The sequence below is a fragment of the Streptopelia decaocto genome, assembly GCF_964273445.1.
Source record: "Streptopelia decaocto genome assembly, chromosome: 25".
Lineage (NCBI taxonomy): Eukaryota > Metazoa > Chordata > Aves > Columbiformes > Columbidae > Streptopelia > Streptopelia decaocto.
The window spans coordinates 122,372-192,499 of NC_138680.1; the positions used below are offsets into that span (position 1 = coordinate 122,372).

Sequence of the window (70,128 nt, forward strand, 5' to 3'; positions counted from 1 at the left end):
AGTGCCTTAGAGTTAACAGAAGTTATGCAAAAAATACTTCAAGTTGCACCATACAGCCAAGTTACGAATGCCAAACAATACCCCCTTCCCCTGCGTGCCAAGGGAGGTATCGAACCGGTTATACAAGAAATGTGAGAACAAAGAGTGGTAATAGATGCCCATTCTCTCTTTAACTCCCAGTGTCTTGGGAGGAAGGTGTGTTTGTTGTTATCCTGGCTCTGGCAGACACAGAGAAGATTGCACGAAAGCAACTGATCGTATTAAGAGGCCCATTCAAAGTCATAAAAACATTCACTTCTGGCACACCTCCTCCTGATGGGGTGGCCCAAAAGGCCTCAGTATGGAAGTGGTATGCTTGGATTGAACACTATTGTAGCATTTTCTCAGTATCTGAACAAGCTTTAAAAAATCTAGCTAGACAAGAAATGGAGAGCTTAAACGATGACCAAGATAAACCTGCCTCAGTAACCCAAGTCGCACCTCCCTTTTCTCACGATCAGTGAGTTAGTGCTTGGTTTACTGGCGCTTCTGCTAAAAGAGAAGGAAAGGTGTGGAAATACAGGGCAGCAGCACTCCATACCTATTCCGATGAACAGATTGTAACAGAGGGAGAGGGTAGCGCACAAGTAGGTGAATTAATCGCAGTATGGAGTGTTTTCCAACATGAAGCACAAACTGCTTCTCCTGTCCACATTTATACTGACTCTTAGGCTGTGTTTAAGTGCTGTACCAAGTGGCTTCCTTTCTGGGAACAGAACGGATGGGAAGCTGATAGGATTCCAGTGTGGCAAAAGGAAAAATGGCAAGAAATCTTAAGCATTGCTGGAAAGGGAAACCTTGCTGTGGGCTGGGTGGCTTCTCATCAGGTAGATGGGGGATCCACAGGAGAACAGAATAACTGAGCTGATGAATTAGCAAGACTGGCCCCTGTACAAAAGGACCAGATTTCGGAAGACTGGGAACGCTTGTTCGAATGGTTACATGTGAAACGCAAGCACACCGGAGCTGAAGACTTGTATGGTGAAGCTGTGGCCCGTCACCAGAGAAATGGGTAAAACCTGCATGTTGACCTGCAAACAATGTCGGAGACAGCTAGGAAGGCCCTTTAGAAGACAACCCTCTGCATTTGAGGGAGGGTGAAGGTTGGTGGGACGCCTGGAAGGTGGATTATCTGGCCCCTTTAAGCAATCAGGAGGCAAGCACTTTGTACTGGTGAGAGTGGAAATAACACCAGGATCAGTACAAACTGAAGCTTTTGGCAAAGCTACAGGTGAAAACACAGTGAAACCATTGCGAGAATGGCTTGGAACTTTTCCAGAAGAAATGCAATCTGACAACGGTTCCCATTTCGCTGCCAAAGTTGTACAAGAATCGGCACAAAGTGAAGGGATTAAATGGGTTTTTCACACCCCATTTCACGCACAAGGTAATGGAATTGTAGAAAGAACAAATGGCCTCTTAAAACCTCATGAGGGTAATTGGGATACTTGTCTGTGGCAAGCTGCCACAGGTGTAAATGACAGGTAGGGTGTAAATGGATGCCCCAAAATCACCGCTTTCTGCCCAAAAGCCCCTTCCTTGATTCCCTTTCTAAAGGGACCAAATGATTCCAAGGATCCAGCCCATTACCCAGGACAGCCAGTCCTGGCGGAACCTCCCACTGTGGGAAGTGTACCACTGGTATCGAAAACCCCTTTAAATGCAAATTCATAGGCAGCTTCCAATGCCCTGGGCAAGGAACATCAGATATATATCCATTGGATAATTCCATCATTTTAATTATTTTTGCCTCAAAGAGGTGAGCCCTGTTTGTTTTCCTTTTTGCAGGGAAACTCCGAGGCACACAGAGAATAACATGAATCATCCAATAACCGAATCTGAAGGCCTAGTTTGTCAAGATGACCAAAAGTATAATTGGGTTACTAATACTTTTCTGCATCCTCTCACCTACTCATAACCAAAAATATGCTAAATGGCCTTGTGTGGAGGGGTTTCTGTTAGATGGAGATTTGTTATTGAACTAGCCAGGCCCAAAGGAATTTCAAGGCCAACTCAGAAAGCTGAAAACAGGACCTGCCGTGGGAGAGAAGCAGTTCTACAATAACAAGGCCTCAACATGACGTAAATCAATGGACCTATCGGCAGTGAGACTTCAGCGCATGGACAGCTCGTGAACATAGACGATATCCAATTAGTGAATGCATGCTTGGAGCGTGGATGCGTGATCAGAGAATAGCTGCATATATAAGGAGGCTTGTTTCTATAATAAATGGCTCCAGCGTGATTCACATTGAATCGGAGTGCAGGGTCCTCTATTCGCTCCAACAGCCTTGGTCTGAAGCCACTGTCAGATACACTATTTCTCTAGGACCATATCCCAAAGACTGCTTTCCAAGTTTAGCTGCTGTAGTAAGTGCATTGCCCAAATGAATGGAAGTGGGATAGGAAGGATTGGGTTAGAGTCCTGAATGGTACAATTGGAGAAAAAAATAAAGATGGATGCAGAAAGGTAGAAGGATCTAACCATAAGAAGGTCTCTTCAATTACAGTTAATGGAAACCTTTTAGATCTAAATTCGACAACTCAAATTCACCCTGACATCTCAGTGAAACTCCGTCCCACTGCAGAGTGGAAATGTAGCGAACAAAATCCTCTCATTTTGTGTTGTAACTGCCGAGATTCTTTTGGCAGTTACAACAATACCACCTTGGACCCAAGTACCTACAATGGGGAGATTACTAAATCCTGCAAGGATGAAGAAACTGATTGTTGGCACAACTTCACTTTAACAAGGACCATCCAGGGGTGTGTAATTGGCAAAACAATCATGTGAATCGGTCAGAACTATTAGGCCTGAACTACAAATTTAAAGTAAATGCTGTCCTCGAACCCCTAGTGACACTTGTAGCAATAGTAACCTATCACAACAAAGACAGCGTTTTCATGCTAGATGTCAAAAATAAAACTTCACCCTCTTTCATGGTGGTCCAGGGTGACGACCTCTTTGTGCAATGCAGATTGATTACTGAGTCCCTCACTGAACCCGTAAACAGCTATGGAATTGGACTACATGGCTCCACTAGACCATGCAAAAAACAAAACCAAAATTGTTGGCTCTATTTGACTGCAATACAATATACACATAAATTAATGTGTGGTAAAAATAATACCAAACATTGGGGGAGCTCAGGACAGAGGTCGTGATGCCTACCACCCAACCAACAGAAGTACCTAGTCTGGAAATTTTTCAAATTGGACCATATGTGATCAAAAATATAGGCCAACAACAAATGCTGTTGAATCCAGAATGGTCTCTCAAGCGTGTTGAGTTGTTAATGCAAAGTAACGTTTCTGAGATTCAGCCAGCCTGCTCTCCTTTCTTAAGGACCTTCTTTGAGGGGTGGACAACCTGGCTGAGGAAACAAATTCCTAATAGGACACCCAGAGACCTGACTGGTGCGTTGGGGACAGGACTGGGAGTTCTAAATGGTATTGATTCAGAGATATTAATGAATAAATTGGCTGCTACAACTAGTGATTTAGCAAAATTGCAAATGCCCTTGCAGTCTTCCCTGTTGGCTTTGTGAACTAACCAGTGGCTGTTATCCACAGTATTACCAAAACAGGAAAAGGTAAATATAAGAGATCACAAATTGATAATAGACACACTTGGTGTGGTCCAAAATAACCTTTCTTTGGCTCTCAGTTGTATTCAGGCACAACTGCGGATGCAATCAGTGGCTGCCTCGATCATAAGGGAAGGTGAAGAAGGCGCTTTTCCTACCAAAATTCAGAAAATTGTTTGGGACAGCGCCACTGAATTTAAGAGAGAACTCCAATCCTGGTGGACTTTAGTAAACTTCACTTATAACCCCATCACAAACACAGCCACGACTTTTGTGTAAACCATACACAATGCTTCCATATACATAATCTACCCCATCACTGCATTAGGGTTGAACCACAAGGGAACTATACTCTATCCTTTCGAGCATAGAGTATGGGCCTGAAAAGTGGATGAAAAATGGCCAACTGTTCATTTAGAATCTTGTATTGCACGAGAACAGCAAGGATTCATCTGTGAAAGTAATACAAGCAGTGCTCAAGACATGTGTCTGGACACTGAGCAGAATGTTCGCCACTTTGAGGTTCGTCCTGACAATCGAGAAATGGTATTAGTGTACATTGGCAAAGGTTGTGTGTGCTTGAAGACTGCTTGCAGCTCCATATTAGTAGATACAGTGATGGTAAATGTTAGAAATCATTTAAATTTTTGTGTTTGTAATTTTGTTAAAAATTAATGGATGTGATTTTTCTTATTTAGCACCAGTTATATCTCATCAGCTTATACAATCTAATTACACACTGATTCACGAATTGCTGCCTACACCTATTGAGATGAATCTCACATTGGTAAAGCAACTGTTACAACGCTAAGACTTGATCAAGATCTTGGAAGAGGCTTGAGTAAATGGACAGAAAACCTTGATAACCACTCACCACGATGCTGAAAAAAAATACACTGTGTGTTAAGAAGAACAGAAAAAGATGCAGAACATAAGTGGTGGAACACGCTTTTCGGGTGGTCACCTACTGCTACAGGCACCCTGAACAAGTTGTGTCACCCAATTGTTGCTCTCTCAGTACTAGTTTTGGTAGGTTTTGTTTTGTCTGTGATATTGTACGTTTTAAATTAGAAAATGGTAAACCATTTGACACATTTGTCATCTGTACTTAATGCACACAATTTGATTAGTGTGCCCTTCAATGCAGACATTCTTAAAACCATTGATACAAAGCAGATCACGGGGATATAAACCACTTCACATTTCCTTTCCCTTTCTCTTTCTGTCTCCAAGGATGGTGTTACTGCCCCAAGCTCCTGATAACAATGTTCAGCCATGGCATTGTGTAAGAGTCAGTCTGAAGAACAGTATTTGCCTGAACATCACCATCAAGAACAGATGCCCTGACAGAAAGAACTGGGCAATGACTTGGAGAAAGGCCTGAGAAGAAGAATAGTGTTGCACAGGTCTCTCCGACCCGGGGGTACCGGTAACAATGGTTGCTGTGTGGACTCACCTGCTGCCTCAGCCAAACCTGCCCCTGCCTCCTAAAGCGATTGTTACAAGTCTCTTCCACCTGGGGCAACAGCTGCCGTCCAGAAAACATGTTCTCACCTGCTGCCCCAGTCACACCTGCCCCCACCTGCTCCCTCAAACAAAGGCCAACGAAGAGCTTGTCCAAAAGTTCACCAAGGGTCCTGAGGTCACCCAATGGACCAGAAAGAGACCCCTGAACATGAGGCCACGCAGGCGCAGATGGGTCCTGGCAAGTGAAGCAGGGACTTTCTGAGCCTGTGCAGTTAAGCCTGGGTTGCCAAACAAAGGAGGAGATTGGCCTCGACCCATGGAAGTGAGGGCCAGTGAAGAAGCATAAAAGATGGTTTCTGACTGGACATCATTGAGATTTCCCACCAAAGGATCATGACAGAGGACCAGCAGGATGCTGTTCGGGACCTGGGACCATAGGGACACCTTTGGATCCATGGTGGTAACCAGGCTTCTTTCCCCCTTTTCTTTTTCTTTCCCTTTTTCTCTACTTTATTGCATGATGCTTTACAGGCAAAATAATAAAGTAACGCTGTTTGATTGAACCCCTTGGCATTCTGGTTGCCTTAATTTTGCACTTTGAGATCAAGGTAAACGAACCATCATGAGTCCCTCACCAGCACCTAAGACAGCAAGAAACAGAAGAATGGTAGCTCTTGGAACAAGCCCCCAGCCCCATGCTCCTCCTCACCTCTACCCCAGCTCACCACAAATGCTCCTCTGAGTCCAAAGGGGCCACAAAGCACCTGCAAAACAAGAAGGAAACACTGAACCAAGTCACCAGGCAATACTGTGCTCCTCAACACCCACCACCACCACCTCTCCTTTTTGGCTGCTGGCCGGTGTGCAGCTTCACCCCTCTGAGCTTGCCTGTGGCACCTGCAAAAACAAAGGCCCATGCTCAGACACTGCCTGAAAGCACAGTGCCCACGGACAGTCCCATCTCCAGCTCCTTTACCTTGGCCACTCGCCCACCTGGCCACCGTTGCTTTTGGCTGCCACGCTGTTGACCACATAGAGGTTCAGCTACCAGCTGTAAAACACAACCAAAGGACGCTCACACCTGCACCAGCAACACAAGACCTGAAATGAGATGCTTCTTCAGCCCAGAACTCATTGCTCACCTTGCCCGAGGAGCTGTGGTGCTGACACCCAGCTTTCCTCATTGCTTTAGACCTATAAAAGAGAAAAACAACCAAACTTACATAGAGGCACATGGCACACCTTCCCTCTGACACCACACACCAACCCACCTGCTTACGGTGCTCTGCTGACCTCCTCCATTGCTCTTTTGTGCCAAGTTGTGCTTCCACAGCTGAAAATAAGTTATTCAGCGAGATGCTGATCAACAGATTTTACTTTCCACAGGTCTCATTTCTATTTAGCAGTCCGACCAGAAGCTCTAATCCAGTCCCTAAAACACTAGTGAAGGGACTGTCCACTCCCCTGCCCACAGCTACTCCTCTCTAGATGACAGATCAACCTTTGCCTACACAATTTAACATGTCAACAGACTAACCATGGTCTCCTAGAGCTCAGTCCACCCACCACTGACTCTACACCTCTGGGCAGAGCAGCTCAAACGTACATATGCACAGACTGATGCTTCATAGAACGCTACAAACATCGCCACTCCAACAGCACCAAAACTGTTCAACAACAAGAATGACTCCAAGACCAGAGACAGCATCAATCAAAAGAACCTACAGGGAGGCAGCGGTGACACGAGGAGCCTCTACTGCAACCCCAAAACAAAAAGAAGCTGAATGTCACTGCACCTTACGAGATGGCGGCACTGGCACAACAAACTGAGATGGCGCAAGCAGCTGCTGCGAGACCCAAGAACTTCTTCCCAGCATCTTGAAGTCCCAGTCCCTTAGACTGGATGGGTGGAGAGCAGAGCTGCCAATACAGCCTGAAAAAAAAACACCGTAAAACACAACTGACCAGAAATGTCCAAGGCACAAGAACCATCCATACTTTCAGTCGTTGATACAAGAAAACCAGCACCCAACTGGCACTACGCTGATCAGCACCAGCATCCCAGGCCCTGGAATGGCACCTGAGATGCCAGTCACACCCTCGAGCACAACAAGACTGCAGGATCATCGGACAGAGCAAGGCAGGCTTCCTAAACCACACAACAACGCAGACAGAGGCTGGAGCTGCCCTGTCCATGCTGGCATTGCACTGTAAACTTCCCTGTGCCCTCTACCTGCCCAAAGGGGACTGTTTCTGGATGGCCCTTTCCCCTTTGAGAACTTTAATCCCTCCCTGCGATTCTCAGCCCCTATCCCTCCACTCAGCTTTCAGAGGGCCCAGGGACTGAATCCATCCTCAACATAGGAAAACACCACATGGGCTCAAGGGGACCTTCCTGCAGTTGCCACTTTCCCCTTCATCACCTGCCACAAGAAAAGAAAACACACGCACACTAATGAGCACCCGGATAATATTTATCAGTAGTAGTCCACTAGTCATTGCTCACCTTGGCTGAGTTCTGGGAGGTACATTTGAATGATCTACCAGGGGCCACCACATGCTGTAAAGGCTCTAGGGACAACACACTATTCTGTGGGTGATCAGGGAGGCAATGAGCCACCCCATAGCCTGAAGGACACTCTGCCTTATGGCCCTGCTGCTTCCTTCAGAAATGCTAAAACTCCATCTACAGATACGAGATGCTCATCCTGACCCCCGCTAAATACCCTGAGCACCAGCCCTAGGAAGAGGGATTATAAAAGCAGCTTGTTATACAGTAGTACCAACCAAAAAACAATGCTCCATTTTCATCGCAGTCAGGAATTCCAGGAAAATGCAAAGCACCTGGAATTGGATCAATAAATTAGTTTACAGACATACTTTCTGCTACAGCTGCTATTGAACCTTTGCTGCTCCTGAAGCTCTTACCGCAAACAGACACCTCCACTTCTCCAAACACATCTGCCCATTTGGATTAAGCAGCTCAAAAAGCTGCCAACTGCTGAAAGACCAACAGAGAACCAACAGAGAACCAACAGAGAACCAGCCCCAAAGCAGAATGAGCCCCCTTCCCAGGGGCTGGGGCTCAGATATCCCAGGCCCTGCCCACCCCCTTCCCACAATCCCCTGGGAAAGGGGAGGGGCAAATCACCGCAGGACCCACCCACCACTCTCACCAAATCACCTGGACCCTCACTGGAAATGACAGCACCTGCACTTTCCTACCTCTATTGCATCTGCAATGGGACTGAATACAGATTTTAATTTAGTTTTTCTAGGGTGTAGATGGAAAATTAAATACAATAACTATATTATTATTAAAATTGTGTATTGAAATTTTCTATAAAAAATTAAGATGTTATTGCATTTCACTAAATTTCTAGCAAGACCACAGATACTACCTGACTTCTGCCAGAAGTACATTCTGGGTAAGACTGAATGACAAAGCAGAATTAGATTCCATAAGAATCTCTTCTAAAAAATAACCCAGGGCTTGCTTTGCCTTCCCAGGACTCCAAAGGTCTCCCCAGGACCCCTCTCATCTTCCAGCACCCCCTGGACCCTCCCCAGCTCTCACCTCATCTCCCTGGGGCTCCCCTGAGATCCACTGTCCTCCCCAGGGCTCAGCTCGATTCCCCAAGGCTGCCAAGTTCTCCCCAGGGCTTGTCTCGGTTCCTCAGGGCTTCTAACACCACCCCAAGGCACCCCAAAATGTGTCTTGGCTCCCCAGAGCTCTCCATTCCTCTCCAGGGCTCCCCTACAGGCCTCTGTCAGATTCCATCAGGCTCTGTCGGGCTCTATCAGGCTTTGTTGGGCTCTGTCAGGCTCTGTTGGGCCCTGCCAACTTCTGTAAGGCTTTGTCAGTCTCTGCCAGGCTTTTTCAAGCTCTATCAGGCTCTGTCAGGCTTTCTTGGGCTCTGTCGGGTTCTGTCAGGCTCCATTGGGTCCTGTCAAGCTCTGTCAGGTTTTGTCAAGATCTGTCAGGCTCTGTTGAGACCTGTTGAGCTCTGTCAGGCTGTGTTGGGCTCTGCCAGGCTCTGTTGGCCCCTTTCGAGCTCTACTGTGCAGTGTCCATGGGGTGCTGTGGAGTATCTATGGGGTGCTGTGGAGTGTCTATGGGGTGCCATGGGGTGTCTATGCAGTGCTGTGGGGTGCTGTGGGGGCTGTGGGGTGTCCATGTGGTACTGTGGGTGCTGTAGGGTGTCTGTGGGATGCTGTGGGTGTCATGGGGGCTGTGGGTGCTGTGGGGTGTCCATATGGTCCCCATGGGGTGCTATGGGGTGCTGTGAGTGCTGGGAGTCCCTGAGTGGGTCTGGCAGCAGGTGGATGGGAATGGTGCCATGACGGTGATGATGATGGCAGCCTTGGCTCGACATTGGGCCACCAGCGCCCGCCAGCCCCGCTGCGGCCAGGCCAGGCCATGTGTCACCGCAGCCTCTTGACGTCACTGGGAGGGACCCTGCTGGTGGGCAGGGAGGGGCAGGGGAAAGCTGTGTCCCCACACCCCTCTGTGACACATTCCTGATGCCTCAGGGGCTTGGGACATGGATGAGGGCCTGGGGACACATGCTAGGGGTGGGGACATGGGGACACAGGGGATTCCTGCAGGTGCTGCTCAAGGTGAGGGGAGCAGGGGGGTTTGGGTGTCACCCGGTGTCCCCTCAGCTCAGCCAGACGTACAGCCCCATGTTGCTGGTATGGCTGGGGACACGGCAGGTGGGTGAGTGACACAGGTGTCCCCTGGTGTCCCCCCAGCTCCATGAGAACTACGGGCCAATGTTCACGGTGTGGCTGGGGACGCAGCGGGTGGGTGGGTGACACGGTGGGTGACACGAGTGTCCGTGGTGTCCCCAGCTCAGTGAGAAGTACGGCCCTGTGTTCACGGTGTGGCTGGGGACCCGGCGGGTGCTGGTGCTCTGTGGACACGCCGCGGTGCGCGAGGCGCTGGTGGACAACACCGAGGCCTTCGCTGGGCGTGGGCGCCTGCCCACCCTGGAGAGCACCTTCCACGGCCACGGTGCGCGGGGACACTGGGGGGACACTGGGGGTGGGACTCCAATGGTGGCGCACTGACAGTGGTTGGACCTGCGTGATATTCCCCCCATGCAGGTGCTGACCCACCCAAGGGTGCTACCCACCCCCTATGGGTGCTGACGCCCCTGTCCCCTCCCCATGGGTGCTGCCCCCCCATGTCCCCTCCCCAGGATGCTGTTTCCCCAAGGGTGCTGACCCCCCGTGTCCCCCCCCAGGGGTGGTTTTCGCCAACGGGGAGCGCTGGCGGCAGCTGCGCCGCTTCTCGCTCTCAGTGCTGAGGGACTTCGGGATGGGCCGGAAAAGCATCGAGAGCCGCATCCAGGAGGAGGCGCAAGCGCTGCTGAAGGAGCTGCGAGACACCCGGGGTACGGGGGGTCTGGGTGGGGGACACACACCCCTGGGTGCTGACACCCCCCAGGAACAGCCCCCGCTGCCCCCGAGAAGTGCTTTGACCCCCACGTACCCGCTGGGCTGCACCTGGGGTAGGGGGCTCAGGGGGATTGGAGGGAGGTCGGTGGGGTGACGAGGGTGCAGGCACAGCCCTGGGTGCTGACACCCCCAAAAAATCCTCCTGCCCCCCCTTCAACTCCCCTGTACCTGCTGAGCTGCACTCAGGTTATGGAGTGGGGGTGAGAAGGTTTGGGGAGGTCTGGGTGGGTGGGGGTCAACCTTGGGTGCTGACCGCCTCCCCAAAATACCCATTTCCCCCAGAGAAGCCGTTTGACCCCACGTACCTGCTGAGCTGCGCTGTGTCCAACATCATCTGCTCCATCGTGTTCGGGAACCGCTTCGACTATCGCGACAGCGAGTTCCTGGAGATGCTGCGGCTCATGAATGAGAGTTTCCGGGAGCTCAGCACCCCCTGGGCGCAGGTGGGGGGGCTGCAACGGGGGATGATGATGGGGCTGCAATGGGGGAAGGGGGGCAGTGAATTGGGGGGTCCAGGGCGTGCGATGATGAACCAGAGTTTCCGGGAGCACCCAGTTTCTGGGTGCATGTGGGGTCAGGGGGTGCATGAGCTGGGTGGTGGGGGCTGGGGGAGGTTTGATGATGAACAGCAGGTTTTGGGAGCTCAGTACCCTGGGTGCAGGTGCGACCTGGGGGATGCAAAGCGTGGCTGGGGGGGTTCTGGAGGTGTCATAGGGGTGCATTGGGGGGGGTGCAATAGGTGAAGGTGTCAGCGGGTGCAATGACTTTTTGGGAGCTCAGCACCCCTGGATGGCAGCTGGGACCCCAAGGGGTGCAAGGGGTGGCTGGGGGGTGTCCAGGGAGTGCGGGGGGGACTGTGTCACGGTGGTGCAGTGGGGAGACTACAGGGAGGTGCAATGGGGGCGGTTGGGGGGTGCAATGGTGATCAAGAGTTTCTGGACCTCCCAGTCTCTGGGTGCAGGTGGGACAGGCAGGATTCAAGGGGTGGCTGGGGGGGCCTGGCGGCTTCCTGGGATGCAGGGTGGTGTCTGTGGGACAAGTGACATCCGTCTCCCCCCAACCAGGTGTACGACATGGCAGAGACGCTGATGCAGCCTCTGCCGGGCCCGCACCGGCGCATCCCCGTGATGCTGGAGCGGATGCGCAGCTTCATCGCCCGGAGGGTGCGGGACAATGCGGCCTCGCTGCAGCCCGGGGCCCCCCGCGACTTCATCGACTGCTTCCTGCAGCACATGGAGAAGGTGGGGGGCACCGACACCTGGGAGGGGGGGTCACCTGCACCCGGGTGGGGCCTCTTTGCACCCAGTTTACTTGTGCAAAACTTCAGATGCTCCTGTGCACAAGGGGAGATCCCCTCACCGGGGGTGCTCCTGTGTGCCTGGGGTGATCTCCTGCACGCCGGGGAGGCACCTGCACCCCAGAGGGGGTCACATGCACCATGGGATGCTCCTGTGCACACAGTGCTCCTGCTCACCCACATCCCCTGAGCACCCTGGGCTGATGCCCTGCACCCAGAGCTGTTCATGCGCACCCAGCTCACTTGTGCAAAGCCTGGGGTGCTCCTGTGCACTATGGGGCACTCCCTGCACCTCCACATTCCATGTATGTGTGTCCCCCCAGGAAAAGTCAAACCCCTCCTCGGAGTTCACGCTGGAGAACCTGGAGCTCACCACCCTCAACCTTTTCTTTGCCGGCACCGAGACCGTCAGCTCCACCCTACGCTACGGCTTCCTCATGCTCATGAAGCACCCGCACGTGCAGGGTGAGCGGGCGCATCCCACCCAGCCCCAACTCACCCGTGCGGACCCTGTCACTCCCTGACACCCCCGTCCTGCTCGGCACTGCAGAGAAGGTGCACGAGGAGATCGACCAGGTGATCGGCCGCGACCGGGCGCCCGCTCTGGAGGACCGGGGCCGGATGCCGTACACGGATGCCGTGATCCACGAGATCCAGCGCTGCAGCGACCTCATCCCCCTCAACGTCCCCCACTGTGTCACCCGCGACATCGTCTTCCGTGGCTACTTCATCCCCAAGGTGCCGGTGGTGTGCAGAATTCTCTGTGCGCGATTCTGGATGCACCATTCTCTGTGCACACTGCCTTTTACAAAGTGCTCTCTGCACGCTCCCATGTTTGCACTGCCCCATGCGCCCTTGCTGCATGTCTGCTTCCTTGTGCACCTGCCTCGTTTGCACGGCTCCCTGCACACTTGCTGCGTGCCCCTTGCACACTTGCTTCTTCATGCACTCTGCCTTGTTTGCACTGTCCTGTGCTCACCCCCCGCTAACACAGCTTCATGTACACTTGCTGCACATGTGCTGTTCTGTGCATGCTGCCCCATTTGCACAGTTCCATGCAAGTGTGCTGCATGCTCCATGCACACTTGCTGCATGCACGCTTCCACGTGCACCCTGCTCCATGCGCATTGCTGCACACATGCATCTCTGTGCACACTGCCCTGTGCATGAGTGCTGCTCCATGCCTGCTGCTGCATTTACGCTGCTCCATGCACATTTGCTGTATGCATGCTACTCCATGCATTCCTGCTGCGTGCACGTTTCCCTTTGCATGCTGCCCCACGCACGCTTGCTGCACACGAGCTTCTCTACACACGTTTGCTGCACACACACTTCCCTGTGCACACTTGGTGCACACTGCCCCGTGTCCCCCACCCACCGCATGTCCCCTCTGACTCCCCAGGACACCGACGTGTACCCGCTGCTCAGCTCCGTCCTGCATGACCCCTCCGTCTTCAAACAGCCCAACGCCTTCGACCCCACGCATTTCCTGGACGAGAGTGGCCGCTTCAAGCGCAATGATGCCTTTGTCCCCTTCTCCTCAGGTAGCCCTGGCACTGAGGGTGGGGGCCCTGCACCCCTGGCTCCCTCTGACCCCCTTGTGTCCCTGCAGGGAAGCGGCTGTGCCTGGGTGAGGGTCTGGCGAGGATGGAGCTGTTCCTGTTCCTCTGCACCATCCTGCAGAACCTGCGACTGCAGCCACTGCAGCCCCCGGAACAGCTGTCGCTGGAACCAGTGGTGTTCGGCTTCACCAAAATCCCCCCCTTCTACCAGCTGCGCATGGTGCCGCGCTGACCCCCTCCCACACCGGGACCTCCCCAGACCAGGAACATCCCCGCCCAGCACCCAAACTGCCCCCCCGCACACTGAGACCCCCCCAGGACTGGGATATCCCCCTGTTATTGGGAACACCCCCAGCACCAGGACGCCCTGGTACAGGGAGCCCCGCAGTACTGGGAACCCTTCCTGGTACTGGGACCCCCCCGGCATTGAGAACCCCTGCATCAGGACCCCCCCAGCACCAAGACCTCCCCCAGCAATGGGACACCACCCAGGTACCAGGATTCCCCCAGCACCATGAACCCCTTGCAGCACTGGGACCCCCCCAGCATTAGGAACCCCCCTGGGCAGCAGGACCCCCCTTGCACCAGGAACCTCCTCCCAGCACTAGGACCCCCACAGCATTGGAATCCCCCTTCAGCATTCAGACCACCCCAGCACCAGGACCTCGTAGTACAGAAACCCTCAGCACTGGAACCACCCCTGGGACCTTGACCTCCCCTGGAACCAGGACATCCCCCGAGCGTTGCAGACACCCCAGCACTGGGACCCACTGGCGCCCAGGTCTCCCGGCACAGGGACCTCCCGAGCACCAGGAATCCCTCTTGCACCAGGACCCTCCCCAGCACTGAGAACCCCCCTGGCACTGGGATCCCCCAGCATCGGGACCCTCAAGCAGTAGGACCCCCTGACATTTGGAACTCCATCCCAGCACTGAAAACCCCTCTCCACCATTGGGACACCACCCCCCGACGCACAGCAGGAACCCCTCCTGGCACCAGGACCCCCAGTACTGGGACCCCGCTCTAATACTGGGACCCACCCCCCAGCATTGGGAACCCCCCGGCACCAGGACCCCCTCCAAGCATTGAGCCCCCCATAAAGTCTCTGGTGAACTCAGCATCTGTGTCATCACCGGGGGGACACAGGGGACCCTGATCATCATTCTGGGGGGACATGGGGTGGGGGGCACAGAACCTGCCTTCCCCAAGAACCCAGTGGCGTGCAGAGCTGTGCAAAACCTCAAAGAACGTGCAAGGCCCTGAGCAAGTGTGCAGGGAGTGTGCAACAAGAGTGCAAAGCCATGCAGAGCTGTGCACAGCCATGCAAAGCCCCCAGCCAAGCATACAGAGCTGTGCAAATACCTGAGCAAGTGTGCAGGGAGTGTGCAGATCTGTGCAAATCCCCAAGTGAGTGTGCAAAGACCCAAGCAATGTGCAGAGCTGTGCAGTTGTGCAAAGCCCCAAGTGAGTGTGCAAAGCCATGCAAAGTTGTGCAGAGTTGTGCAAATCCCCAAGCTGAGCATGCAGAGCCATGCAAAGCCCTGAGTGTGCAGATCCGTGCAAACCCAAAGTGAGTGTGCAAAGCCCAAAGTGAGTGTGCAAAGCCATGCATATCCATGCAAAGCCCCGAGTGAGCGTGCAAAGCCCTGAGAGGGTGTACACAGAACGTACCCCCGAAACCCAGAGTGTCCCCACCCTCTTCCCCCTCGGCTTCATCCCACTTGTTAGCTCCACCCTCATTAATCAACCCCAATTAATCCCTGATGCTTGATTGCACAATGTTCTGGACTGTTAATCACCCAACACATGTAGTGATTAATCATTATTAATCATTAATTCCACAACATTCTCAATTAACAATCAATAACTGCATTAAGAGCTTTGTTATCAACTATTAATTACCTGATGCTCTTCATTAGTGCTCATTAATTTTCTACACATCATTGATTATGGATCGCCCAAGATGTTTCATCGTTAATTACTGCCTGCATCAGTTCTGATTAATTGCAAGGTGCGCTTAATTAATGGCAATCGATCACCTGACATGCTTAATCATCAGTTATTGACAGCACTATTTTTAATTATTGACTATTAATTGTGCTGCTAATTGCACAATGTCCTTTGCCCTTGCGTGTCGATTTCTGGTTAACCATTGTTTACCCCAGTTAATCATGGGGGGGTAGGGTTAATCATTGACCACAGGATCACCAAATCCTTTCAGTGGGAAGAGACCCTCAGGATCATCAAGTCCACCCATAACCCACCCCCGGCACTGCCCCATGTCCTGAGAACCTCATGTCCGTCTGTCCAGCCCTCCAGGGATGGTGACTCCAGCACTGCCCTGGGCAGCCTGTTCCAATGCCCCACAGCCCTTTGGGGAAGAAATTGTTCCTAAATCCAACCTCAACCTCCCCTGGCGCAACTTGAGGCCGTTTCCTCTGCTCCTGGCGCTTGTTCCTGGGGAGCAGAGCCCGACCCCCCTGGCTCCAAGCTCCTTTCAGGCAGTTCAGAGATCAGAAGGTCTCCCCTCAGCTCCTGTTCTCCAGCTGAACCCCCAGGTCCCTCAGCCGCTCCCATCACACTTGTGCTCCGGCACCTCACCAGCTCCGTTCCCTTCTCTCAACTCGCTCCAGCACCTCAAGGGCTTTCTTGGCATGAGGGGCCCAAAACTGCCCCCAGGGTTTGAGGTCTGACCTCCCCAGGTCCCAGCACAGGGACGGGCACTGCCCTGGGCCTGCTGGCCACACTGCGGCTGACACAAGCCAGGATGCTGGTGGCCACCTTGGCCACACACTGACTCATGTTTAATCGCTGGCACCAACAAGCCCAGTTCCTTTTCCAGCCTCTCTTACCCGAACCTGCAGCGTTCATGGGGTTGTTGTGACCCAAGTGCAGGACCCAGCACTTGGCCTTGTTGGACCTCATACAATTGGCCTCAGCCCATCGATCCAGCCGGGCCAGATCCCTCTGTATGGTGAAAGGCCAAACTAGAGAGAACTGTCAAACAGAACTGCACCGAAACAGAGTAGAAACCAGAACGACCCTCTGTCTTCGTGTCTGTCCTCCCAGCCAGAAAATCCCAACTCTCCTTAAATAGGAAGCCTGATGCTAGTGGGACGAAATAGTCCCCTTGATTGGTCTGAATGTCAGTCAAGGTCTGTCCATCTGTGCCCCCTTCCCAGCAGCAGGAGTCACATGAAGAAGATGAGGGGCAATGATACAAGTTATTCTTGGGGAGCCAGCAATTGCACACAAGGGAGATTTTTTCATTGTAAGAACAATCAGCCCTTGCAATAATGGTGCAAGGCCGGCAGGACTCTATGGGACCTGAGCGATGCCTTTGGAACTTGTCTGGTGGTCACCAAATACTCATTTCCACCTTTTTCTTTTCTTTCCCTTTTTGTTTTTCCTTTCCCCTTTTTCTCTATTCCCTCTCTCTGTCGCGTGCCACTTTATGGGTGAAATAATAAAGTAACAGTGCTTGATTGAATTATAACTCATTGGCATTTTGGTTGCCTTAATTTTGCACTTCGAGGTCAAGGTAAATGAACCATCACAAATCCATCACTGAATGGACCGTGACATTAAATTGGCATCACAGACAGGATTCTGGGAAACAGAGGGTGCAGGTGATGTCTGGTCTGTATCAGGGAAGGACATTTTGCTCCAGCCGCACCTGGCCCTGCGCCGTGATCGGTGAGAAGTGTCCAGAACGCAAGTGGGACGATTCGGATTTCCCACACACCACACACCCCTTGGCGTAGAGCGCCCAAACTCGAGGGGAGGGCTCTGTCTCCTGGAGTCAAACCAAAAGTTCTCCAGGTGCAAAAGGGGTGTTGCTCTCATGTTGATGAGAATTTTCTGCTAGGGAGAGTGAAGGGGTAATCTTGTCTGTTTATGTAACTACATTGAGCCTCCCCATAGCAGATTTTGGCCCCTTCAACCACTCGAGAAAGAGAAGGGTGACGCAGCTGTTGCTGTGGCTTTGTAACCGAGTTGTGCCTTCCCAGAGTGAGTCACGCCCCTTCGTAATAAGAATGACTGAAAAGGCTGATAATCGAGATTTTTTGTTAGCAAAAGATCAAGACTCATTCCATACACTTTTAGCAAAGTATGGGGCTCAACCCTTCATACTTGGAGAAGAATGGGCTCGTGATAACTGGGCTAATTTACAGAGTGTAGTCAACCGAGTGATTTCTTTACAGACTAAGTCTAAGTTTAGATCAAATAAAGATAAAGCTGTAGCCTGTGCTGTCCTCGGAGCCAGCCTAGTAGCAGCAATTGAAGATCGCCTCAGGCGACATAGTAATGAAAGCAAAATTATAGAATCTCTTGAAAATCTAGTGCAGATTTTGCAAAAAACTACCTTAAGTTTAGAACAATTAGAAAATAGTTTTCAACAATTAGAAAAGGAGAGGGAAGAAAACTGCTCATTAAAAGCTGGTCTAAAGGAAGAATGTTTAAAAACCACAGGAGTGCTGAGGGAGTGGAAGTTAGAGGAGAAAAGTATCCGACAAATAAATCAGATTTACCCTCAGAAAGTATTAAAGGACACGGGAAAACGTTATGATGAATACCCACACGTAAGACCCTTAGTGAAAACCATTTTTTTATGCAAGTGAGGAGGATACTGACCCTCACATTACAACTAAGCAAACACCTTACACTGCCATGGAACTGGCTAAACAAAAAAAGAGTGTGGTCACCTCCCTAAAGAATCTGAAACTGAATACGTGTGGCGCATACCCCTAACTGGGGGAGACCAAATTCACTTAAGTGAACAAGAAGCAAATGGTTACCGGGGGCACTGAGTTTTCTTAACAACTGGTGACAGATGTGACCTATGGTCTCTAACCCAGCCAGCTGCTTGTTGGGCTGGAGGGTTAAACCCTTTAGACAGGGGAGAGCCCCTGGCACACCTGATCAGTTGTTAGAATGAGTACACAAAGCAGCCTGCTTGCAAATGATACATAAGAGGAAATTAACTCCCGAATGTGAACCCCCAGTGATGTTGCCGGTAAATCCAGACATGATGACTCCCTTGATAAGGGGACTTCCAGAGTCACTTAAACCTACTGGGATTAACCTTCAAAGGACAATCACATTAATGAGCCCAGTAGAAAGGTTGGAATGTGTGATTAGGAGCCAGGGTACCAGAGTGGGAGCCAGAGAGATGGAGCTGATAACAGCATGGATTCCCCCTTCACCCCTGCCCCAGCTTCCCCCAACCAAGCCAATACTCAAAAGGTGTGGACGTGGGGGAAAGTAGCACAAGAACTGACAGATTACAATAGGAAATATGGCCCAGTAAAAATCCTAGAAGAAAGGTTGAGAGGAATTCATCATATTGAAGTCAAGAATCTGCCCCTCTATGCCAGTACTGCTGCTGCTATCGGTGCCCCAAGAAAGGAGCATCCATACATTAAAACAGGAAAGGGAGAACAGCCTGCAGTCCAACAACAATGATGGGTTTGGGGAATTAAAAAGGGAGTTTCCAGAGATATAATGGAAGGCTTACCCCTTGATGAACGTAGTAAACTAGTACCAAGGTGGCCAAATCCAAAAGAAGCCTCACAGAGCATGAAAGAATTCCTACCTGTTATAGCTTCAGCTCCCTCCCCTGCCGAGGTTGAAAGTCTCTCCCAGAAACAGGAAAACTAGAACCTCTATTCCCTAGTAGTGGGCGGGGGAATGGAGGATGGATTTATATCTGACAGCTCACATATACCAGAGGTGGAGATTTATTGATCATGGCTATAGTGGGTCCTAAGCGTGCACCTGTAACCTTTTTGATCAACACCGGTGCACAGATTTCTGCTCTAAGCGAAGCAGATGCTGAAAGGTGTGGAGTTTTTCCCTTGAGGTGACGTTTTTGCATCCTTAGTGCTTTAGGGTCAACAGAAGTTATGGAAGTTGCTTGGGTAAAATTGTTATTGCCGGGGAATGAGAACACAGTCACTATCAAGATGGTGATTGGAGACATTCCAAACAGTTTGCTCGGTATGGACACCCTCAAAGGGAGACAGGGGAAGGATTCAAAAGGACTGTTGTGGACTTTTGGAATGTCACAGTTACACCTCAGACTATTGCAAACTGCACTGGCACTCCCATAGAGCCAGGTCACAAATGTGAAACAATATCCTCTTCCCCTGGGTGCCAAAGAAGGTATTAAACTGGTTATACAAGAAATGTGAGAGCAAGGAGTGGTAATAAATACCCATTCTCCTTTTAACTCTCCAGTGTGGCCATTTAGAAAACGCAACGGGACGTGGCGACTTACAATAGATTTTAGGCGGCTCAATGCCAACACTGATCCTTTAACCGCTGCGGTCGCGAATCTGTCTGAACTAGTAACCATGATACAGGAAGAAGAAGCTCATCCAATCATGGCAACAACAGATGTTAAAGACATGGGTTCTATGATACCACCGCGACCAGAAGACAGAGATCACAGGATCACAGTATCACAGTATCTTTGGGATTGGAAGGGACCTCAAAAGATCATCCAGTCCAATCCCCCCCAGAGCAGGAACACCCAGATGAGGTTACACAGGAAGGTGTCCAGGCGGGTTGGAATGTCTGCACAGAAGGAGACTCCACAACCCCCCTGGGCAGCCTGGGCCAGGCTATGGCACCCTCACTGGGAAGAAGTTTCTTATATTTAAGTGGAACCTTCTGTGTTCCAGTTTGCACCCACTGCCCCTTGTCCTGTCACTGGTTGTCACCGAGAAGAGCCTGGCTCCATCCTCCTGACACTCCCCCTTTAGATATCTGTAAACATGAATGAGTCCCCCCTCAGTCTCCTCTTGTCCAGCTCCAGAGCCCCAGCTCCCTCAGCCTTTCCTCACCCGGGAGATGCTCCACTCCCTCCAGCATCTTTGTTGCCCTGCGCTGGACTCTCTGCAGCAGTTCCCTGTCCTGCTGGAACTGAGGGGCCACAACTGGACACAAGATTCCAGGTGTGGTCTCCCCAGGGCAGAGCAGAGGGGCAGGAGAACCTCTCTGACCTACTGACCACCCCCTTCTAACCCACCCCAGGTCCCATTGGCTTCCTGGCCACAAGGGCCCAGTGCTGGCTCATGGTCACCCTGCTGTCCCCAGGACCCCCAGGTCCCTTTCCCCTACGCTGCTCTCTAATATGTAATCTCCCAACCTATACCTATACCTATACCTGTATCGTTTTGCTTTCACCTGGGAAGGATGACAATTCACCTTCACCCGACTTCCCCAGGGGTACAAACATTCTCCCACATTAGCTCATCACACTTTAGCCCAAGAGCTACAAAAAACACCCAAACCCGAAAGCATAGCTGTTTATCAGTACATTGATTATATTCTTGTGGGAGGAAATGAAATAACAGAAGTGGGGGCAACCCAACAGGATATAATTTCACATTTAAAAAATCTGGGTTTACAAATTCCCCTCAAAAAGGTCCAAAAGCCCTCACAAGAAGTAAAATTCCTGGGAATCTGGTGGAAAGAAGGGATGACTCGCATCCCTCTGGACACCTTTGCTTCCTTGGATGAGATCAAAATGCCTGAGTCAAAAAAGGATGGGCAGCATGTTTTAGGGTTGTTGGTTTTTTGGAGGAAACACATCGCAGACTTTTCCATCATTGCTAGACCTCTTTATGACTTGCTAAAGAGGGGGTCAAATGGGAATGGACACCTTCTCAGGAAGAAGCAACGCGACTACTAATTTTTGAAGCAACAGCTCACCAAGCCCTTAGTCCTATTCACCCTACAGACCCTTTTCAGGTGGAATGGGGGTTTGCTTTATCAGGCTTGTCAGTTCACATATGGCAGAGAGGTCCTGAGGGTCCAACCCGACCTGTGGGGTTTTTCTCCCGGGGTTTTAGGGATGCCGAGACAGATACACAACTTGGGAGAAAGGTGTGTTTGTTGTTAGCCTTGCTCTGGTAGAACAGAGAAGATTGCACAACAGCAGCTGATCGTATTAAGAGGCCCATTTATAAAAACAGTCATTTCTGGGACCCCTCCTCCTGATGGGGTGGTATGCTCAGAGGCCTCAGTATGGAAGTGTGTCGAGGGTTAAGATTGCGGGGTGACAATAAAACCCTGGCAGATGTATTGTTAATCTCCTCTCCCCCCCAGTTCCCCCTTTTGCCCCTCCCTCTCCCCGCTTCCCACTCAGCACAGGCGATCGGGAGGGACAGAAGGACAGAGAGAAGAGAGTTGGAAAAAATTAAAGATGTTTTACTAATGCTACTAATAAGAATAGAGAAAATAATACAAAATATACAAAACCAATCTTGAAAGTCTCAGCAACTGCAGAGCTGGCACCCAAAGTCCTGGACTGGACTCTGCAGCAACCGGAGCTGGATTCAGTCTCTCACTGGCCTCAGTTCGCAGGGACGACTCGCAAGGTCCTCTCCTAATGTCGCCGTAAGGAAAAGGGACGAGATCCTCGTGATCTCCCACTTTTATATGCAGTATTCACGTGAATGGAATGTTATACACACTTGGTCAGTTTCTTGGTCACTTGTTTCTCGTTGCCCCTCTCGCCAGATGTCCATCCATGCTTATCAATAAGTTTGCATTCCATTGCTAGGTTTACCAAAACATGTGTCTGGTTCTCCAGGAAAATGCAGTTAATATGAAGCTTGAGCTGACAGGCAAAACTCACTGAAAGAGAAACTTGTTTTTAACAAAACCAGGACAAAGTGGTATGCTCAGATTGAACACTATTGTAGCATTTTCTCAGTATCTGAAGGAGCTTTAAAAAATCTAGCTAGACAAGAAACGGAGAGCTTAAACGATGACCAAGATAAACCTGCCTCAGTAACCCAAGTCGCACCTCCCTTTTCTCATGATCAGTGAGTTAGTGCTTGGTTTACTGGCGCTTCTGCTAAAAGAGAAGGAAAGGTGTGGAAATACAGGGCAGCAGCACTCCATACCTATTCCGATGAACAGATTATAACAGAGGGAGAGGGTAGCGCACAAGTAGGTGAATTAATTGCAGTATGGAGCAACAGCTAAAAGACAATTCAGCTTTTCCTGCCCGAAGCTCAAAGCAGAGAGAGAGGTGAGAGGCTCTGAATGAACAACAGTGAGAGGAGGAAGAACCTCTGGGGAGCAATGGAAAGTGCAAATGTCCAGACAGGTTCTGAAGAGATGAGTCCAGATGTGGTGGGTTGAATAGGGACAGGTAGAAACTCCTGGATGTCTAGGGGGATTAAATACACAGTATCACAGACAGAATCCTGGAAATACAAGCACAGGGCAACTACAACATTCCTTCTCCCGCAATTCACACTTATTGTGAAAATCCATATTTGGGCAGGATAGAAATTCCTGGATATTTTATTTAAAATATTGAATCATTTCAGCTGATGAGTAAGTTGTAGTTTTGTTTGCTGGTTCGCTCTTTGAAGAACGGAGAGCAGTTCTCGTTTTCAGGCAGAGCTCCATGGCCTGACCACGAGCCCCCAGGGCAAAGCTCCAGAGGCCCCTGTGTAACTGAGGTGTCTGCCTGGGACTGGCAGGTATCAGAGAAGATTCTCAGACCCACGTTGTGTCCATCATGTACATCTGGTCTTCAACACTTGTACACGTGTTTAGATAAGTTTCAAGGGTGTAGTGAAAGAGGAAGGTACAGAAAGAGCACTTAGAATAAGTGACAGGAGAATTCTCCCACTGATGCTGATGCAGAATGTCCCCTAGGGAGGTGTGGACAGGAAGGAGAAGCCTGAGGTTCATCACTGTGTGGAGAACCTGCTCCTCTCCTCCCCAAGCCCTCTGTCGAGGGTTTAGATTGCGGGGTGACAATAAAACCCTGGCAGATGTATTGTTAACCCCCTCTCCCCCCGCACTTCCCCTTTTTGCCCCTCCCTCTCCCCCTTCCCACTCAGCACAGGCGATCGGGAGGGACAGAAGGACAGAGAGAAGAGAGTTGGAAAAAATTAAAGATGTTTTACTAATGCTACTAATAAGAATAGAGAAAATAATACAAAGTATACAAAACCAATCTTGAAAGTCTCAGCAACTGCAGAGCTGGCAACCAAAGTCCTGGATTGGACTCTGCAGCCAACCGGAGCTGGATTCAGTCTGTCACTGGCCTCAGTTCGCAGGGACGACTAGCAAGGTCCTCTCCTAATGTCGCCATAAGGAAAAGGGAAAAGGGAAAAAGGGACGAGATCCTTGTGATCTCCCACTTTTATATGAAGTATTCACGTGAATGGAATGTTATACATAGTTGGTCAGTTTCTTGGTCACTTGTTTCTCGTCGCCCCTCTCGCCAGATGTCCATCGTGCTTATCAATAAGTTTGCATTCCATTGCTATGTTACCAAAACATGTGTCTGGTTCTCCAGGAAAATGCAGTTAATATGAAGCTTTAGCTGACAGGCAAATTCACTGAAAGAGAAACTTGTTTTTAACAAAACCAGGACACCCATCAAGTCTCTCTGTCCACTTGGCTGTGTTAGTGGAAAACATATATATGTATATGACACACTTAAGGTGTAGATCCTTCCCAGAGATCTCCTCATCTCCCCAGTTAGCCCAGAAAGAGACAAACACACACGCACAAGTGGGTCTGGGATGGACTATTCTTGAGCTTCAAGATCACAGAATCATAGAATATCTTGAGTTAGAAGATGCCATAAGGATTAATGAGTCCAGCTCCCCACTGCTCGCACAACTACATAACACTAAACCATAAGACAAAGAGCATCATTCAGACACTCCTTGAGCTCTGACAGGCTGGGAGCCGTGACCGCTTCCCTGGGCAGCCTGTCCCAGTGACCCTCCAGTGAAGAACCTTCTCCTAATGTCCAGTCTGATCTTCCCCTGGCACAGCCTCATTCCATTTCCACCTGTCCTGCTCTCACTGGTCACCAGAGATGGGACATGGGCCCCTCACCTCTGCTGCCTCTCTGAGGAAGGTGTAGGCTGGGATGAGGCCAGTCCTGCTTTTGGTTAGAACAAGACTAATTCTCTTTTAGTGAATTTCCCTTTCAGCTTGAGTCACTTCATTTTTCTGAAGTTGGCTGCATGTTTTTCAAACACTGTCTGCTCCAGAGCCCCTCATCCTAAGAAGGACGTTGAGGTACTAGAGAGAGTGCAGAGGAGGTTTAGATTATATATTAGGAAAAAAATTCTTCACAGGTTGTCAGGCATTGGAACAGGCTGCCCAGGGCAGTGGTGGAGTCACCATCCCTGAAGGTGTTTAAAAGGCATTTAGATGAGGTTCTTAGGGACACGGGTTAGTGCTGGAGTTGGGTTAGGTTATGGTTGGACTTGATGATCCTGAGGGTCTCTGCCAACAAAAATGATTCTGTGATTCTAAGTGAGGGGGGTGGTCAGCAGAACTGCTACTTTGGCTTCTGAAGGGCAGAGTGGGACCTGTTCAGATGGCTGGTGGGCAGAGTCCCCTGGGAGACAGTCCTGAGGGACAAAGCAGCCCAGGAAAGCTGGTCTGTTCAAAAAGGTGATCTCAGGAGCAGCTGCATCGGGGGGCGAGGCGGTGGGGAAGAGGCCGGCCTGGCTGAACAGAGAGCTGCAGCCAGAACTCAGGAGGAAAAATAGAATTTATAACGTTGGGAAGGAGGGTCAGGCTACTCTAGAGGAATACAGGAATTCTGTGAGGTTATGCAGGGAGAAAATGAGAAGGGCCAAAGCCCAACTAGAGTTGATCCTGGCCATGGCTGTGAAAGGCCACAAGAAATGTTTCTGTAAATACATTAGCAACAAGAGGAGAGCCAAAGAGAATCTCCACACCCTGATGGATGCGGGGGGAAACATAGTGACAGAAGATGAGGCAAAGGCTGAGGTACTCAATGTGTTTTTGCTTCAGTCTTTAATAGTCAGACCAGTTGTGCTCCAGGTACCCAGTCCCTGAGCCAGAAGACAGGGATGCAGAGCAGAATGAAACCCCAACAATCCAAGGGGAAATTGTTGGTGACCTGCTACACCACTTGGGCACCCACGAGTCTATGGGGCCAGATGGGATCCACCCAAGGGTGCTGAGGGAGCTGGTGGAGGTGATCACTGAACCACTTTCCTTTATCTACCAGCAATCTTGGCTAACTGGGGAGGTCCCAGTTGACTGGAAGTTGGCTAACGTGACACCCATCTACAAGAAGGGTTGGAAGGAGGATCTGGGGAACTACAGACCTGTCAGTCTATCCTTGGTGCTGGGCAAGGTCATGGAGCAGGTGATCTTGATCACATGGCACTTACCAGAGAACCAAATGATCAGGCCCAGTCAACATGGGTTTATGAAAGGCAGGTCCTGCTTGACCAACCTGATCTCTGTCTATGACGCGGTGACCCACCCAGTAGATGAGTGAAAGGCTGTGGATGTTGTGTACTTAGGCTTCAGTAAAGCCTTTGGCACCGTATCCCACAGCACCTCCTGGAGAAGCTGCAGCTCATGGCCTGGATGGTGTATCTGCGATGGGTAAAGAAATGGCTGGAGGGCCGGGCCCAAAGAGTTGTGGTGAACGGAGCCACATCATTTAGGCACCAGTCATGACTAGTGGTCCCCAGGGCTCAGTATTGGGGTCAGTTCTGTTTAATCTCTTCATGAATTCTCTGGGTGAGGGGACTGAATACAGCACCCTCAGTAAATTTGCAGATGACATCAAATCGGGTGGGAGCGTTGATCTGCTGGAGGGTGGGAAGGCCATACAGAGGGATCTGGACCAGTGTCCTGGTTTTGTTAAAAACAAGTTTCTCTTTCAGTGAATTTGCCTGTCAGCTAAAGCTTCATATGAGCTGCATTTTCCTGGAGAACCAGACACATGTTTTGGTAAACCTAGCAATGGAATGCAAACTTATTGATAAGCATGGATGGACATCTCGCGAGAGGGGCGACGAGAAACAAGTGACCAAGAATCTGACCAACTGTGTATAACATTCCATTCACGTGAATACTTCATATAAAAGTGGGAGATCACGAGGATCTCGGCCCTTTGCCCTTTTGCCTTTTTGCCTTTTCCCTTCTGCTTATGGCAACATTAGGAGAGGACCTTGCGAGTCGTCCCTGCGAACTGAGGCCAGTGACAGACTGAATCCAGCTCCGGTTGCTGCAGAGTCCAGTCCAGGACTTTGGGTGCCAGCTCTGCAGTTGCTGAGACTTTCAAGATTGGTTTTGTGTATTTTGTATTATTTTCTCTATTCTTATTAGTAGCATTAGTAAAACATTGTTAATTTTTCCAACTCTCTTCTCTCTGTCCTTCTTTTCCTCCTGATCACCTGTGCTGAGTGGGAAGGGGGGAGAGGGAGGGGAAAAAGGGGGAAGTGGGGGGCGAGAGAGGGTTAACAATACATCTGCCCGGGTTTTATTGTCACCCCGCAATCTAAACCCTCGACAACCAGCTGGATCATTGGGCTGAGGCCAGTTGTCTGAGGTTTAACAAGACCAAGTGCCGGGTCCTGCACTTGGGTCACAACAACCCCATGAATGCTCCAGGCTCAGGGAAAAGCGGCTGGAAAGCTGCCTGGTGGAAAAGGACCTGGGGTTGTTGGTAAACAGCAGCTCAATATGAGTCAGCATGTGCTCAGGTGGCCAAAAAGGCCAGCAGCATCCTGGCTTGTATCAGAAAGAGTGTGGCCAGCAGGCCCAGGGCAGTGACCGTCCCCTGTGCTGGGCACTGGGGAGGCTGCATCTTGAATCCAGGGGTCAGTTCTGGCACCTCGCATAAAGACAGGTCCTGCTTGACCAACCTGATCTCTGTCTATGACACGGTGACCCACCCAGTAGATGAGGGAAAGGCTGTGAATATTGTGTCCTTAGACTTCAGTAAAGCCTCTGACACTGTTTCCCACAGCATCTCCCAGAGAAGCTGCAGCTCGTGGCCTGGATGGTGTATCTGCGATGGGTAGAGAACTGGCTGAGGGGCCGGGCCCAAAGAATTGTGGTGAATGGAGCCAAATGCAGTTGGTGGCCGGTCACAAGTTGGTGTTGCCAGGGCTCAGTACTGAGACCTGTTCTGTTTAATATCTTTAGAATGATCTGGTTGAAGGGACTGAGTGCAGCATCAGTAAGTTTGCAGATGACACGAAGTTGGGTGGGAGCGTTGATCTGCTATAGGGTGGGAAGGCCATACAGAGGGATCTGGACCAGCTGGATCATTGGGTTGAGGCCAGTTGTATTTGGTTTATCAAAGGCCAAGTCATGGTCAGGTCTTGTACTTGGATCACAACAACCCCATGAATGCTCCAGGCTCAGGGAAAAGTGGCTGGAAAGCTGCCTGGTGGAAAAAGACCTGGGGTTGTTGGTAAACAGCAGCTCAATACGAGCCAGTGTGTCCCCAGATGGCCAAAAAGGCCACCAGCATACTGATGAGACTGCATCTTGAATCCTAGGGGCAGTTTTGGGCCCCTCATGCCATGAAAGCCCTTGAGGTGCTGGAGCAAGTTCAGAGAAGGGAACGGAGCTGGTGACGAGCTGGAGCACAAGTGTGATGGGAGCGGCTGAGGGACCTGGGGGTTCAGCTGGAGAACAGGAGCTGAGGGGAGACCTTCTGATCTCTGAACTGCCTGAAAGGAGCTTGGAGCATGGAGGGGGTTGGTCTCTTCTCCTAAGTAGCAAGTGACAGGAAAAGAGGAAACGGCCTCAGGTTTCTCCAGGGAAGGTACAGGTTGGATATTAAGAGACATTTCTCCAAGGAAAAGGTTGTGAAGCAGTGGAACAGGCTGCCCAGGGCAGTGGTGGAGTCACCATCCCTGAAGGGGTTGAAAGGCATTTAGACGAGGTTCTTAAGGACATGGTTTAGTGCTACAGTTAGGCTATGTTTGGACTCGATGATCCTGAGGGTCTTTTCTAGCCAAAATGATTCTGTTGCCGAATCAAATTCAGGGCAGTTATTCCCTGTAATGCCAGTTCCAGGCCTGCAGTGTTACGTGAGGTGCCAGGGCTCTCACACACAGACAACGCACTTGGCAGACACAGCAGGACAAGCTGCAGCCTGTGCTGTTTGACATCCATGCAGTAACGGCCAAGGCGCGTGGGACAGGTCACACAGCCTGGGGTGCTGCAGTGGGGGGGTAAGGGCTTTTCATGAGACGGGCTGGAAGGATGAGAAGTGGGATTCCCTCAAAGTGAAGAGGTTGCTTGGATGTATGGAGCTCCGTAATGTGGAAGTGACAAGCTGGGTTTGCCCATGGGAGTGAGGGCACTAATGACACAGCCCTGAGGCTGTGGGGGCACGTGGCCATGCCCCACAACAGTCCCGTGCCACCAACAGTGGGGCACAGTGGCCAGAGAGAGGCACCAGGATCAAGTGGAGAAAGCAGCACTGCAAGAATGTGCCAGGGAAATTGGAAATTATTTCCTTTTTCTTGAATAAACCCTTGATGGAACCTGCTACTGCTGACGTTGCAGTGACCTCTTGAAGGGCTGATCAGAGTCCTGGGGGCCGGGGCCCCTTTTCTTTGGGGGGCACCGGGGGCTCCCCAGGCAAGTGGTCCCTGTCCTGCCAGAAGAGGAGGGACTATGGCTGCAGCAGTGCAGGGAGAGTCAAGGAGTCAAGACCTTGAGAAACTTTGGGGTTCCAGCATCTGAAAGCTCTTAAGTTGTACAAGGAGAACTGCACACTGTTGTATCAGGGCAGGAGAATAACCCTGTCCATCAGGACCTGACACGCTGAGCAGTGACCCTGAGGTTAAGGTACTGGGCACTCCAAGGTCCCCACACCAGCCCGTGGTGCACGCTCACCATGAACAAGGCAGCTGCACACGGGGCTGCGTGAGGAGGAGCATGGGGACCAGACACCTGCAGTTCTCATCCCATTCGGTTCAGCACTGGTGTGACCCACACACACTGGTGTGTGCCAGTGTGCAGCTTCCCAGTTTGGAGCAGACGGGAGGAACTGCAGAGTGCAGGGCTGGGCCAAGGCAGGTTCAGCACCTTGTGCACATGGTGTGGGGTGCTGGGGGACCTGGGCTGCTTTGGCCCAGCAGCGCTGGGGAGGCTGCAGCTGTGCAGGAGTAGACTGAGAGTGCTCCAAGGGTGAGTTCAGAGATGGTGGAGGTTTTCTTCACAGTGGGAAACAGCATAAGAAATAAATAATGGCCCAAAGCGGAGCTGGGGAGGTCCAGGCTGGACATGAGCAGAAAGGAATGTGATGGAAGGGCAGTGCTGTGGTGGAGCAGGTCAGCAGAGGGAGTCTGCATCAGCCCAAGGCTTTGTGCTTCAAGGACCAGCTGGGGAGGATGGAGAGAGCTCAGCAAAGCAAGGAAGATGCTCAGACAAGAGCAGGTGGGGCAGCAGGGGGGATGTCTCCAGCCTGCAGGGACAGAGGTGCAGGGGATGCCACAGCACAGGACAGGCTGTCGTGGAGATGATCACGGGATGTAAAGAGGCTGAAAGCCCCACCAGACATGAGCTCCTTCTCCCCTTGGCTGTGGCTGTTGTCTGCACCTCTGATGCCTGTGAGGAGACACCTTGTCCTTCCAGCACAGGGGCCTCATGGCTCCTTGTCCCCAGCCAGGAACCTGGGAGGTGTGGGACCATAGTCCTGCCCTTGGCCTTGCACAGCCCCACATCACACTGTCCCAGGAAGGGCCCTGGGCAGCGTGGGAGGGACAGGATCTGCCTTCCCAGGGCTGGGGGTCAGGGCTTGGCCCTTTGGTTCATGAAACACATCCAGGTTTACTCAGCATCAGAGAGACCTGTCCTCACTGCTTCCAGTTTTCTTCTCTAACTGACCTTCGCAATGGTTTCTCAGTAGCGTCCCCCAGTGGGACCCATTAAAAGTACAAGCAAAGTTGGAGTTTGCAGCCAGGTTGGGTGTGAGAAAGTCACCCCATGGCCCCAGCGTGTGCCCAGGCTGCAGCGGGGCCACTGCACAGCAGGGACAGCCAAGGGCCAGCCCAGGTCCCCTTGCAAAGCGCCTCCCGCGAGGCACCAATAACCCCGGGGATCCTGCTTGTGGAAGGGACACGGGGCCTCCTCCATCCATCTCCTGCTGTGCTCTCCATGCAGATGAACCAGGCCTTGTTCACGTCCAACGGCCAGCGTGGGGACGTCCTGCAGCCGCCCAACACGCGGGATGAGATCTGCCACCCCTTCGACACGAGCTGCGGGGCTGAGCCGCTCTCCATCTCCATTGAGGTCGGTACCTCTCTCCATCTCCATTGAGGTTGGTACCGCTCTCCATCTCCATTGAGGTCGGTACCTCTCTCCATCTCCATTGAGGTCGGTACCTCTCTCCATCTCCATTGAGGTTGGTACCGCTCTCCATCTCCATTGAGGTTGGTACCTCTCTCCATCTCCATTGAGGTCGGTACCTCTCTCCATCTCCATTGAGGTCGGTACCTCTCTCCATCTCCATTGAGGTCGGTACCTCTCTCCATCTCCATTGAGGTCGGTTCCTCCTCCCGGCGCGGGGGGAACACGGGGCGGGATCCAGGCGGTTCTACCGAGGTTGGGGCGAGTGGGGTGGAGACATTTTCCTGGGTTCCTGCCCTCTTTGTGCTGATCCTCAGCAAACCCCTCAGCCCCTGCCGAAGAGCTTGGAGAGAAGAGCCACGGGTGCTGCTGGGGAAGCGTCACCGACCCCCGGAGCGGCAGCAGCAGCGAGTGCTCGGCGCGGGGCCCCTGGTGGCCGCTGGCCTGGTTTTGTTAAAAACAAGTTTCTCTTTCAGTGAATTTTGCCTGTCAGCTAAAGCTTCATATTAACTGCATTTTCCTGGAGAACCAGACACACGTTTTGGTAACCTAGCAATGGAATGCAAACTTATTGATAAGCACGGATGGACATCTCGCGAGAGGGGCGACGAGAAACAAGTGACCAAGAAACTGACCAACTGTGTATAACATTCCATTCACGTGAATACTTCATATAAAAGTGGGAGATCACGAGGATCTCGTCCCTTTTCCTTATGGCGACATTAGGAGAGGATCTTGCTGGTCGTCCCTGCGAACTGAGGCCAGTGACAGACTGAATCCAGCTCCGGTTGCTGCAGAGTCCAGTCCAGGACTTTGGGTGCCGGCTCTGCAGTTGCTGAGACTTTCAAGATTGGTTTTGTATATTTTGTATTATTTTCTCTATTCTTATTAGTAGCATTAGTAAAACATTGTTAATTTGTCCAACTCTCTTCTCTCTGTCCTTCTGTCCCTCCCGATCGCCTGTCCTGAGTGGGAAGGGGGGAGAGGGAGGGGCAAAAGGGGGAAGTGTAGGGGAGAGGGGGTTAACAATACACCTGCCAGGGTTTTATTGTCACCCCGCAGTCTAAACCCTCGACAGCTGCACAGCTCTTTTCATTGACCTTGGTAGCAGCAGAGTATTGTCTCCTCACCATCGTGTCCTACAAACGCTCCGTTGCCATCTGCAAACCCCTGGGCAGCAGAGCTCGTGTCCCCATGGCAGCAGCTGCCTGGGCCACTGGGTTTCTCACTGCTCTGCTGCTCATGGCAGCATGACGTGCACATTGTGTCCCTCCACCGCTCCCAGATGCCTGGGTCCCTCCAGTCCTTGTTAATTACTCAATTAACTACATTTTCAGTGCCCCTGTGCAAGGGCAATGACCTGGGCCAGTTCTTCTGCGAAACCCCCAGATCCTCCAGCTCTGCTGCTCACAGTCCTACCTCAGGGAACTTGGGCTTCTTGTAGTTAGTGGGTCTCTATGGTCTCTATGGGTCTCTATGGTCTCTTCGAGTGTCTATGACCCTATGGGTCTCTATGTTCTCCATGGGTCTCTATGGTCCCTATGAGTCCCTATGGGTCTCTATGGTTAGTGCCTGTTGAACTTCTGGGTGTTTTGTGTTCATGGTGCACGAGGAACCAGGAAATTTCTCATGTAAACTGTGTGAATATGTGATATTTCAGATTTTCAAGGTGCCTGTTACCCCACTGGGGTTTCCCAGGAAAAGCCAGGACTAACTTTTCTTCATACATGTCTTTATTTTTCCATAGTGCCTTTGGTTTTGGTTTGTTTTATACCTGTGCTATTAGTGTTCTTTGTGTCCTACCTGGTTTTCCTTCTCCCACAGACCTCGTGTGGATCCAGGCTCCCATTTGACATAAACTCCATAGAGAAATGAGCAGAAAGTCGTGTCCTCCGGAGTCCCGGGTGCTGCCCTTTGGACCTGGGACCCCACTATCTCCTGGTTACCATGGCCATGCCTGACTCTGGTGTTTCTCTATGGTCATGGGATTTTTGGGAGGTGGACAAGAAGACATTGTGTCCCTCCACCACTCCCGGGCGCCTGGGTCCCTCCAGTCCTTGTTAATTACTCAATTAACTACTTCTACATTGCTAAGCCCCCATCTTGGATGGGGGAGGGTGGTGCTGGGGTCATTCGTGGTGGTGCTGGGCTCATTCATGGTGGTGGGGTCATTCCTCATCATGAAGCTTCTGGGGTGGGAGAGAAGACAAGGAAGGTGAGGGGGTCATTGTGTGGCAGCTGTGGGGCAGCCGTGGGGCAGCCGTGGGGTGGGGGAAGGTCCCACCTTGGCCCCGATGTCGCGGCTCTTGGCCCGCAGCTTGTTGACCTGGGACTCAGCCATGTCGGCACGTTCCTCCGCCTCGTCCAGCTCGTGTTGAGCTTTGCGGAACTTGGCCAGGTTGGTGTTGGCCTGTTCCTCCTGGGCGGTGGGGTGTGATGGGTGTCAGTGGAGCTGCCACCCACCCACCTGTTCCACCATCCGCCCACCTTCCATCCACCCAACCATCTGCTCAACCCTCCAACAAACCTGTCTACTCAGCCACCCAACCAACATTCATCTATCCAACCACCTACTCAACCACCCATCTCACCTTCCACCCATCCAACCATCTGCTCAACCCTCCAACAAACCTGTCTACTCAGCCACCCAACCAACATTCATCTATCCAACCACCTACTCAACCACCCATCTCACCTTCCACCCATCCAACCTTCTGCTCAACCCTCCAACAAACCTTCTATCTGCTCAGCCACCCAACCAACATTCATCTATCCAACCACCTACTCAACCACCCATCTCACCTTCCATCCATCCAACCATCTGCTCAAAAACTATCCATCCATCCTTATTGGTCCATCTAACCCACCTCCCGTCCTTCTGTCCCATCATCCATGCGTCCATCCCTTTCCCTCCTCCACCCCCCCAGCTCTGGGCACCCACCGCCTCCTCTGCCTGACGCTTGTAGGCCTTGACTTTCATCTGCAGCTTGTCCACCAGGTCCTGCAGCCGCAGCAGGTTCTTCTTGTCCTCCTCCGTCTGTGGGGAGGAGAGACAGGGCTGAAGATTGACCCCAAACCACCACCTCTCCCAGGCTTGATGCACTTGTCATGCCTCAGTTTCCCTGCCTGGACACCTCCTGGGCAGCGGCTGAGCTGTGCTCTACCTTCTCCATGACCCTGTGGCCACTGGGTCAATTGTGTTTTAGGTCACCCTACAGCAATGGGTGAGGTCTTGTGTATTGTTCCTGTACAGGTATGGAGGCAACATATGGCAGGAAGATGTGCCAGGGGATGTTTAGGTTGGACATGAGGAAAAGGTTCTTCACCCAGAGGTGCTGGACACTGAACAGGCTCCCCAGGGAGGTGTCACAGCCCCAACCTGACAGTGTTCAAGATGAGACTGGACAACGTCCTCAGACACACGGTGTGAACTGTGGGGTGTCCTGTGCAGGGACAGGAGTTGGACTCGATCCTTGTGAGTCCCTTCCAACTCGGGACATTCTATGAAGCATTCTATGAAACAGCTGATGTTCTGTGTCAGCCACGTCCCTACGGCCACCAGCTCAGTGGTGGCCACCAGCTCTGGGTTGCCACGTTCCTGTGGCCACCAGGTCAACATTCTGGGTCACCCATGTCCCTCTGGCCACCAGGTCAACCTTCTGGGTCACCCACATCCTTACAGCCACCAGGTCAGTGTTCTGAGTCAACTATGTCCCTGTGGCGACCAGATTAAACTTCTGGGTCTCCTGTGTCCCTGCAACCACAGGTCAATATTCTGGGTCAATCATCTCCCTGTGGCCACCAGGTCAACCTTCTGGGTCTCCTGTGTCCCTCCAACCACAGATCAATATTCTGGGTCAACCATGTCCCTGTGGCCATCAGGTCAACCGTGTTCTATCTACATGGACACAGGGGAAGCAGGTGATGTTCTGGGTCAACCATGTCCCTGTGGCCACCAGGTCAACCTTCTGGGTCATCCACATCCTTGCAGCCACCAGGTCAATGTTCTGAGTCAACCATGTCCCTGTGGCCACCAGGTCAACCTTCTGGGTCCCCTGTGTCCCTCCAACCACATGTCAATATTCTGGGTCAACCATGTCCCTGTGGCCACCAGGTCAACCGTGTTCTATATACATGGACACAGGGCAAGCAGGTGATGTTCTAGGCCATCCTTGCCCCTGTGGCCACCAGGGTCACCCCTGTTCCTACAGCCACCAGATCAACCATGTCCTATCTACATGGACACAGGGCAGTGGGTGACATTCTAGGTCGTCCCTGTCCCTCTGGCCACCAGCTCCGCCATGTTTTAGGTCACGCCACGGGCCTGGATGGAGGAGGGATGGGCTGCAGTGGCTCCACCTGGTAGCTGAGCTCCTTGACCCGCCGCTCAGACTTGCGGAGGCCCTTGACGCTCTCAGCGTTGCGCTTCTGCTCAGCCTCCAGCTCGTTCTCCAGCTCCCTCACGCGGGTCTCCAGCTTCTGCAGCTGCTTCTTGCCCCCCTTGAGGGCCAACTGCTCCGCCTCATCCAGCCGGAGCTGCAGGTCTTTGATGGTCTGCTCCATGTTCTTCTTCATCCGTTCCAGGTGAGCGCTGGTGTCCTGTTCCTTCTTGAGCTCCTCTGCCATCATGGCTGCCTGCCCCAGGGGAGAAGCAACCAGAGAAGAAGGTCCAAGGTATGTTCTCCATCGCACTATGGTGGAAGGTGTCCTAGATATTGGTTCCACCACAGCACTCACATCAGTGATGGCTTTCTTGGCCTTCTCCTCAGCGTTCCTGCACTCCTGGATGGCCTCTTCCACCTCCGTCTGCAACTGGGAGATGTCCGCCTCCATCTTCTTCTTTTGGTTGATGAGACTGGTGTTCTGGAAGAGAAGCCCACAGGCATCACAGGGGTCCATCTGGAGACAGGAGCTGTGTTGTGGGGGACTCAGTGGCTGGGTTGTCACTGGGGAGTGGCAGCTCTTGAAGGGGATTTGGGCCAGGAGGTATCTCAGGGGCTTGGCAGAGCAAAGGTGGGACTGGGATGTGGGGTTTCTGAAGGACGCTCACAGCCGGGCCATTCTCCAGCGCAGGGGTTTGGGGTTCAGAGGGCAGCGTAGGGGAAAGGGACCTGGGGGTCCTGGGGACAGCAGGGTGACCATGAGCCAGCACTGGGCCCTTGTGGCCAGGAAGCCAATGGGACCTGGGGTGGGTTAGAAGGGGGTGGTCAGTAGGTCAGAGAGGTTCTCCTGCCCCTCTGCTCTGCCCTGGGGAGACCACACCTGGAATCTTGTGTCCAGTTGTGGCCCCTCAGTTCCAGCAGGACAGGGAACTGCTGGAGAGAGTCCAGCGCAGGGCAACAAAGATGCTGAAGGGAGTGGAGCATCTCCCGGGTGAGGAAAGGCTGAGGGAGCTGGGGCTCTGGAGCTGGACAAGAGGAGACTGAGGGGGGACTCATCCATGTTTACAGATATCTAAAGGGGGAGTGTCAGGAGGATGGAGCCAGGCTCTTCGCGGTGACAACCAGTGATAGGACAAGGGGCAGTGGGTGCAAACTGGAACACAGAAGGTTCCACTTAAATATAAGAAACTTGTTCCCGGTGAGGGTGCCATAGCCTGGCCCAGGCTGCCCAGGGGGTTGTGGAGTCTCCTTCTGTGCAGACATTCCAACCCGCCTGGACACCTTCCTGTGTAACCTCATCTGGGTGTTCCTGCTCCATGGGGGGATTGCACTGGATGAGCTTTACAGGTCCCTTCCAGCCCCTGACATTCTGGGATTCTGTGACCTTCTAGGTGATACAAGGGAGAATTCTTCACCAGGGTGTCCTCACCTGGGAGTGGAGAAGCTGGACCCTCTCGCTGGCCTCGATCAGCTCCTGCTCAGCCAACTTGCGGGCCCTCTCCGTTTGCTCCACCACGGCCCGCAGCTCCTCCAGCTCCGACTGCAGGAGGTTGTTCCTCCTCTCCACGATGGCGATGTTCTCCTTCAGGTCCTCGTTGGCCCGGACCACGTCATCCAGCTGCAGTTGGGTGTCCTGGCGGGACAACGGGGATGGACCTCAGCCAGCAGGTCCGCGGGGCTGGGAGGACCTCATAGAGGCGGGTCTCCATCACCTTGAGGTGAGTCTGGGCTCCCTTCAGGTGCGACTGGGCCTCCGCCGCCATGCGGTTGGCATGGCCGAGCTGGATCTCCATCTCGTTGAGATCACCCTCCATCTTCTTCTTCAGCCTCAGGGCTTCATTGCGGCTCCGGGTCTCGGCGTCCAGGGAGGTCTGCAGGGAGTCCACCACCCGCAGGTGGTTGCGCTTGGCCTGCTCCATCTCCTCGTCCTTCTCGGCCAGCTTGCGCTCGTAGTCTGCTTTGACCTGGTTGAACTCCAGCTGGGCCCTCAAGATCTTCCCCTCCTCGTGCTCCAGAGAGGCCTGGGATGGGGACACAGGGGACACTGAGGACTGGGGAGACCAGGAGAACGTGGGGGTGCATGGGGACGTGGCTTGGCTCACCTCAGCCTCCTCCAGAGCAGCTTGGAGCTCCAGCTTCTCGGCATCCAGCTGCTTCCGGACCTTCTCCAGCTCATGGATGGTCTTGTGGCTGGCACCCAGCTGCTCCGTGAGGTCCGAAATCTCCTCTGCCCAGGTGAGATCCCGTCAGACCATGTGGAAGGTGGTGGAGGACAAGCAAGTGGACAGGGGGGAGGCCCATGGTCTCACCTTGGAGGTTCTTGTTCTCCCTCTTGAAGGTCTCCAGGTGCTCAAGCGACTCCTCATAGGCGTTCTTCAGCTTGAAGAGTTCGGTGCTGAGGGACCTGGCCTCCTTCTGCGAGGCCTCCAGCTCCGTCTGTGACTCCTCGAACTTCTGCTTCCACTCCGCCACAATCTGGGGCCAAGCAAGTGGTCACCCTGTCATCATGTGTCCCCATCTCCTGCCAGTCCCACCACTGTGTGCTCCCACCTTGTCAAAGTTCCTCTGTTTCTTGTCCAAGGCAGCAGCGGCTGCGTTCGACCGCTCCACGTCCGCCATCAGGTCCTCAATCTCGTTCTGCAGCCGGTGCTTGGTCTTCTCCAGGGAGGAGCACTTGGCATTGACCGCCTCCACCACCTCCTCTGCCTCCTGCAGCCGCTGGGCCAGCTTCTTCCTGCCCGAGGGGACAACCAAGACACCTGCTTGTGGTGACCCATGGACCAAATGGGCCAACTGGACCTTCTTCCACCCTGAGGTTGCCAAGACGCTGCTGTTGCTCCTCTACCATCTCCATGTCCCTCAGCCTTCTCCAGATCCTTCTACAGTTGTGGCGTCTCCACTATCCCCTTCCCCACAGCAGCTGCCCCAGCACATGGGATTGCCCATGGGGTGGAGGGGTCTCCTCATAGGTCCACACTTCAAGGTTCAAGGGGTTCTCCAATCCCAAACCCCATCAAGGTTGCCCTTGGGCAGGACAGTGACCTTCTCCTGCAAGTGTCCTTCAGGGTGGCCTGAACACTTGGATGATCTCACGGTGTTCCCACCTTAGGGACACATTCGTCCTTCCCCCCAATGACTTATGAGGGTCATGGATGGTCTAGGTTGCTCAACACAGGTTCTAGGTCCCCAACTTGGGCTCTAGATCTACCAAGCATGAAAAAACCCAACATCCCGCGTGGTGGTTGCTTGAGGGAAGAGGGGAGGTAGTGACTAGCGAGGTCAAGCGGGTTCCACCACCCATGGGAGAACCTCAGCACCCATGAGGAGATGACTCACTTGGCCTCCTCCAGCTCCTCGGTGCGCTGGATGGCGTCCGTCTCGTACTTGGTCCTCCACTGCGCCACCTCGGAGTTGGCCTTGGAGAGCGAGCGCTGGAGCTCGGCCTTGGCCTCCGTCTCCTCCTCATACTGCTCCCGCAGCAGGTCGCAGTCATGCCGGGCCGACTGGAGGGCATGGGCCAGCGCATTCTTGGCCTGGAAGGGGCAAGGAGAAGGTCAGACCATTGGGTCCATGTCACCTTGAGCTAGCCTGAGGTCTTCCAACTCAGTACGTGGTGATGTTTCTCAGCCCAACTTTCTCTAGACCGTCCCAACCCAACCTCAACGCCTCTCGACACACCCAACCATCTTTAGGCTGAGCCAGTCTGACTTCACCTGGGCCAGCCCCACTCAGGCACCTATAGACCAGCCCAAGCACCTCCCAATCAACCTGCTCAGCCCAACCCACCCATTGCCAGACCAACACAGCCCAACTCAAGCACCTTTAGAGGGAACCACCCTTAGCTAGAACCACCCTTAGCTGGAACCACCTGTAGATGGAATCACCCTTAGATGGAACCACCTTTAGATGGAACCACCCTTAGATGGAAGCACCTTTAGAGGGAACCACCCTTAGCTGGAACCACCCTTAGAGGGAACCACCCTTAGAGGGAACCACCCTTAGAGGGAACCACCCTTAGATGGAAGCACCTTTAGAGGGAACCACCCTTAGCTGGAACCACCCTTAGAGGGAACCACCTTTAGAGGGAACCACCTTTGGATGGAACCACCCTTAGCTGGAACCACCTTTAGATGGAACCACCCTTAGATGGAACCACCTTTAGATGGAACCACCTTCAGATGGAACCACCTTCAGATGGAACCACCCTTAGCTGGAACCACCTTTAGATGGAATCACCCTTAGCTGGAACCACCTTTAGATGGAATCACCCTTAGCTGGAACCACCTTTAGATGGAATCACCCTTAGCTGGAACCACCTTTAGATGGAATCACCTTTAGATGGAACCACCTTTAGATGGAACCACCCTTAGCTGGAACCACCCTTAGCTGGAACCACCCAATCCAACCAGTCTGAACTTGACACCTTTTTGGTGCCACCAACATGAGGGCGAAGGAGACCATGTGCTGTGGCCCTCCTGGAGAACTCCAGACCACAGTGGTCTTAGCCACCCCATGAACCTCACCTTCATCTCCTCCTCCAGCTGCCTTTTCAGGTCCTCCATCTGCTGGGTGTACGACTGCTTGCCCCTGGTGAGCTGGGAGATGAGCGCCTCCTTCTCCTCCAGCTGGCGGGACAGCTCTCCTGCAGAGGTACGGAAGGTCTTGAGGGGTGGGACAGGGGGTGGACAGGTAGGGTGGGGGTGAAGATGGGGAATGCTGGGGGTTTGGGGCTCCCACCATTCTCGGTCTGGAGTTTGGCCCGTTGAGTGCTGGTGTCGTTGAGGACTCTTTGGGTCTCTTCCAGCTTAGCCCGGTGCTCGGCCATCTGGTCCTCCATGGTGCGGGAGACCTTCTCCATGCCCACCTTGGAGCCGCAAAAGATGAAGGGGAACGATGACACAAGAGGCCGGTGGCCACGGTGGAGGCGAGATGTCTGCCTTGGCCTCTCCCTACCTTGGCCTTGATCAGCTGCTCCATGTTGGAGCTGAGGTCGTCCAGCTCCAGCTTGAGCTCGCTCTTCTCCTTCTCCAGCTTCTGCTTGACGCGCTGCAGGTTGTCGAGCTGCTCGCCGAGCTCGGCCACGCTGTCCGCGTGCTTCTTGCGCAGCGCGGCAGCCGTGGCCTCGTGCTGCAGCGTGGCCTCCTCCAGGTCCCGCCGCATCTTCTGGAACTCGGCCTCCCGCTTCTTGTTGAGCTCGATCTGCACCGAGGTGGCTCCTCCCGCCTCCTCCAGCCGCTCGCTGATCTCCTCCAGCTCCCGCGACAGCTCCGAGCGCAGCTTCTCCACCTTGGCCCTGCCCGTCCGCTCTGCCTCCAGCTCCTCCTCCAGCTCCTCGATCCGTGCCTGCGGGACAGGGACAGGGGTGGCTGTTGGGTTGGTCCAACAGCCGACCCAACAACCGACCAACCCGACCAACCTGACCCAACAGACAACCCAACAACCCAATCGCCTGGGTTGGCTCTGCCCAGCTCACCCGCTCAACTCAACCCAACCAGCCGGAGATGCTCCAGCGCAGCCCCACCAGGTGCAGAGCGCATCCCTCACCTGAAGCTCTTTCAGCTTCTTCTGGAGCTGCAGGGCCAGCGCCTGCTCGTCCTCGATCTTGCTGTTCTGCAGGTGGATCTCGAAGTCTTTCCTACAGAGGAAGGTGGAGAGCGCTGAGGTCCCCGCCTGCACCCCTCGGCTGGCTTGGGATGGGGCAGGAGGCCCAGCCTCACTTCTTGAGCTTCTCCTCCAGCTGCTGCTTGTCATTCTCCAAATCCATGATGTTCTCCTGGGTCAGCTTCAAGTCACCTTCCAGTTTCCTCTTGGCCCGCTCCAGGTCCATCCGGATCTTCTTCTCCTGTTCTAGGGACCCTTCGAGCTGTGTGGAAACACAGAAATGGGGAGAAACCTCAGGTTTTCATCATCTCTGCCCCACGAAGTTCCTCGCTATTGGGACTGTCCCACACTCACGTCATCCACTTGCTGTTCCAGTTTGACTTTGGCTTTTGTCAAGGTGTTGACCTTGTCTTCCTCGGCCTGCAGGTCATCCAGCGCTTGCTGATGAGCTTCTTGAAGGGCCTTCTTCTCCTTCGTCAGTTTGGCGATGGTCTCGTCCAGCCCGGCCATCTCCTCCGTGAGGTTCTTGACCTGCAGGATGACCATCAGGCCTCCAGCTCGGTGCCAGAGGTAGAGCAGAGCTGGGTGAGATTCTTGTTGGCCATGGCCAGTGAGGCCACTTCAACGCAGAACTCAAAAGGCCTTGGGTCTTCTTGATATAGTTGGTTTGGGCTCAACCAACCTTTGGTCTCCTCATCTCGAGTAGGAGGCCTCTCCCCACCCTTACCTTGTTCTCAGTGGCGTGTTTCTCCTTCTCCACCTTGGCCAGAGTCAGCTCCAAGTCATCGATGTCCTTCTTGAGCTCTGAGCACTCATCCTCCAGCTTCCTCTTCTTGGCTGTGAGCTCAGCGTTCATCTCCTCCTCATCCTCCAGCCGCTCCGTCAGCTCCTTCACCTTGGCCTCCAGCTGGATCTTGTTTTTGATCAGCTGGTCGCAGCGCTCCTCAGCATCATTGAGGTTGTCCTGCTCCTGTGTTAGGGTGCTGGGTGAAGTAGGGCCCCCCGGTGGGGGTGGCTGTTACCTCCTTTACGTGGGTTTGGGGAAGATCTCACTCACGGCCTGCACTTGGAGCTGAAGGTCATTCTTCTCCTGCAGCATGGAGACCATCTTCTCCTCCAGCTCCTTCCGCCGGGACTCGGACTTCTCCAGGGCCTCCTTCAGCCGCCCAAACTCCTCCTTCATGGTCTGCACCAGTGCCCAAGGAGACCAACAACAATGTCAATCCCCCCATCCGTCAACCCCACCCAACACGTGTCATTGGTTGTCCCAACCCACCCGCCCAAACTCCTCCTTCATGGTCTGCACCAGTGCCCGAGGAGACCAACAACAATGTCCAACCCCCCATCCATCAACTCCACCCAACATGTGTCATTGGTTGTCCCAACCCACCCGCCCCTCGTCCCGTCCTCTTCATCACCTGCATCTCCTTCTCCGTCTCAGCACTCTTCAACAAGGGCTTGATCTTGAAGTAGAGCTTCATCCAAGGCCAGTTCTTCACGCCCATGAAGGCTCTGATGTTCCACTGGATCACCAGGAGCGCGTCCCTGTGATGGGGACACAGATGTTGCCACCCCGTGGATCTGGTGGCCCGCCGGAGGTCCCGCTCCTGAGGGGACACCCCCCCTCTCACCGGCGCTCCAGGATCTTCTTGAACTCGATGCGCATGAGCTGCCCCCGGGCCTGAGCCTGGATGCGGGTGATGATGCGGGAGAGACGCTCATCCCGCATCTCCTCCAGCAGCCCCAGCAGCCCGGCCTTGAAGAAGACCTGGTGGAGGAAGGGGGTGGGTGAGGAGGAGATGGGCAAGAAGATGGGTTGGCTGGGGAAGGGTTGGGCAGAAGGATCAGCGGACAGATGGAGGGACTGACGGGTTGGCAGGTATGGAAGGATGGATGGGGCAGTCGATGGGCAGATGCACAGTGGGACCATGAGGTCCACAAGTCCTCCTGGACGGTGTGACCGTAGGGTCAACAAGACCTCCTGGACCGTGGGACCATGGGGTGCATGGTGGGGCCACAAGGAACAGAGACCTCACCTTGGTGTGCCCAAACTTGTACTGGTTGTGGTCAATGTCAAGGGACCCCAGGAGCTTCTCGGCGCCTTTGCGGCTGTCGATGAACTGTCCCTCGGGGATGGCCGTGGGGTTCAGGATGCGGTACCTGGCAATGGGAGAGGACAGGACACCCCAAAGTCAGCCCTGGTGGGACTGTTCGCCCCCTCCCCACGTCTCCTCCTCCCTCCCTACCGCTGGCGGAAGTCCCCGTAGAGGATGCGGTTGGGGAAGCCCTTGCGGCAGATGCGGATCCCCTCCAGCACCCCGTTGCAGCGGAGCTGGTGCATCACCAAGGGGTTGTCCATCACACCTGGGGGGTGGGTGAAAGGGGTGGGGTCAGCCCCAAGCCACACCCACAACCCACCGCTCTGTCCCCCCGGCTCTTCTCACCCGGCTCCTTCCGCTCGTTGGGAACGAGGCAGCGGACGAAGTGGGGGTGGGTGGTCTTGAGGTTGGCCATCAGCTTGTTAAGGTTCTCCTGGGGAGGAGACAGGAGAGGCTGACCAATGGGAAGGCAGCAATGGGGCTGGGTGGTCAAACCTCCACATGGGGGGTTGTCCTCCCTTTGCCCCACGGCAGGTCTCCTGTGTGGGTCCCTTACCCGGTGCAGGGCAGAGACGGTCTGGAAGGAGGAACCTTTCTTCTTGGCTCCTTTCCCCTTCCCTCCATCGCCGCCTGGGGACAAGAGGGGTGGGGTGAGACAGGGGACAAGACTCTTGTGGGAAAATGTCTTCTCCGTCCATCCATCCACCCACCGGCATCTGCCCCAGCGTAGTTGGAGAAGAGGTTGGCCAACAGCTTGAGGGCCGACTTCTGGTAGAGCCCCACCACTGTCTCATTGAGGGGGTCCTTGTTCTTCTCCAGCCACCCAATGATGTTGTAGTCCACCGTGCCGGCATAGTGGGTGAGGGAGAAGTGGGCCTCTGTCTTCCCCTTGACGTTGCGTGGCTTCCCAAAGTTGGCTGACTTGCCCAGGTGGTTGTCATAGAGCTTGGCCTTGAAGGTCATGTCTGAGGCCTTGGGGAACATGCACTCCTCCTCCAGGATAGACATGATCCCCATGGGCTGGGGAGGAGAAGACCTTGTTGGCCATGGAGGACACCAAGTACCACCCAACTGGCCGCCTTCCAGGTCCCTGGGAAGCACCAGCTGGGAGGATCCTCCTCCAGGAGCCCCCGCAGCGCCCAGCAGACCCGGCAGGAGGTGGTACCTTCTCAATGAGGTCAATGCAGGCCTGGAGGTCCATGCCGAAGTCAATGAACTCCCACTCGATGCCCTCCTTCTTGTACTCCTCCTGCTCCAGCACGAACATGTGATGGTTGAAGAACTGCTGCAGCTTCTCGTTGGTGAAGTTGATGCAGAGCTGCTCGAAACTGTTGAACTGGGGAGGGAGAGGACGGACAGCAGGGTCAAGGCAATGCCCAGTGGGGTCAACTCAGCACCCGCTGGGGTCAACTGAACTGAATAAGGTCAGTGTTAAGCCCAATGTTGGATCAATGGAATCAAGTCAACACCCAGTGGGGTCAACATAATGCCCAATGGAACCAACAGGGTCAACTGGACACTCAATGGGGTCAACACGATGCCCAAAGAGGACAACTTTCCACCAAAGGTTAACGTGAAGCTTAAGGAGGTTCACTCAGCACCCGGCTGGCTCAACTCAACCCCCGGGAGGACCAATGCAACCACCCAGTGGCCCCCACAGGCCTTACATCAAAGATCTCAAATCCAGCGATGTCCAGGACGCCGATGAAGTACTGACGTGGCTGCTTGGTGTCCAGCGAGTTGTTGATCCTCACCACCATCCAATTGAACATCTTTTCGTAGACAGCCTTGGCCAAGGCCCCGATGGAGTAGTAGACCTGCTGGACATTCTGCCCCTTGGTGACGTACTCGTTGCCCACCTTCACGCGGGGGTGACACAGCCCCTTGAGGAGATCGGCTGAGTTCAGCCCCATCAAGTAGGCTGACTTGTCGGCATCTGCGGAGCACGGGGAGGAAGACACGTGGTCAGGTCCCACCTCACCACCTGCTTGGGGAGAGATCGGTGGCACCCAAAGCAGTGTCCCCCCCATCTCTGCCCCCACCTTCGGTGCCGTCCGGCTCCGCCTGCTCCTCCCGTTGCTTCTGCTTGAACTTCATGTTGCCGAAATGCATGATGGCACCTGTCAGCTTGTAGACGCCGGTCTTCTCCTCAGCGGTGAAGCCCAGGACATCGAAAGCGCTCTGGGGGACAAGGGGGTGGGGCATGGTTAGAGAGGACCTTGCCATCCCCACCACGGAGCTGAGGGCACAGCCAGCTGCTGGTCACCATGTGTGTCCCTCTGCCCAGCCTGTCCATCCATGCATGGACTCATCTACCCATGGATTCATCCATCCATCAGAGCACTGTCCAGCTGAGGACTCTCATCCACCCATGGACTTATCCATCCACCCATCCATGAGCTCATCCATCCATCCATGGGCTCATCTATCCATGGATCCCCCCGTCCTTCAGAGGACTCATCCACCCATGGACTCATCCATCCATCCATCTTCTATCGTCCCCCCTCTCCACCCACGGCTCCTCCTTGTCCTTGGCCACGAGATGTCCCCCTGCCTGCCCCACTGCTCACATCGGTTGCCAACAGCTCTTCTGAGTCGTCGATGGAGGCCACAGTCACCTCTCCTTGGGAGACGTAGCTGTAGTCGTAGGGGTTGTTGGTGATGAGAAGCATCTCTGGACCGTGGTGGCCGAGGATGGAGACAAAAACTGAGCGTTTCCAGCAGCCAAACAGCCCCAAATTGGCCCCAAATCACCCCAAGTAGGGGACAAGCAGAGAAGGAGAGGAAGGAGAAGACCCAACAGCAACCACAGGGTTAACTCTGCCCAACTCACCCAGCAGCTCCGGCTTCTTGTTGGAGAGGATCTGGTAGAAGATGTGGTAGTTCCTCTCAGCCTTGAGCTGGAAGATGACGCGTGACTTCTCCAGGAGGTCTGGGGGTGGCGATGGAGACAAGGTGGGTCAAGGGTGGGGTAAGGAGATGGGTGGAGAAACGGAGAGATGAGGAGGTGGAGACACCAAAAGATGGAGAAGGGGGGTTGGATGGATGGTGGGATGAGGAGATGGAGGGACGGACAGCTGGACAGACAGATGGACAGACAGGTGGGTGGATGGATGATGGACAATCAGACGTCATCTGATGGACCCTCAGTCCACTCACAGGTCTCGATGTCGGCCGACGCCAACTTCCCCGTGGCCCCAAAATGGATCCGGATGAATTTCCCCTAGGAGAGCAGTGGCCGGAGGTGGAGGCGGGGGGGGGGGTGGAGCCCCAGCAGGCCCCGCCCCACACACCTGCCCCACAGGCCCCGCCCCCTCCACTCACGAATCGGGAGGAGTTGTCATTGCGCACGGTCTTGGCGTTGCCAAAGGCCTCCAAGGCGGGGTTGGCCTGGATGATCTGGTCCTCCAGGGTGCCCTGAGAGGGTGGGACAATGCGTGTGGCCACCATTGGAGGAAGGTCACCACTGAGGGGGTGTGGCCTGAGGCCTCACCTTGCTGCTGTTGGCCACCTCCTTCTTGCGGTCCCCAATGGCGGCGATGCTGGCGAAGTACTGGATGACCCTCTTGGTGTTGACCGTCTTCCCCGCCCCGGATTCTCCGCTGGGGACAACCAGGAGATGATGGAGAACATCATGGTGGCTTCTCCATCCCACCCCACTGGTGTGGGGCAGGGCCCTGGGGGACAGGGACTTACGTGATGAGGATGGACTGGTTCTCACGGTCTGCCGGGAGGAGAGAGATGGGATGACATTGGGGGAGATGTTTGCGATCTTGGGGTTCACCCTCCTCCAGGTGAGGAGGGATGACGTTGGAGGAGACGTTTGGGATCTTGGATGGGATGCTCTGTCCTCTAGGTAGGTCAGGACCCATTTTTGGGGTGGGATCTGGGTCCCAGCAGGTCCCTACCCGTCAGCATGTTCTGGTAAGCGTTGTCGGAGACGGAGAAGATGTGGGGCGGAGCTTCACTCCGCTTCTTGCCCCGGTAGGCGGCCACCACCTCGGCGTTGTAGACGGGCAACCACTTGTAGGGGTTGACGGTCACGCAGAAGAGCCCTGAGTAGGTCTGGACGAGGGGCAGGTGGGTCAGAACCAGGACGTCCTGCCTCACCAGGAGAGTGTGGGTGGCCCAAAGGGTCCAGGGATGGGACATGTTGGGTCTGGGTGATCGAAGGGGTCCAGGGATGGGACATGTTGGGCTTTGGTGGCCTCACAGGGTCCAGGGATGGGACATCTTGGGTCTGGGTGGCCCAACAGTGCTGGGGAAGGGCCACCAGGTTCTAGGTGCCCCAAAATCCATGGAGAACCCACCCAGGTTCTAGGTGCCCCATAGACCCTTCTGGAGGTCCATCCACATCTAGTGACCCTCAAGAGCTCCAGGGCAGCGCCATCAGCTTCCAGCCGCCCCATAGGCTGTGGGGCAGAGCCCGCCCACCTCCCGTCCGCCCCAGGGGCTGGTGGGAAGGCTCACATAGATCATCCAGGAGGCGTAGCGCTCCTTGAGGTTGTAGAGGACAGCGGGCTCATGCAGGAAGGTCAGCATGGCCATGTCCTCAATCTTGTCGAACTTGGGTGGGTTCTGCTGGTGGACATCGGCCTCCTTCACCGTCACCGTCTGCAGAGGGACAGCAGGGGACAGTTGGGGGCACCCCAGGGTGGGGGGACCTCCCATGTGTGGTGGGGGTGGGCTGGGGGCAGGGCGCCCTCTACAGGCGGGGGATCTCCCATGGTTGGGTTGGGGGATCTCCAGTAGGTTGGGGGATCTCCAGTGGGTTGGGTTGGGGGATCTCCAGTGGGTTGGGTTGGGGGATCTCCAATGGGTTGGGGGATCTCCCATGGTTGGGTTGGGGGATCTCCAGTGGTTTAGGGGATCTCCAGTGGGTTGGGTTGGGGGATCTCCAATGGGTTGGGTTGGGGGATCTCCCATGGTTGGGTTGGGGATCTCCAGTGGGTTGGGGGATCTCCAGTGGGTTGGGTTGGGGGATCTCCAATGGGTTGGGTTGGGGGCCCCTCATGGGTTGAGGGTTCTCCAATGGGTTGGGGGATCTCCCATGGTTGGTTGGGGGGTCTCATGGGTTGGGGGATCTCCAATGGGCTGGGTTGGGGGATCTCTCATGGGTTGAGGGTCCTCTAATGGGCTGGGGAATCTCCCATGGTTGGTTGGGGGTTCTCCAGTGGGTTGGGGGGTCTCCAATGGGTTGGGGGATCTCCAGTGGGTTGGGTTGAGGGATCTCTCAGGGGTTGAGGGATCTCCAATGGGTTTGGGGTGCCCTGATTGGTCGGAGGGGTCCTCTATGGGTGTGGGTGTGTCCCTGCTGGGTTGGGAGGTCCCACCATGGATTTCGGGGGCACCTGATGGTTCCTCCATCACCCCCTTCCACCCGCAAACCGTCAACCTCCCCCTCCCCCCTTAGCCCCTCCCCCCATAACCCCTCCCCATCAACCTCCTCCCCACCAACCCCTCCCCCCTTGGCCCCTCCCCATCAACCCCTCCCCACCAACCCCTCCCCCCATTACCCCCTCCCATCCCACACCATCATTAGCCCCTCCCTCTCCCCATTAACCCCCCCATTAACCCCACCCCCTCCCCATTGCTCCATCCCCTATTAACCACTCCCCCATTAACCCCCCTCCCCCACCAGCTCCTCCCCCATTAGCCCCGCCCTCCTCCCCATTGACCCCTCCTCCATTAATGCCAGCCCCTCCCCATCAGCCCCTCCCCCATTAACCCCTCTCCCATTAACCCCTCCCCCACCCTCCCCACCAGCCCCACCCCCACCAGCCCCTCCCCCACCTCCCCCAGCTCGGTCTCCACGGTCACGTGACCCTGGTCCCGCCCCCGCACGCGCCCGCGCACGAACTCCATGCGGGGGTGGGGCACGAAGCACTCGGTGCGGGGGTCGAAGGGCCGAGTCTGCGCGGCCAAGCGCTCGCGCTCCCCCGGGCGCAGGAACGGGGCTGCGGCACCCAGCGCTGCCTCCGACATCCTATGGACACACAGAGACCATAGAGACCCATAGAGACCATAGAGACCCATAGAGACCCACAGACACCCATAGAGACCCACAGACACCCACAGAGACCCACAGCCCTGCACCAAGCGCTCGCGCTCCCCCGGGCGCAGGAACGGGGCTGCGGCGCCCAGCGCTGCCTCCGACATCCTATGGACACACAGAGACCATAGAGACCCATAGAGACCATAGAGACCCATAGAGACCCACAGACACCCATAGAGACCCACAGACACCCACAGAGACCCACAGCCCTGCACCAAGCGCTCGCGCTCCCCCGGGCGCAGGAACGGGGCTGCGGCGCCCAGCGCTGCCTCCGACATCCTATGGACACACAGAGACCATAGAGACACATAGAGACCCACAGACACCCATAGACACACATAGAGACCCATAGAGACCCACAGACACCCATAGACACCCATAGACAGATAGACACCCATAGACACCCATAGACACCCATAGAGACCCATAGAGAAAAAATAGACACCCATAGACACCCATAGAGACCCATAGAGACACATAGACACCCACAGAGACCCATAGACACCCATAGACACCCATAGAGAAAAAACAGACACCCATAGAGACCATAGACACCCATAGAGACCCATAGACACCCACAGAGACCCACAGAGACCATAGACACCCATAGAGACCCATAGACACCCACAGAGACCCACAGAGACCATAGACACCCATAGACACCCATGGACACCCATAGAGACCCATAGAGACACACAGAGACACATAGAGACCCATAGACACCCATAGACACCCATGGACACCCATGGACACCCATGGACACCCATGGAGACCCATTGACACCCATAGACACCCATAGACACCCACAGACACCCACAGACACCCATAGAGACCCATAGAGACAGGGCAGCTGCTCCTAATGCTGCCTCCGACATCCTATAGAGACATCATATAGAGACACCTATAGACCTATAGCCCAATGCTCCCTCTGCCATCTGACACGGACCTGGACATACAGACACCTATAGACCGTGCACCGGGACCTACAGACCCTGCACCGGGACCTGCAGAGCTATAGATGCTGCACCAGGACCTATAGCCCTGGGGGCCCTATAGCAGAGCCCCAGACCCATGGGCACCTATAGCGAGACATAGATACCCCTATAGCCACGCACCACCCCCCACAGGGACCCTATAGCCGTGCACAGAGCCCTATAGCCATGCAGGGCGCCCTATAGCAGTGCAGACGCCTATAGTGCAGCCTGGACCCCAAAGCGACACAGGGAGCCCATAGCGAGGCGCGTGCCCCATAGCGGCCCCCCTGCCCCACAGCCGCCCCACGGCCGCCCCACGGCCGCCCCACGGCGCCGCCCTCACCTCGACTCTCTGGGTCTGCAAAGACGGAGGGAGCTGGGGGGGATGCAGAGGGTGAGGGGCTGTGCCCCATAGATGCCTGTGCCCCATAGATCCCCAGGCCCCATAGATTCCAGTGTCTCCCATAGACCCCCTGTGTGCCCCATAGATTCCCGTGCCCCATAGACCCCTGTGTGCCCCATAGACCCCTGTGTGCCCCACAGACCCCGTGTGTGCCCCATAGACCCCTGTGTGCCCCATAGACCCCCTGTGTGCCCCATAGACCCCGTGTGCCCCATAGACCCCTGTGTGCCCCATAGACCCCCCGTGTGACCCACAGACCCTGTGTGCCCCATAGATCCCCGTGCCCCATAGACCCCCTGTGTGCCCCATAGACCCCCTGTGTGCCCCATAGACCCCCGTGCCCCATAGACCCCCTATGTGCCCCATAGACCCCCTATGTGCCCCATAGACCCCGTGCCCCACAGCCCCCCTGTGTGCCCCGTAACACCCCATCTGCCCCACAGATCCCATCTCTGCCCCAGAACCCCCCTGTGCCCCATAGCCTCCCTGTGCACCCCACAGATCCCCCATGCCCCACAGCCACCCCCATACCCCCCATCACCTCTGTGCACCCCAACCTCCCTGCACCCCCCATAGATCCCCCGTGCCCCCCATATCCCGCCCCCCATATCCCACCCTCTCTCTCTGCCCCACGGCAGCACCTGTGCCGGCCCCGCAGACCCACGGCATTTATAGGGCGCTGTGGGGCAGGGAGGGGGAGGGGGCATTCCGGGAGGGGGGGGAGGGGCTGATAAGGGGGGAGGCTGGGCAGCCCCCCCCTCCGCCCCCTCCCCAGCCCCACAGCGTCACTCTGGGGGCCCAGGCCCCACAATACGCACCCCACAGCGTCATCTATGGGGCAGCACTATGGGGCAGAGTAAGAGCTTCTCGGACCCCTTTAGAGGTGGGATTTGGGGGGTTGTGTGGGTCCCGGACGCCTGGGTCCCCTGTGGGGAATGGGTGGGGGGGCAGGGGGGAATGTCTATGGGGCCCAGACGCCTGGGTCCCCTGTGGGGAATGGGTGGGGGGGGAGGGGGGAATGTCTATGGGGCCCGGACGCCTGGGTCCCCTGTGGGGAATGGGCTGGGGGGGGGCGGGGGGTGTGGGTCCCGAACGCCTGGGTCCCCTGTGGGGAACGGGTTGGTGATGGGGGGTGTCTATGGGGCCCGGACGCCTGGGTCCCTGGCCAATGTCCTGTCACTTGTGGGGTGGTGACAGCTGGTGGCTGCCGGGTCTATATCGGGATATGGGGGGCGGGGGATTGTTCTCATGTCCCCCCAGCGCGGCGCCGTGGGGCCGGTTGGGGGGCGGGGGGGGGTCTGGCAGCCGCCCCAGGACACAGTGTCCACTTTGTCCTCGGGAGGTGACAAGTGGCCCCGCGAGGTGACACATTCCTGGGGGGGGACACAGCTGGTCCCGCCCCCCATTGTGCCGCATCAGCCCCTCCCCCGCCCCACAGATCCCATCTCTGCCCCTCCTGTGCCCCACAAAAGCCCCATAGATCCCATCTCTGCCCCATAGATCCCATCTCTGCCCCATAGATCCCATCTCTGCCCCACAGAACGCATCTCTGCCCCAGAAATTCCCTCCTCTGCCCCATAAAACCCCCATCTGCCCCATAGATCCCATGTCTGCCCCATAGATCCCATCTCTGCCCCACAAATTCCCTCCTCTGCCCCATAAAACCCCCATCTGCCCCATAGATCCCACGTCTGCCCCATAGATCCCATGTCTGCCCCATAGATCCCATGTCTGCCCCACAAATTCCCTCCTCTGCCCCATAAAACCCCCATCTGCCCCACAGATCTCATCTCTGCCCCACAGAACGCATCTCTGCCCCATAGATCCCATGTGTGCCCCAGAAAATCCCTCCTCTGCCCCATAAAACCCCCATCTGCCCCATAGATCCCATCTCTGCCCCAAAAATTCCCTCCTCTGCCCCATAAAACCCCCCATCTGCCCCACAGATCCCATGCCTGCCCCACAGATCCCATGCCTGCCCCACAGATCCCATGCCTGCCCCACAGATCCCATCTCTGCCCCATAGATCCCATCTCTGCCCCAAAAATCCCCTCCTCTACCCCATAAAATGCCCATCTGCCCCATAGATCCCATCTCTGCCTCACAAATTCCCTCCTGTGCCCCATAAAAGACCCATTTGCCCCATAGATCCCATCTCTGCCCCACAGATTCCATGTCCGCCCCACAAATTCCCTCCTCTGCCCCATAAAGCCCCCATCTGCCCCACAGATCCCATGTCTGCCCCACAGATCCCTTTCTCTGCCCCATAGATCCCCTCCTCTGCTCCAAAGAATCCCCATCTGCCCCACAGATCCCATATCTGCCCCATAGATCTGATCTCTGCCTGACAGATTCTGTCCTCAGCCCCATAGATCCCCACAGAGCCCCACGGATCCCTCTCTACCCCATAAATCCCCACAGAGCCCCACAGATTCCCCTCTGCCCCACAGATCCCAACAGAGCCCCACAGATTCCCCTCTGCCCCACAGATCCCCACAGAGCCCCACAGATCCCAACAGAGCCCCACAGATCCCCCTCTGCCCCACAGATCCCAACAGAGCCCCACAGATCCCCATCTGCCCCATAGATCCCCCTCTGCCCCACAGATCCCAACAGAGCCCCACAGATCCCCCTCCACTGCCTGGAATGCCCCTTGGCCCCCAGACCCAAGCTCCACCCGCCCCCACCCCACTCCAGGCTTTTGATTGGCTGGCCGAGGTCGGGGGGCAGTTGGGGTCCGGGGTGGGGGGTGGTTGGAGGTCCAGAGCTGGAGCAGCTGTGGGTCCCTCTGGTGGGGCTGAGGTTGGGGGGCAGCGTGTGGGTCCCACCCTGTCCCTGTTGAGCCCATGGGGAGATTTCCCAGCCAGGTCCTGCTGGGCTGGGACCCCCAGGCTGAGTCAGTCACAGTCAGAGTGACAGTCACAGTCAGAGTGACAGTCACAGTCAGAGTGACAGTCACAGTCATAGAGTCACAGAGTGTCAGGGGTTGAAGGGACCTGGAAAGCTCATCCAGGTCAATCCCCCCATGGAGCAGGAACACCCAGCTGAGGTGACACAGGAAGGTGTCCAGGGGGTTGGAATGTCTGCACAGGAGACTCCAGATGAGATCAGGTGTTCTCAGGGTGGTACGACTGTATGTATTATATACATATCATATGTAAGTTCCCCAAGTATATCCTGATAGTACCTGAGCTAAACCCTTTTATCAAGGGCAGAGCAGAGGGGCAGGAGAACCTCTCTGACCCACTGACCACCCCCTTCTAGCCCACCCAGGTCCCATTGGCTTCCTGGCCACAAGGTCTCCCATCCAAGCACTGAGCGGGCCCGACCCTGCTTAGCTTCCCAGCCCAGCCATTCTCAGGGTGCTATGGGTGTATGTATTATAAAGACATCAATATATATATATGTGAGGGGCAGGAGAACCTCTCTGACCTACTGACCACCCCCTTCTAACCCACCCCAGGTCCCATTGGCTTCCTGGCCACAAGGGCCCAGTGCTGGCTCATGGTCACCCTGCTGTCCCCAGGACCCCCAGGTCCCTTTCCCCTGCGCTGCCCTCTGAACCCCAAACCCCTGCACCCCAAAGCCCTTAACACCCAAACCCCAAATCCCGTACCCCCGATCCCCGTGGTGTCTCACCACAGCGTCACAACAAGGGGGTTCCGGCTGAATATGGGGGTGGTCCTGATGTCCCCCCAGCACCACGTGGGGGCTGACGTGTGACCCCAGGACCATGACAGTGTCATTTCTCCCGTACCGAGAAAAGCGCCAATCCTGCGATCAGCACGAGTGTCCTGGCTTTGTTAAAACCAAGTTTATCTTTCGGTGAGTTTGCGTGTCACTAAAGCTTCGTATCAGCTGCATTTTCCTGGAGATCCAGACACAGGTTTTGGTGACACAGCAATGGAATGTGAGGTCATTGATAAGGACAGACGGACATCTCAGGAGACGGACAGCGAGAAACAGGTGACCAAACACTGACCAGCTGTGTGTAACGTCCCATTTATGGGAATATTTCATATAAAAGTGGGAGATCACGAGGATCTCGTCCCTTTTCCTCATGGCGACATTAGGAGAGACCTTGCGAGTTGTCCCTGCGAACTGAGGCCAGTGACAGCGTGAATCCAGCTCCGGTTGCTGCAGAGTCCAGTCCAGGACTTCGGCTGCTGGCTTGTGAAGTGAGGCCAGTGACAGACTGAATCCAGCTCCGGTTGCTGCACAATCCAGTCCAGGACTTCAGCTGCTGGCTTGTGAACTGAGGCCATTGACAGACTGAATCCAGCTCCGGTTGCTGCAGAGTCCAGTCCAGGACTTCGGCTGCCGGCTTGTGAAGTGAGGCCAGTGACAGCCTGAATCCAGCTCCGGTTGCTGCAGAGTCCAGTCCAGGATCTGGGGGTGCAGGATTTAGGGGTGCAGGATCTGGGGGTGCAGGAGTTGGAGTTCAGGTTTTGAGGGTGCAGGGGTCTGGGGTGCAGAGTTTGGGGGGCAGGATTTGGGGGTGCAGTGATGGGGGTGCAGGGTTAAGGGTGCAGGATTTGGGGCTGCAGCGTTGGGGAGTTCAGGGTTTCAGGGTGCAGGGGTTCGGGGTGGAGGATGATGTGGTGCAAGGTTTTGGGGTGCTGGGTTTGGGGATGAAGGGTTTTGGGGTGAAGGGTCTGGGGTTCAGACCTGGCGGTGCAGGATTTGGGGTGCAGGGTTGAGGGTAGAAGGAGTTTGGGGTGCAGGGTTTAGGGTGAAGGGTTTGGGGGTGCAGCTTTCTGGGGTGCAGCTTTCTGGGGTGCAGAGTTCTGGGGTGCAGGATCTGGGGGGTATGTGGCACAGGATTTGCGGGTGCAGGGTTTGGAGGGGCAGGATTTGGGGGGGCAGAATTGGGGGCTGTAGGGTTGTGGGGTGCAGGGTTTTGGGGTGCAGGATTTGTGGGGGAAGGGATTTAGGTTGCAGGATTTGGGGGTGCAGTGTTCGTGTGTTCGGGACCTCAGGGTGCAGGATTTGGGGGTGCAGGGTTCGTGTGTTTGGGACCTTGGGGTGCAGGGTTTTGGGGTGCAGGGCTAGTCAGGATTTGGGGGTGCAGGGTTTAGGGTAGCATGATCTTGAGGTGAAGGGACTTGGGGTGAAGGGTTGGGTAGGGCAGGATTTGGGGGTGCAGGGCTGGGGGAAGTTTTGGGGTACAGGATTTGGGGACGCAGGGTTTAGGGCTTCAGGATGTGGGGATGAAGGATCTGGGGGTGCAGGGTTTGGGGTTCAAGGTTTTGGGGTGCAGGGTTTGGTGGGGCAGGATTTGGGGGTGCAGGGTTTTGGGGGATGGATTTGCTGGTGCAGGTTCTCGGGTAAAGGGTTTTGGGGTGCAGGGTTTCGGGGTGGAGAATTTGGGGGTAGAGGGTTTAGGGGTGCAGGGTGTTGGGGGAAGGATCTGTTGGTTCAAGATCTGGGGGTGCAGATTTTGGGGGTGCAGTATTGGGGGTGCAGGGTGTTGGGGTGCAGGATCTGGGGGTGCAGAGTTTGGAGGGGGGAGGTTTTGGGGGTGCAAGATTTGGTGGTGCAGGTTTTGGGGGTGCAGTGATAAGGGGTGCAGGATTAGGGGTGCAGGATTTGGGGCTGCAGGGTATGGGAGGGAAGGATCTGGGCCTTCAGGATTTGGGGGTGCAGCGTTCGGGGTGCAGGGATTAGGGTGGCAGGGTCTTGGGGTGCAGGATTTCTAGGGCAGGATATTGGGGTGAAGGATTTGGGAGTTCTGGGTTTGGGATGCAAATTTTGGGAGGAACAGGTTACGGGGTCAGGATTTGAGGGGGCAGGATTTGGGGTGCAGGGTTAGGGAGGCAGGGTTTGGGGTGCACAGTCTGGACAGCACAATTGGGGGTGCAGGGTTGGGGAGCAAAGGATCAGGGGGTGCAGGGTTTGGGCTGAAGGGTTTGGGGGAGCGGGATTTGGGGGTTCAGAACCTGGGGTTTCAGGGCTTTGGGTGCAGGATCCAGAGGGCAGGATTTGGGGTGCAGGGTATGGGGGTGCAGGTTGGATGGGTACAGGCTGTTGGGGGATGATCTCGGGTACAGGGTTTGGGGGTGCAGCATTAGTGCTGAAGGGTCTGAGGAGGCAGAATTGGGGGCGCAGGGTGTTGGGGAAAGGATCTGGGGGTGCAAGATTTGGGGGTGAAGGATGTGAGGTGCGGGGTTCTGGGGTGCAGGGTTTGGGGTGCATGATATGGGGTAGAGGGATTGGAAGCACAGGGGTTTGGGGGTGCAGGGTTTGTGGGGCAGGATTGTGGGTGCAGGGTTTGGGAATTCAAGGTTTGGGGTTCGACGGTTCGGGGGTGCAGTGTTAGGGAGTGAATGTGTTGGGGATGAACGGTTTGGGGGGCAGGATCTGGGGGTGAAGGATTTCAGGGGGCAGGGTTTGGGGTGCAGGATTTGGGGGGCAGAGTTGGGTGGGATATCGGGCTACAGGGTTCAAGTGTGTAGGATTTTGGGGTGTAGGGGTTTGGGGTGTAAGGGTTTGGTAGGGCAGGGTTTGGGGGTGCAGGGTTTGGGGTGAGGTTTGGGGTGCAGGATTCGCGTGTACAGGAACTGAGGGTGCAGGATTTGGCCGTTCAGGGTTTGGGGTGCAGGGTCTAATGGGGCAGGATGTGGGGGGGCGGGATATGGGGGAGCAGGGTTTGGGGTGCAGAACATTGTTCAGGGTTCAGAGGCAGGATATGGGGTGCAGGGTTTGGGGTGCAGAACCTTGTTGTTCAGGGTTCAGAGGCAGGATTTGGGGGTGCAGGGATGTGGGGTGAGGGGTTGGGGGTGCAGGGTTCAGGTGTTCAGGACTTGGGGTGCAGGACTTGGGGGTGCAGGATTAATGGGTGCAGGGTGTTTGGGAGAAGGATTTGGGGGTGCGGGATTTTGAATTACAGGGTTTAGGGGGGCAGGGTTGGGAGGGAGGATTTGGGGTGCCAGGTTTGGCAGTGAGGGGTTTTGGGGTGCACGATTTGGGGGTGTAGGGTTTGAGGGTGCAGGGTTTGGGGTGCAGGGTTAGGGGGCAGGATTTGGGGTTCAGGGTTTGGGTATCAGGATCTTGGGGTGAAGGGCTGGGTGGTGCAGGATTTTGGGGTGCAGGGCTTTGGGCTGCAGGTTTTGGGGGGCAGCATTTTGGGTGTCAGCTTTGGGGGTTCAAGGTTTTGGGAAGCAGGATTTGCAGGAATGATTTGGGGGTGTAGGGTTTGGGGTCAGGATTTGGGGGTACAATGTTTAGGGGGCAGGGTTTGGGGTGCAGTATTTTGGGGTGCAGGGATTTGGGTTTCAGGACCTGGGGTGCAGGGTCTTAGGGAACAGGATTTCAGGGGTGCAGGATTTGAGGGTGACAGCCTTGGGGGCCTCAGGGATGAAGGATTTGGGGGTGCAGGGCTTGGGGGTGCAGATTTGGGGTGCAGTGTTTAGGGGGTGCAGGGTTGTGGAGGGGCAGGATATCGGGGTGCAGGAGTTAGAGCTGCTGACTTTTGGTCGGCAGGAATGGGGGGCAAGGATTGGGGTGCAGGATTTGGGGTTGAGGGTTTCGGGGTGCACGGTTAAGGCTGCAGGATTAGGGGGTGGAGGTTCGGGGTGCAGAGTTTTGGGGTGCAGGATCTGGGGGGTATGTGGCGCAGGATTTGCGGGTGCAGGGTTAGGAGGGGCAGGATTTGGGGGGGCAGAATTGGGGGGTGTAGGGTTGTGGGGTGCAGGGTTTTGGGGTGACTGATTTTTCAGGGAAGGGATTTAGGTTGCAGGATTTGGGGGTGCAGGGTTCGTGTGTTCAGGACCTCGGGGTGCAGGATTTGGGGGTGCAGGGTTTGGAGTCAGGGTCTGTGGGTGCAGGATTTGGGGGTGCAGGGCTGGGTGCAGGATCTCGGGGCGCAGCATCCGGGGCTGCAGGTGCTGGGAGCGCAGGATTTGCGGGTTCAAGTTTTAGGGCAGCAGGATCTTGGGGTGCAGAATATGGGGGTGCCGGGTTCTGGGGTGAAAGGTTTGGGGGTGCAGGATCTGGGGGTGAAGGATTTCAGGGTGCAGGATCTGGGGGTGAAGGATTTGGGGGGCAGGGTTGGGTGGGATATGGGGTGCAGAGTGTTAAGTTGCAGGATTTTGGGGTGCAGGGGTTTGGGTTCCAGGGTTTGAGTAGCAGCATCTTGGGGTGCAGGGTTTGGGGGTGCAAGGTTTAGTGATGCGGGGTTTGGGAGGGCAGGATCTGGCGGTACCAGATTTGGGGTGCTGGGTTTGGGGGTGCAGGGTTTGGGGGACCAATATCAGATAGGATTTGGGGCTGCAGGGATTTAGGGTGCAGGGTTTAGGGGTGCAGCATTTTGGGGGCAGGATTTGGGGTACAGGGGTCTGGGGCTGCAGGCTTTGGGAAAGAAGGATTTGGGGTGCAGGGTTTGGGGGTGCAGGATTTTGGGGTGCAAGATCTTGGAGAGTAGGGTTTTGGGGGTGCAGGATTTGGGGGTGCAGATTTTTAGGGTGCAACTTGTGTGGGACAGTGTTTTGGGGTACAGGGTTTTGGGGTGCAATGTATAATGATGCAGGATCTGGAGGTGCAGCATTTGGGGGTGCAGGGTTTAGGGGTGCAGTGTTTCCAGGAAAGGATTTGGAGTGCAGGGTTTGGGGGTGCAGGATTTAGGGGGCCAGGCTTTTGGGGGGCAGGGTTTGGGGGGGCAGGGTTGGGAGGGATGATTTGGGGGTATAGGGGTATAGGGCAGCAGGATACTGGGGTGAAGGGGTTTGGGGTGCAGGGTTTGTAGAGGCAGAATTGGGGTTCAGGGTGTTGGGGGAAGGATCCGGGGTTGCAAGATTTGGGGGTGAGGGGTCGCAGGGTGCAGGGTTTGGGGGGGCAGGGTTGGGGGCCAGGATTTGGGGTTCAGGGTTTAGGGTATCAGGATCTTGGGGTGAAGGGTTTGGGTAGGGCAGGATTTTGGGGGGCAGGGTTTGGGGTTCAGGGTTTGAGGGTGCAGGGGTTTGGGGTGCAGAGTTTGTGGGACAGAATTTGGGTGTGTAATATTTGGGGGGTGCAGCATTCTGGGGTGCAGGGTTATGACGTGCATGGGTTTGGGGTGCAGGGTTTAGGGGTGCAGGATTTGGGGGGGAGGGATTTAGGTTGCAGGATTTGGGGGTGCAGTGTTCGTGTGTTTGTGACCTTGGGGTGCAGGATTTGGGGTTGCAGGGTTTTGGGGTGCAGGGCTAGTCGGGATTTGGGGCTGCAGGGATTTAGGGTGCAGGGTTTAGGAGTGTGTTTTGGGAGAGGATTTGGGGTACAGGGTTTGGGAAGGAAGGATTTGGGGTGCAGGTTTGGGGGTGCAGGATTTTGGGGTGCAAGATCTTGGAGAGTAGGGTTTTGGGGTGCAGGGTTTGGGGAGGCAGAGTTTAAGGGGCAGGATTTGGGGTGCAGGATCTGGGTTTGCAGATTTTTAGGGTGCAATTTGTGCGGGACAGTGTTTTGGGGTACAGGCTGTTGGGGTGCAACGTTTAGTGATGCAGGATTTGGGGGTGCACGGTTTAGGATTGCAGGTTGTTGGGAAAAGGATCTGGGGGTACAAGTTTTGGGGTGCAGGGTTTGGGGGCCAGGATCTGGGGCTGAGATATATGTGGGGCTGGGTTTTGGGGGTGCAGGATTTGGGGGTGCAGTATTAATGGGTGCAGGGTGTTTGGGGGAAGGATTTGGGGTGCAGGGTTTTGAAGTGCAGGGTTTAAAGGGGCAGGATATGGGGTGAATGGTTTGGGGTGCCCGTTTTTTGGGGGTGCAAGATCTGAGAGTGCAGGGTTTGGGGTGAGGGGTTGCAGGTGCCGGGTTTGGGGGGGAAGCATCTGAGGGTCCAGGTTTTGGGGATGCAGGTTTTTAGGGTGCAACTTGTGGGGGGCAGCAGTGGGGGTATCGTGTTTTGGGGTGCAGGGTTTGGGGGAGCATGAGGGGAGCAGGGTTTGGGGGTGCAAGGTTTAATGGTGCGGGGAGTGGGAGGGAAGGATCTGGGGGTACCAGATTTGGGGAGCAGGATTTAGGGGGGCAGGGTTTGGGGGTACAGGGGTTTAGTGCAGCAGGATCTTGGGGTGAAGGGTTTGAAGAGGCAGAATCGGGGTTCAGGGTGTTGGGGGAAGGACCTGGGGGTGCAAGATTTGGGGGTGTAGGGTTTGAAGGTGCAGGGTTTTGGGGTGCAGGGTTTTGGGGTGCCTGATTTGTGGGGGAAGGGATTTAGGTTGCAGGATTTGGGGGTGCAGGGTTCGTCGGTTTGGGACCTTGGGGTACAGGATTTGGGGGTGCAGGGTTTTGGGGTGCAGGGTTAGTCGGGATTTGGGGGTGCAGGGTTTAGGGTAGCGTGATCTTGGGGTGAAGGGATTTGGGGTGAAGGGTTGGGTATGGCAGGATTTGGGGGTGCAGGGCTTTAGGCTGAGGATTTGGGGGTACAGTGTTCGCATGTTCAGGAACTGGGGGTGCAGGATTTGGGGGTGCAGGGTTGAAAGTTTTGGGGTACAGGATTTGGGGATGCAGGTTTAGGGCTTCAGGACGTGGGGTTGGAGGGTTTGAGGGTGCAGGGTTTGGGGGTGCAGGGTGTTGGGGTGCAGGGTCTGGGGTACAGGACCTGGGGGTGCAGGATTTGGGTTTCAGGGTTTGGGGGTGCAGGGTTTTGAAGTGCAGGCTTTGGAGGGGGGAAGTTTTGGGGTGCAAGATTTGGTGGTGCAGGTTTTGGGGGTGCAGTGATAAGGGGCTGGAGAATTAGGGGGTGCAAGGCTGGGGGGGCAGGGTTTTGGGGGTGCAGGATTTGGGGCTACAGGGTCTGGGGGTGCAGGTTCCGGGGGTTCAGGATTTGGGGGTTCAGGGTTTAGGGAGTAGGATCCTTGGGTGCAGGAGTTTGGAGTGCAGGGTTTGGGGCCAGGATTTGGGGGTGCAGGGTTCTGGGGTGCCAGGTTTTGGGGTGCCAGGTTTTGGGAGGAGGGCTTGGTAGGGCAGGATTTGGGGGTCGAAAGTTTAGGGGAAAGGGTTTGGGGTGCAGGGTTTGGAGGTGAAGGGGTTTGGGGTGCAGGGTTACAGGGTGCAGGATCTTGGGGTGCAGGGTTTGGGGTGGAGGGGTTTGGGGTGGAGGGTTATGAGGTGCAGGGTTTGGGAGTTCGGGATGTGGGGCTGAAGGATTTGGGGGTGCAGGGTTCTGGGGTGCAGAGTTTGGGGCTGCAGAGTGTGGGGCAGCAGGATCTGGGGGTGCAGAGTTGGGGGTGCATTGTGTTTTGGGGGAGGATTTGGGGCTGGGAGGGAAGGATCTGGGGTGCAGAGGGGAGTCAGAAATGGGGGTGCAGGTTTTGGGAGTTAAGGGATTTGGGGGTGCAGATTTCAGGTGTTCAGGACCTGGGGGTGCAGGATTTGGGGATGTAGGTTTTGGGGGGCAGGGATAAGGGGTTTAGGATTTGGGGGTGCAGGGTCTTGGGGTGCAGGGTTTGGGGTGAGGGTTTCGGGGTGCAGGGCTCACGTGTTCAGGGACTGTGGGGGGGCACAATTTGCAGCTGCAGGGTCTGAAGGTTCAGGACTTGGGGTTGCAGGATTTGGGGGTCCAAGATTTGGGGGTGCAGGGTTTAGGGGTGCAGAGTTTGGGAGGTCAGGGTTTGGGGGTGCAGGGGCTTGGGGGTCAGGATCTGGGGCTGAGATATTTGGGGTGCTGGGGTTTGGGGGTGAAGGGTTTGGGGGGCAGGATCTGGGGTGCAGGATTAGGGGGTTGAGGGTTTGGGGGTTCAAGTTTGTGGGGGACAGAATTTCGGGGTGCAGGATTTTGGGGTGTAGGGTTTGGGGGGAAGAATTTGGGGGCGCAGGGATTGGGCAGAAGGGTTTGGGGCAGCAGGATTTTGGGGTTCAAGGTTTTGGGGGTGCAGGGTGTGGTAGGGCAGGAATTGGGGGTGCAGGGTTAGGTGGGATTTGGGGTGCAGGGTTAGGTGGGATTTGGGGTGCAGGGTTTGAAGGTGCAGGGTTTGTGAGGCAGGATCTGGGGGAGCAGGGATTGGGTGTGCAGGGTTTAGGGGTGCAGGCTTTTGCGGGACAGAGTCTGCAGGTGCAGGATTTGGGGGTGCACGGTCTCGGGGTGAAGGGGTTTGGGGTGCAGGGTTGGGTAGGGCAGGATATGGGGGTGCAGAACCTTGTTGTTCAGGGTTTATAGGCAGGATTTGGGGGTGCAGGGCTTTGGGGTGAGGGCTTGGGGGTGCAGGGTTTGGAGGTTCAGGAGCCGGGGGTGCAGGGTTTGGGAGGGAAGGATCTGGGGGTACCAGATTTGGGGTGCTGGGTTTTGGGGAGCAGGGTTTGGGGGTGCAGGGTTTGTGGGTTCAGGACGTGGGGATGGAGGTTTGGGGGGCAGGGATAGGGCTTGCAGGATTTAGGGGGGCAGGGTTTTAGGGGGGCAGGATTTAGGGGGGCAGGATTGGGAGGGAGGATTTGGGGGTACAGGGGTTTAGGGCAGCAGGATCTTTGGGTGAAGGGGTTTGGGGTGAAGGGTTTGAGGAGGCAGAATTGGGGTTGAGGGTGTTGGGAGAAGGATCTGGGGGTGCACGATTCGGGGGTGCAGGGTTTGAAGGTGCAGGGTTTGAGGGGGCAGCATTTGGGGTGCTGGGTTTAGGGGGGGTTTGAGACATGGGCCTGGAGGATCTGGGGGTGCAGGGTTAAGGGGTTTAGAATTTGGGGTGCAGGGTTCTGGGGTGCAGAGTTTGGGGGGACAGGGTTTTGGGAGGCAGGGGCTGAAGCGTTTGGGGGTGCAGGGTGTTAAGGTGCAGGATCTGGGGGTGCAGGGTTTGTGGGTGCAGCGCTCTGGGGTGCAGGGTATTGGGGTGCAGGGTATTGGGGTGCAGGGTATTGGGGTTGTAGGAGGCAGGATCTGGGGCGCAGCTTTTGAAGTTGCAGGTTTTGGGGGTGCAGGATCTGGAGAGTCAGGATTTGGGGGTGCAGTGTTTGGGGGCGCACGGTTTAGGGTGCACATGTTCTGGGCGTGCATGACCTGAGAGTGCAGGGCTTTGGGGTGCAGGATCTGGGGGTGCAGGGGAGATCTGGAGGTGCAGTGTTTGGGGGGGCAGGTCGCCCATGGTTCTGGGGTGCCGGGTTTTGAGTGAAGGATTTGGAAGTCCAAGATTTGGGGTGCAGGATTTTGGGGTGCACAATCTGGGGGTGCAGGATTTTGGGGTGCAGCATATTGAGTGCAATATTGTGGGGCATTTGATTTTGGGGAAGGGAAGCATTTGGGGTGCAGTGTTATCGGGGTGCAGGGTTTGGGGGTGCAGGGTTTCGGGGTGCATTGTTTTTGTGGGGAAGGATCTGGCGGTGCAGGGTTTAAGGGTTCAGGATCTGCAGGTGTAGAGTTTTGGGGTGCAGGGTCCTGGTGTTCAGGTTTGGGGGATGCAAGGGTGTGGGGGGAAGGATCTGGGGTGCAGGATTTTGGGGTGCATTGTTTTGGGTGCAGGATTTGGGGGTGAAGGCTTTGGGGGGCAGGATTTAGGGGTTCAGGGTTTGGGCGTGCAGGGTGTTGGGGAGCAGGATTTGGGGGTGCAGTGTTAAGGGGGTGGAGGATTAGGGGGTGCAGGGTTGGGGGGGAAGGATCCTGGAGTTCAGGATTTGGTGATGGAGGCTTTGGGGGGGAAGGATTTGGAGAGTCAGGATTTGGGGTGCAGTGTTTGGGGGTGAATGGTTTGGGGGTGCACGGTTCTTGGGGGTGCAAGATTTGAGACTGGGGGGTTTTGGGGTTTTGGGGTGAGGGACTTTGGGGTGCCAATCTGGGGGCACAGGGTCTGGGGGTGCACGGTTTGGGGGTGTAGGGCTTAGGGTAGCACGATCTTGGGGTGAAGGGGTTTGAGGTGAAGGGCTGGGTGGGACAGGATTTTGGGGTGCAGGTTTGGGGGTTCGGGGTTGAATGCAGCAGGATCTTGAAGTGCAGGGTTTGGGGTGAAGGGTTTGAGAGGGAAGGATCTGGGGTTCAGGGATTGGGGGTGCAGGGTTTGGGGTGAGGGTTTGGGGGTGCAGGGTTCAAGCCTTTAGGAACTGGGGGTGCAGGATTACAGGGAGCAGGGTTATGGGGGGCAAGGTTCTGGGGTGCTGGGTTTTGGGGGCAGGGTTTGGAGGTTCCAGGGTTTTGGGGTGCAGTGTCAGGGGATGGAGTATTAGTGGGTGCAGAGTTTAGGGGTACAGGGTCTGGGGGCGCAGGATTTGGGTGTTCATGACGTGGGGGTGCAGGTTTGGGGGGGCAGGTTTTGGGATGAGGGATCCTGGGGTTCAGGATTTGGGGGTGCAGGGTTTTGGGGCAGAAGGGTTTGGGGAGCAGGATTTTGGGGTTTGGGGTTTTGGGGTGCAGAATCTAGGAGGGCAGGATCTGGGGGTGCAGGGTTGGTGGGTTCAGGATGTGGAGGAGCAGATTTGTGGCACAGGGTTTGGGGGTACAGGGTTTAGGGGTGCAGGCTTTTGGGGGGATAGAGTTTGCAGGTGCAGGGTCTTGGGCTGAAGGGGTTTGGCGTTCAGGGTTGGGTAGGGCAGGATTTGGGGGTGCAGGGGTTGGGGGTTCAAGGTTTTGGGGTGCAGGGTTTCGTGGGGCAGGATTTGGGGGTGCAGGGGTTGGGGGATGGATTTGTTGGTGCAGGTTTTTGGGTAAAGGGTTTTGGGGTGCAGGGTTTTGCGTTGAAGGGCTCTGGGGTGCTGGGGGTGGCTGCAGGGTTTGGGGTGCAGTGTTTTGGGGTGCAGGGGTTTGGGTTTCAGGACCTGGGGCTGCGGGGTCTTAGGGAACAGGATTTCAGGGGTGCAGGATTTGAGGGTGACGGCCTTGGGGACCTTGGGGATGAAGGATTTGGGGGTGCAGGGCTTGGGGGTTCAAGCTTTGGGACTTGAGGATGACAGATTTAGCAGGGGGTAGTGTTTGGGGGTGCAGGATCTAGGGGAGCAGATTTTGGGGGTGCAGGGTTGTGGAGAGCAGGAACAGACGTGCAGGGTTGGGGTGCAGGGTTTGGGGTTCAGGGTTGGGTAGGGCAGGATTTGGGGGTGCAGGGTTTGGGGGTTCAAGGTTTTGGGGCTGCAGGGTGTGGTAGGGCAGGAATTGGGGGTGCAGGGTTTGGGGGATGGATTTGTTGGTGCAGGTTTTTGGGTAAAGGGGTTTGGGGTGCAGGGTTTCCAGGTGGAGGATTTGAGGGTAGAGGGTTTGGGGGTGCAGTGTTTGGGGGGCAGGATCTGGGGGTGCAGGATTTAGGGGTGCAGGGTTGGGGGGTGAAGGGTTTGGGGGACAGAATTTCGAGGTGAAGGTTTTGGGGTGCAGGGTTTGGGGGTGAAGGGGTTTTGGGTTTTGGGGAACAGGGTTAGGGGTGCAAGGTTTAGTGGTGCGGGGTTTGGGAGGGAAGGATCTGGGGGTACCAGATTTGGGGTGCTGGGTTTTGGGGTGCAGGGTTTGGGGGGGCCAAGGTCAGACGGGATTTGGGGCTGCAGGGATTTAGGGTGCAGGGTTTAGGGGTGCAGCGTTTTGGGGGCAGGATTTGGGGTACAGGGGTCTGGGGCTGCAGGCTTTGGGAAGGAAGGATGTGGGGTGCAGGGTTTGGGGGTGTAGGATTTGGCTTTTCAGTGTTTGGGGGTACAGGGTTTGGGGGTGCAGGATTTTGGGGTGCAAGACCTTGGAGAGTAGGGTTTAGGGCTGCAGGGTCTGGGGGGGCACAGTTTAAGGGGCAGGATTTGGGGGTGCAGGATTTGGGGGTGCAGATTTTTAAGGTGCAACTTGTGTGGGACAGGGTTTTGGGGTACAGGGTTTTGGGGGGAAGGATTAGGGGAGCAGGGTTTCAGGGTGCAGCGTTTAGTGATGCAGGGTTTGGGGGTGCAATTTTTGAAGAGGCAGAATTGGGGTTCAGGTTGTTGGGGGAAGGATCTGGGGTTGCAAGATTTGGGGATGTAGGGTTTGATGGTGCAGGGTTTGGGGGGGCAGGGTTGGGGGCCAGGATTTGGGGTTCAGGGTTTAGGGTATCAGGATCTTGGGGTGAAGGGTTTGGGTAGGGCAGGATTTTGGGGGTGCAGGGGTTGGGGGTTCAAGGTTTTGGGGTGCAGGGTTTCATGGGGCAGGATTTGGGGGTGCAGGGTTTGGGGGACGGATTTGCTGGTGCAGGTTTTTGGGTAAAGGGGTTTGGGGTGCAGGGTTTCCAGGTGGAGGATTTGAGGGGAGAGGGTTTGGGGGTGCGGGGTGTAGGGATGTAGGGGTGGCGGGTGCAGGGTTTGGGGTGCAGAGCATTTTGGGGTGCGGGCAGTTCGGTGCCGTGTCTGGGGCAGGTTTGTGCCCCTGTGACCCGCACTCACCTGCTCTCTCTCCATTCCCCTCCGCTCTGGCTCCTCCATCCCCACTGGTCTCTCCAGCTTCTCTCTCTTGTCCCATCCCACTCTTGGCACAGCGCTGACCCCTGAGAACGTTCCAGAACACGCTGCTCCAAGCCCGGGTGACCCTGGGGCTGTGACAAGGCCCAGAGTCCCAGAGCCCTTGGTTGCAAAGCCCTCGGAGACCAGCGAGTCCGCACACCCGGCCCTGCCCGTGTCCCGGGAGCTGCTGTGGAAACCCCTGAGGGACGGCGCCTCCCGCGCTGCCCCGGGCAGCCCGTTCAGCGCCCGGCGGCCCTTGGGGAGGAAAAGTTTCCCGTTGTCAGCCGGACCCTCCCCCGGGAGCCCCGGGGCCGCTTCCTCCCCCCGCCCCGTGTTCTGGGCTCTGCGGGGGCTCCGCTCCGGCCGCTCCCGCTCCGGCTCCGCCCGACGGCTCAGGCGGGAACGGCCGCTGCGTCTCCCGCGCGGCGGCACGCGGCCCCCGCCCGGCCAATCGCAGCTCGCCGCCTCGGCCCCGCGCGGCGGCACGCGGCCCCCGGCCGGCCAATCGCAGCTCGCCGCCTCGGCCCCGCGCGCCGCCGGCCGTTGCCCGCCCCCCCCCCATCCCCTCAGCGCCGGACCCGCCCCCTGGGGTGAGTTAATTCTCATTTACCACACAAATGTGCTCACAGCGCTCTATAAAACACCTCGTGTGCACGCAACGCGCCTAAATCACCCGACTTCTGCAACTAATGATTTATTTTTTCTCCAGAGAGAATGTTTTTGCGTGTCTGTGTGGTTTTGTTTGTTGGCGGGGGTGCCTTGTTTTGTTTATAGTTTTGCTGATATTTTTGTTTAGTGTTTTTTAGTGGAAGCCGTGAGGGAATCACTGCGGGTTTTGTGCAGGTTGGAGGCTGGAGAGCGTGTTTTGGGGCATGAAATAACTAACTTACGCTTTTTCTATGGATAAACAACACTTAATCCAATTCCTTGTATTCCGTAAAAACGTGTTCATTAGAGCATCAGCAAAACAGCGCTGGGTGCGCGGGGGATTCGCTCCGCCCAACACGCACATTTAACAATAAGAAGTGTGCTTAAATACAGTATGGTATTACATATTCATAATAACCCTAGAAACGCCTGTACATATTCATGACCTTTCCCGCTTCTGATTAAAATGAGTCTCAGAACCATTTCCATAAACCCTCCCCTGTTCGCCTGCTCAGTGCCACTTGGTGAATTTGAGGAGGGGTCTGTGGATGAGGCTCCTTCAGCTCCGTCACAGGGACATTTCACCTTTGGCTCACTGCGTTGAATTGACTGGAGCCCAAGCTGCCAAGTCCATTGAAACCAGACCGGGCCCCCTTTGCTGTAAATCTCCGTTATCTCGCCTCCTCCAGTTTACAGCTGGTGCTGTTAAACTTCTTATATTGGCATTCTATGGGGTTCTGTTCTTCTTAACATAAAGCTCTAAACTAAGCATTTATTGTGTGGCTAAGCCTTAAAGTGTTAGTTCCTTAGCAGGCACCCATTATATGTTTAGTTAACCCTTAAAATGTTAGTTCCCTCTGTCAATATCACTTCATAAGTAAGTTTCATAACTTTTTACATAGAACTTAACCACCTTTTTCCAGGTTCAGAGTCCGTGCCTCATTTGGTTATATCTGTAAACATTAAACATCTCAGCACGAATCACAACTGCATTTTTCACCCTGCTTTGCCCGTTTTGGCGGGAAAGAAAGATGTTGCACACCCTGCTTTGCCCGTTTTGGCGGGAAAGAAAGATGTTGCACACCCTGCTTTGCCCGTTTTGGCGGGAAAGAAAGATGTTGCACACGCTGCTTTGCCCGTTTTGGCGGGAAAGCCGCTGTGTCCCTATGGGGGGGGGATGCGCGTCGCTGTGCGGGCAGACTGGCTGACAGCATAGCAACCATCTGGCCATCTGGCTTTATAAAAAAAAGATTTAAAAATATTTATATAATATTTAATATTTCTGTAAGAAGGATATAAACTTTTTCCCCACAAATTTTTGGTCTGGAGTTAATAAATGTTGATGTTTGATCTTCATATGAGGTTTGAGCTTTGGATAATACTCAATATTTCCATAATAAGTATATAGACTTTTTTTCCACTAATTTTCATTTGAAGTTAATATATTTTAATACTCGATCTTTAAATAATATTTGATTAATATTTGAGATTTATAGAATATTTAGTATCATATAATATTTAGTATTATATAATATTAATATAATAATTTAATATTAATATATAATCTTAATATAACATTAAATATTCCTATATCAATTATATATACTTTTTACAACAAATTTTGTGTGGAGCAAATATATTTTAACATTAGATCACTAGATCATATTTGATTAGTATTTGATCTTAATATCGTATTTGAGCTTTCTATAATATTTAATACGTATACAGTAAGAATATAAAATTTTCCAACCACTTTTTTTCTGGATTTAATGTATTTTCTCATTTGACTTTATACCCTATTTAGTCTTTCTATAATATTTATTATTTCTATCAAAGTATATAAACTGTTGCACTAATCTTCGTCTGGAGTTAATATATTTTCATATTAGATCTTTATATCCTATTTTATCTTTATATTTTATATTTCTATAAAAGTACATTAACCTTTCCTCTAATTCTTGTCTGGAGCCAATATATTTTAATTGTTGATCTTTATCTCATGTTTGATTAGTATTTGAGCTTTATATAATATTTATATAATAATATAGAAGCTTTAGCCCATTGGTTTTTGTCTGGAGTTAAAATGATTTGCTCTTGGTATCCGATTTAATCTTTATATAACATTTGCTATTGATATAATAAGCAGATAAATTTCTCCCATGATTTTTGTCTGGAGTGAATGTATTTTGGTATTCGATCTCTGGATCATATTTAATCCTTCCATAAAGCACATAAACTTTTCCATGGATGTTTCTCTGCAGTGAACGTATCTCGATGTGTGACCCTCGTATCCCATTGGAGCAACATGTGACCTGTGGGTCTGTCCTCTCCACTGTCCATCCTCACCCTCTTCTCTCGTGTCGCTCCCCCCGGCCCTGGGGCCATTTCCACTGTTGGGCTCTTCAACCCCACAGCTCCTGTTCCCACCCAAGTGCTCCCTTCACCCCCAGCCCCGTTGGACTCTGCACCCCAGCACCACTTTGTGCACTTTGGGCTCAATTCCTGCGGCTGGGGATGAGGAAGCTGCTGGATTATTCAATATATTCATCAGTGATTTGGATGAGGGAATAGAGTGACTGTCAGCAAGTTTGCTGGTGACACCAAACTGGAGCAGTGGTGACACTGGAAGCTGTGCTGCCATCAGAGACCTGGACAGGCTGGAGAGTTGGGCAGGGAAACATTTAATGAAATAGAACAAGGGCAAGTGTAGAGTCTTGAATCTGGGCAGGAACAACCCCAGGGTCCAGTGTAAGTTGGGGAATGACCTATTAGAGAGCAGCGTAGGGGAAAGGGACCTGGGGGTCCTGGGGACAGCAGGGTGACCATGAGCCAGCACTGGCCCTTGTGGCCAGGAAGCCAATGGGACCTGGGGTGGGTTAGAAGGGGGTGGTCAGTAGGTCAGAGAGGTTCTCCTGCCCCTCTGCTCTGCCCTGGGGAGACCACACCTGGAATCTTGTGTCCAGTTGTGGCCCCTCAGTTCCAGCAGGACAGGGAACTGCTGCAGAGAGTCCAGCGCAGGGCAACAAAGATGCTGAAGGGAGTGGAGCATCTCCCGGGTGAGGAAAGGCTGAGGGAGCTGGGGCTCT

At 54.8% G+C, this 70,128-nt stretch overlaps 2 protein-coding genes across 2 annotated transcripts; one reads left to right on the plus strand and one right to left on the minus strand.

The window, feature by feature from the left end:
• Positions 1 to 9,433: 9,433 nt before the first annotated feature.
• Positions 9,434 to 13,647, plus strand: LOC309450093 (cytochrome P450 2G1-like; the record flags this gene model as incomplete). The annotated part of the gene is made up of 10 exons (XM_082072756.1): positions 9,434 to 9,439; positions 9,849 to 9,899; positions 9,948 to 10,110; positions 10,343 to 10,492; positions 10,839 to 10,999; positions 11,621 to 11,797; positions 12,177 to 12,318; positions 12,404 to 12,591; positions 13,256 to 13,397; positions 13,466 to 13,647. The coding sequence occupies 10 exons, from the start codon at positions 9,434 to 9,436 to the stop codon at positions 13,645 to 13,647; spliced, it is 1,362 nt and encodes a 453-aa protein (XP_081928882.1).
• An 18,780-nt stretch (positions 13,648 to 32,427) lies between these two features.
• On the minus strand, positions 32,428 to 48,969 carry LOC309450095 (myosin-6; the record flags this gene model as incomplete). The annotated part of the gene is made up of 40 exons (XM_082072758.1): positions 32,428 to 32,743; positions 32,839 to 32,973; positions 33,496 to 33,591; positions 34,914 to 35,189; positions 35,292 to 35,417; positions 36,366 to 36,569; positions 36,649 to 36,957; positions 37,039 to 37,163; positions 37,246 to 37,411; positions 37,487 to 37,670; positions 38,273 to 38,469; positions 39,460 to 39,578; positions 39,674 to 39,800; positions 39,890 to 40,279; positions 40,481 to 40,571; positions 40,654 to 40,799; positions 40,892 to 41,068; positions 41,265 to 41,507; positions 41,595 to 41,723; positions 41,956 to 42,082; positions 42,169 to 42,305; positions 42,574 to 42,697; positions 42,784 to 42,901; positions 42,982 to 43,069; positions 43,193 to 43,266; positions 43,347 to 43,656; positions 43,802 to 43,972; positions 44,304 to 44,572; positions 44,679 to 44,817; positions 45,207 to 45,310; positions 45,470 to 45,568; positions 45,796 to 45,859; positions 45,961 to 46,053; positions 46,130 to 46,238; positions 46,333 to 46,360; positions 46,545 to 46,701; positions 47,107 to 47,250; positions 48,430 to 48,622; positions 48,713 to 48,796; positions 48,887 to 48,969. The coding sequence occupies 40 exons, from the start codon at positions 48,967 to 48,969 to the stop codon at positions 32,723 to 32,725; spliced, it is 5,976 nt and encodes a 1,991-aa protein (XP_081928884.1). The 3' UTR covers positions 32,428 to 32,722.
• Positions 48,970 to 70,128: the final 21,159 nt, after the last annotated feature.